This window comes from Lathyrus oleraceus, chromosome 4 (assembly GCF_024323335.1).
Source record: "Lathyrus oleraceus cultivar Zhongwan6 chromosome 4, CAAS_Psat_ZW6_1.0, whole genome shotgun sequence".
Taxonomy (NCBI): Eukaryota; Viridiplantae; Streptophyta; class Magnoliopsida; order Fabales; family Fabaceae; genus Lathyrus; species Lathyrus oleraceus.
Window position 1 is genome coordinate 283,844,927 of NC_066582.1, and position 72,089 is coordinate 283,917,015.

Here is a 72,089-nt window from a genome sequence, read left to right on the forward strand (position 1 = left end):
AGATTTTTACCCCGAACTACGAGGTTTTGATCCTAATATTTTTATAAGAGGGTACGTAGGCAATGGGTTTATCCATCCAAATCTTTGCTTGTGATTTCTAAACTCAGTCTCTTTATTGCAAATTAGAAACTTTGGCCTTATGCCATTGCATTTTTAAACTCTTTTTCATAATCAAATTTGTAAATGAATCTTACCATATTGACTTAAAATTTCAAAAGACCAAAAGAACTAACACCCATCCAAACTCTTTTAGGCCTTTTGTGCCTCTTTTAAACTTAAAATTTTGTTAAAAGCAATCAACTCACTTTGAAATTGTTACCATGAACTACGAGGTTTTGATCCCTCATTTTTATGTTGGTACGTAGGCACAAGTTTGAAGGTCTTGTCAAACATAAAAATATAATTAATGAATTCTTTTCTCATCCCAACACTCTATTTATTGCAAACATCTTTTTATACCAAACCACATGTATACACAAAAAGGGCTCCCTAGGAGTACCTAGGACACTTTGGATGCTAACACCTTCCCTTTGTGTAACCAACCCCCTTACCTGTAATCTCTGGCATTTTATTAGTTTTGATTTGAAAACTTCTTATCTTGGGTTTTGTTCGTACTTTTACCTTTTCCTTGGGAAACAATAAAAGCACGGTACGACTCTGGTTTAATTGGCGTTAAGTTTATCCATAACTTAATGGTCATGAATTTACCGCTACAAAACCCTATATGCAACAGTGGAGTTAGGCTCTAGGTCTGACATGGATCCTATAAGTTTAAACATGAATGTTCTGGAATACCGTTGCAAACAAGGGGTTTCAAAAATGAATAATCAGTTCAAAAACTGGAAACAAAGTCAATCACAGAGGTTTGAAAAAGAAGAAATGTCATCAACCCTAAAGGTTGGGAAAAAGTCTATCGATCATGTAGATTGAAAAAGTTTCATCAACCCTGAAAGTTGGAAAAATATTCAACAACCACAAAGATTGGAAACAAAGGATCATCAACCCTAAAGGTTAGAAAAATATTCAACAACCACTAAGGTTGGAAACAAAGGATCATCAACCCCAAAGGTTAGAAAAAGGTTTATCAATCCTGAAGATTGAAAAAAGGTTCACCAACCTTGAAGGTTGGAAAAAGATTCATCTACCCCTAAAGGGTTGGAAAAAGAGGTTATCAACCCTAAAGGTTGGAAAAAATATATCATCCCTAAAGGTTGGAAACAAAAGATCGTCAACCCTAAAGGTTGGAAAAAGATACCGAGCAAACTGGACTTTAAAAGATGCCGAGCAGGTTGGATTTTGAAGGAAGTGTCAAACTAGCTGGTTTTAAAAGGTACCAGGCAAGTTTGGGATTTGAAGATGCCAATAAAAATACCGGGCTTTGATTCCTCCGATTCGCACACACGACTTCATGCTATGCTATATGAATGATATGCATGACTAAAGCGACGTGATTAATAAATGATGATGATTCATGCAATGGTTAAGCCAGATGCTTATATAGAGGGAGGTTGGAATTTTGGGCTAGGATAAGCGATTATCCATACATGATTCTCCGACACCTACTTCAAGTTGAATTTTTTTGTCACACCTCTGGATTATGTCTGAAACATGGAGAGAGTTTGTACTTGCGTAACCTGCTTCTTCCCTAATATACTGACTATCTGCACCAATTTCCCCAATTATGAGCTATGAAGCAGTCTCACCATCTGAGTATCTCAAATTGGATTGCCCCCGACATCTTGAAACTATATTCTCTTGAGTAACCATTTATGGGAGTGGTTGACTTCTCGTGATCTTGAGGTGACCTGCCCCAATATGAGCCTTGAAGTAACTTTGCCCCTATCCGACTTATTTAGAGAGATTTGTAGAATCTCGACGTGTTTCCCCAGATTGACTGACTCTTGAAGATATCTGAGCTATGGGATATCATAATAAATATTCAACTTTCCCATTATGTAAGCTTTCTTGATGTCAAGTGCCTGTTCGCAAGTAAAAATTTTCATTTTGAAAATGATAATTGCAATGTCATGCTCATGCAAGTTTTGAAACTCAAGTGTGCTCACTAAGATTATGACATATAGTGAACAAATCACTAATTAGAATGCCATATCAGTATCAATACGAATGACAAGTAAATCTTTAGGAGTCATCTTAATGCGCCCATGCCTAATACACCTCACTTGGCATTATTTTACTTATGGACAACAATCATTATTCTAAGCCCATTAAGCATGTGATCCACCATATTTAAGAGCTGCAAAAACCCTAAACCTAGAGAGTGCATTGGAGTTTCGTGGCAAGCAAGGAAGTTCCATCACATAGCAGACTTTATTTTCTCATCAAGCTCTTGAAGTAAGGCACAAAGGAGGCATCATATTCTTCCATATCTCTCCATAATCAAGGGGCAGTAGGCCAAGCCTCCACTAGGTAACTCTATTACTCCTCTTCCATGGCCATGTATGGATATATCCATGTTCATCATCATGCTCATCATTATTATCATTGTTGTTTGCCATGCCAACCATATGCTCATGTTTGTTTCATCATCATTACTATGCCAATCATATGCTTGTGATTCTTGATACTGGTTTATGCTGTAATTTTTGCCCTAGCCCGTGCCCATGTTGTCACCTTGTTGACAACATTGCTCCATGATTAAGCCATCATTTAACCTAAAACAAGTCACCATGTTAATCTACACATTTCATACTTGAGTTTTGGTTTTTATTTCATGTCATTTTGTGCATCATAGTGCTCGTATTATTGAATGGAAGTTTGGAAAAATTCACTGCATGTGCTGTGTTTTCTTGCATGGCATTAGGGTTTCCTTGGTCTAATGGAGAAGATGAATATGTGGCACTTCATGAGCCTTTAGATCCAGCGCGCTTGTTTTAATCCTGGCCGTGCATGCTTGTTTTGTCTTTTAGTCACTTAAACCAACTTGACCAATTGATACATATGTCACATGATTTATTTTATTAAAATGTTATTCAAATGTGTCACGCTCTGTTTTAATGGTTTGGACCATGGGCCAGCGCTGCTGCTTTCCACACCTCCCTTTCCAGGCCCATCAGCACAAATGCACCTTCCTTTCATTTTCTTTTTTTAATTCTAATTTATTTTCTGTTTGGATTTTAATTATTTTAAAATATTTTCTTTATTCATAAAAATATCAAAAAATATTTTCCACATTTATTAATGTCTTATTTAATTTTATTTAATTTTTATTTTTGTATTTATTTAATATTGATATTTTATTTTAATTGTTTATTCCAAGTGATTCTTTTTAGCATACTTTTTTTTATTGATTTTATTTCCATATCTTAAAATTATTTTTAGCTTTTGATTTTTGGGATGAAGGTTGAGCACTATCCCATGGTCAACCTGACCTTTTCATGGAATTTTATTTCCCATTTTCAATTTATTTTGGATTTAGTTTTGACCTAGTTTGGTTGGTTGACTTTTGTTTTGACCTCTGTTTTATTTCAATTAATTCAATAACCAATTTTCTTTATTTTTATAATCTTTTTGGGGGATATTGATGTCATGACCCCATCTAACTTAGTTTAATGTTTCAAAATTTTCTTGAATAATTTGCTATTTATTTCATATTTTTTAAGTTGACTTGAATTTTCAGTTGACTTTCTTATGATCGATGTTTGACTTAGGGATTGCTTATGACAATTGAAGAGATCTTTTGATCCTCCCTTGTTCATCTCATATGCCATGTATTAGAGGTATTTCATCTTGATTTTATTTGGTCCTTACCTCATTTCCTGATTTAATTACTCAGTGGACCCTTCTTGTGCATCTGTTCATCTATCTGATTCATCTATTATCTGTTACACTTGTTTCTTTCATCCATGCTTAATATTGCTTGATTGTTTAACATGTTCATACTCCCATGCATTGTTTAATGCTCCATTATTTGATTCTTTGGTTTGATTATACACTTGTTTAATTATCTGATTTGATTGATAACTGTTGCCTACTTGTATGATGTATGAGGCATATATTATTATTGTTTAATTGCCATGAACCATCACCATTCATAACAAATGTAACCCTCTTCCATGAAGTGTATAATATTTATTCTTTAATTCTTTATTCATTTGTTAATACAAGAATTAAAACAAACATCCGATAACCATTTCAAAACAAGATCAAAAGCTCGATCCAACGTCGAGTAATCATTTTCAAAACTTAACAGAACCAACACGTATTCATCCATCCTTTTGTAAGTCGATTGCTTCATGCATCACCATTTCTCTTGTAAGTCGATTGCTTCAGGCATCTCCATCTACCAGTAAGTCGGTTGCCTCAGGCATCGCCATCTACCCTTATCTGTGGCTCCTCTCCTTGCCCCATCCGTCGACTCTTGTTCCGTTTAGGTAGCACCCATTAGGTAGAACCCTTTGTATGATAACATAGGTAGACTTCCCTTATTTCTTTGCATGCTAACATTAGGTAGATGTACCCATCTGTAAATCCTAACACATAGGTCCACATTGCATGACAACTCTAGGGAAGAGCTTCCCCATTTTTAGACCTTCCGTGCGTCTCCGATCTCGTGGCATGTCAGTCAGTTCTATTGCAAAGAGGTAACTGCCTAAGACTCAATTCAGCGAGTTGCGACACCTACTGCTAGGACGTTGAACACATTGCCCACTCTCCTTGGACACAACTGGTGTCCTCTTTTGTAAGTCCATGTTCAGATGGCAATTCTTAACCCCTAGTTAGTCGAACTACGACAACTCTGATTCTCATGTTCAGGTGAGATACGTAGGCACGAGACGCGATGTCTTGCCGAGTTTGACTGACAACTAACAACTAATCTTTGTTTGCTTTCGCCCTTGTTGCGATTCTTTTCTCTCGCCCTCGTTGCGATCGAGACTTTCCCTTTCTCTTGCCCTAGTTGCAATCGAGACCCTTGTTCCCGTAGTTAGCTGAACTACGTTTTGCTCTGATTCTCATTCTAGATGAGATACGTAGGTATAAGACGCGATGTCTTACCGAGCACACTTTTCTTTAACCCATAGGTAGCCGAGCTACGAAGACTCTGATTCTCATACTCAGATGAGATACGTATACAGTGGATGCGACATCCGTGCGAGTCATTTTCTTTCAACCTTCTTTTAGCAGATAGTACTTTAGATATACCCACACCCTTTAGACTAGAACAACAAGAGTGGATCCCGTAGAGTACTACGGATGCGTAAGGGTGCTAATACCTTCCCTTCGCATAATCGACTCCCGAACCCTAGATTTGGTTGCGAGACCTTCCCTCCTAGCTTTTGTGAGTTTCTTGTTTATTGGGTGTTTATTCTTTTGTACAGTTATTTACTTTCATCACTTATCTGCTTTATCTTATTGCATTGTGTACATATCATTGTTGTATCTGTTGGATCTCTAGGGTTGGTTATTTGTTGGGATGGGTTGTTCTATGAGAGATAAGCCCACTACCCAAGCTTGAGCGTACACACATGTTTTAGAGTCGATGGTCATGAGGCTTGCGTAGTATGTTGCTACGTTAAGTCGTTCATGAAGACCCACACCCAGACGAGGTTTCTTTTGGATATATTCTGTCCTACGGGTGTTCCGTAATGACATGATGTTCCTTTAGAAATCGTCGACTCTGGTGACCATTTCCCGAGGACTCAGTCAAGGCCTCTCCTCTGAGACGCGATTATGTTAGCTCTGGTGGGCGCATTCTCGCTGCTCAATCCGAGGACCCCAAGGCTGGGAACTTGCTTTTAGGATGTCCTGTTGAGGGCAGTCAGTGGAGGTCTTTTGTCTCGTAATAATGCCAAACCTTCAATGGTAAACGTATTATTCTCGACTGAAGGGTTAGAAGCTGACAAACTTCTGTTCTTAGAACCTACCAGTGAGGGGCGGGCTAAATTCAAGAAACCTTAACCTCCAACCAACCCGGTTTTCTGGTATTCTTGTGGGAGCAGAACTTTGATCTCTTATATGTTCCTCAGTGGCTTTCTCTTTAGACAGTGCAACCTGACAATTGTTCAAGTAGATACAGCAATCCTGATTCCCATGTCTCTGTATTGCATCACATCATTTTGCATTCATATCATTTAACACACGTTTATCTATTTCTAGGGGTTTATATCTTCTTCTCGATTCTAGTCGGGGTTTTCTGGTTCTTATCCACGGCTCGATCTTCTTATACTATTTATCTGATGGGAGACTGGAATCAAGGGGTAGAATACCCTTTGGAATTGATAAACATGTCATTGAATTTGCATATGCATTAGCATGTCTTGCATAACAGGTACCGCCGCAGTGTTCTCATTTTGTTTGGTATTCCACTAGCAGGATAGCTGACTCAGGCATTCACCGATGCGGTACCCGAAGAAATCAACAAGAGCAATGGAAGGTCTACAAGCAGAGCTCGCTGAGATGAGGATTCACATGAATCAGTTCATGGAAGTGGTCCAAGGAGTGGCTCAGGGACAACAGGAGCTTAGATTGTTGGTACAGAGGAATCCCCCTACTACTCAACCGGAGGTTGTGGCTGATCCTCCAGCTGGAGAGGCTAATGGACCCAATGGACCGGGACCTATCCCGATCCCACATGTCAACCTTGATCAACAACCCATCCATGATGATCAGGAGGATCAGTTCCCTCTGCTTTAGGAGGACTTTGGCATGGGCCATGGTATGGACCCTATGTTTCGGAGACTGGAAGAGAGGTTGAAGGCTGTGGAAGGGCAGGATGCTCTTGGTGTGGATGTTGCTAACTTGGGGCTGGTCCCAGGTGTGAGAGTTCCACCAAAGTTCAGAGTTCCAGTTTTCGATGAATACAATGGCAACTCTTGCCCGAAGACTCACATACAAGCTTACTTCCGCAAGATGGTTGCGTATTCTGATGATGAGAAGCTTCTCATGTACTTCTTCTAGGACAACCTAGTTGGGGTATCCTTTGAGTGGTATATGAGGCTGGACATAGCCCATATTCTCTGCTGGAGAGACTTGGCTGAGGCTTTTATGAAGCAATATCAGTATAATGCGGATATGACACCTGACCGGACTCAACTCCAGAATCTGTCTCTCAAGAGCAACGAATGCTTCAAAGAGTATGCTCAACGCTGGAGAGAGATGGCTTCCCATGTTCAGCCTCCGATGTTGGAAAAAGAGATGGCCAACATGTTTATGAACACACTGCCTGGACCTTATTTGGAGCGTCTGGTGGGTTGCAACGCCTCGAATTTTGTTGATGTGGTCTCTACCGGTGAGAGGGTGGAGAACTACTTGAAGACATGTAAGATCCAAAACGGGGTTGGATCATCTTCGGGGTCAAAGAAGTCGTTCTTAGGAGGACAGAAGAGGAGAGAAGGGGATGCAAATGCTGTGTCTTCTTATCAGAGCAGGGGTAACCGAAGGAACGGTTTTCAGAATTACCATTAGCAACCTTATGTTGCAGCTGTGACCATTCCGGCTGCAGCACCAGTGCAACAACAAGAACCTCAACGTCAACAAAATCAATACCAACAACAACAGGGTAACAGACCTGCTTATCAACAGAGACAGAGGATGATGGATAGGTGTTTCGACACTCTTCCGATGTCGTACGCCTAGTTGCTTCCCAACCCTTAACAGTTGCAACTTGTGCAGTTACGCATTTTGGCTCCTCCCGTTGGCAGGCTTCCAGTGGGTTATGACGCCAATGTTAGGTGTGAGTTCAACTCTGGGGCACCTGGCTACACTATTAAGAACTGCAAAGCTTTTAAGAACGTAGTTCAGGACCTTATTGACTCAAAGGACATTAACTTTGCGCCGGCTCCTAATGTTGTCAACAATCCTATGCCGCAACATGGTAGAGCAAATGTTAACATGGTGGAAGGAGAAGTCAAACCAGTCAAGGAGGTGTTGAAGTTGAAGACTCCGCTGTTAGAAATCAAAGAATACTTGCTAAAGGCAGATGTTTTCCCCGGCTGTGGGAGTGGTTGTTTGGGTTGTACTGCACAGAGTGGGGATTGTGTGAAGCTGCAGCAGGGTATCCAGGCCTTGCTTGATGATGGTGTCCTTCAAGCTGAAGACCTATCTGCCCAAAGGTCTGTTGAAGGGGTTGTTGAGAATGCAGATGTTGATCCTCTCTTTCCTGAAGATGCTGAAGAATTTACAAATGTTATTCCTGCTAATTTTGTAATTCCCAATGATGTAATTAATTTTTCTGATGCTGTTGCTGATATTCCAAACATTGTGCTTGATTCTGATGTACTTGTTGAACTTGATTCCGATGTTTCGGATGTTTGTACTTCAATAAATAAGATTTCTGAGTACGACTGTGACGTTGCCACTATCACAAATTTCTACCCAACTGCGCAGATCAGTGTGCTAGTAGTGCAACCGATACCACCAATGCAACCGCATCAATCCACTATGACCATCACGACCTCTGGTCCTTTACCTTTCACCAGCGAAAGGGCCATTCCTTGGCATTACGGGGGGAGTGTATACACACATGATCATGGAGTGGAGAAGCCACTTAAAGTAGAAGAGGTCCAGGATCAGAAGTCTGAACCTGAAATTGAGATAAAAGATCCCGTAGTGGACAATGTTGGTGGAATCGGGCGATTCACCCGAAGTGGTAGACTGTTCTCACCACCAGCTACCCAATCTGATAGTGCTGACGCCGCGACGAAGGCAAAAGGCAAGCAAGTTGCGAATGAGGGTACCTCTGCACCACAGGCTGGCTCTGAGCCTGCTTTTGCGAAAGATGTAGACGAGCTCTTGAGAATCATAAAAAAAAGCGACTACAAGGTAGTCAATCAGTTGATTCAGACGCCGTCTAAGATATCTATTCTCTCACTCCTGCTGTGTTCGGAGGCACACAGGGAGGCACTCCTGAAGGTCCTTAATGCTGCATATGTGCCTTAAGAGATCTTAGTGAACCAACTAGAAGGGATCGTTGCAAATGTTCATGCAAGCAACGAGTTGGGTTTTACCGATTCTGACTTGACGCCGGTTGGACGCGATCATAACAAGGCTTTGCACATCTTGATGGAATGCAAAGACACTATGCTATCCCATGTTCTGGTGGATACAGGTTCCTCTCTCAATGTGCTACCCAAGAGAGCCCTGTCAAAGTTAAATGTAGAAGGTTTGATCTTGAAGCCTTCCGATCTTGTGGTGAGAGCCTTCGATGGTTCTAAGAGGTCGGTGTTTGGAGAGGTAGAATTGCCAATTCAGATTAGATCACAAACCTTCAACACCGTCTTCTATGTGATGGATATCAGTCCTTCGTATAGCTGCTTGCTGGGTCGTCCTTGGATCCACAATGCCGGGGCAGTCTCCTCGACCTTGCATCAGAAGATCAAGTTTCCGGTCAACGCAAGAATTATCACTGTCTGTGGTGAGGAGGAAATTCTGGTCAGTCACCTGTCTACATTCAAGTATGTAGAGGTAGAAGGTGAGATTCATGAGACCCTGTGTCAGGCCTTTGAGGCAGTTCAAGTCAAGGATGCAGCTCCAGTGGAAGAGGTTGAAGCAGCTGCCTCCATTTTGTCCTTCAAGCAGGCACAAGCCTTGGTAAATTCAGGTGTTGCTCCCGGTTGGGGACGTCTGTTGGATTTACATATGAAGGAAGACAAGTTTGGGATTGGGTATCAGCCAGCTTTGACTTCTACAACTTCAACGCTGCAGACTCGTTAGGGGCCGATTACTTTCTCCAGTGCTGGCATCATTTAGTACGGCCAGGTCTCTGCAATCAACAAAGAAGATGAGGATAGTGATTGCGACATTGACAACTGGGCGCATCCAAGGGTCCCGGGTGAAATTCTCCGCAACTGGTCTTTTGAAGAGATTATCCAAGTCACTCTTCTGGAAGAGTAATTTTCTTTGTTTATTCATGCATATCCAAGTCTTACGTTCTGCCCAGGGCGTAATGACTCATTGCAGGGCTCATCTATGTGGATACCTGCATTTTTTTATCATAAATAAAGGACTTTTTTTGCATTCAAATATTTTGTTCACTGTCTTTCTATTTTTGCAGTTTTAAAAAAAAATACATTTGGCAATGTTTTGTTTAGTTTTCACTCCTTGTTCACACTCATAAGCACATACCATCACTCATGCAGAGGCACGTCACCGGATCCTATTGATAACAGTTCTGCTATGGCTCGTTTAGACTTTGAAAATCCAATCTTTCAAGCTGAAGAAGAGGGTGATGAAGACTGTGAACTCCCTGAAGAACTTGCCAGGTTGTTAAAACAGGAGGAAAGGGTCATTCAACTGCATCAAGAGTCTATTGAAGTGATTAATCTCGGCACCGAGGACGCCAAGAGAGAAATCAAGATAGGGGCTGCTTTGGAAGACAATGTGAAGAAGAGGTTGATTGAATTGTTGCAAGAGTATATTGACATCTTCGCTTGGTCTTATCAGGACATGCCCGGGCTTGACACAAACATTGTGGTACACCGTTTACCTCTCAAAGAGGATTGTCCTCCGGCCAAGCTGAAGCTCAAAAGAACAAGACCAGAGATGGCTGTCAAGATAAAGGAAGAAATGCAAAAGCAGTTGGATGCAGGGTTTCTAGCGGTTACAAATTATCCGCCATGGGTTGCAAACATCGTTCCAGTACCTAAGAAGGATGGAAAGGTACGGATGTGTGTCGACTACCGGGATCTGAATAGAGCTAGTCATAAAGATGATTTCCCATTACCTCACATCGACGTTTTGGTGGATAACACGGCTCAGTTCTCGGTATTCTCCTTCATGGATGGCTTTTCTGGCTATAATCAAATTAAGATGGCACCATGTAATACCCCAAAATTTACCCTTCATTTTTCCTGGAAGCATACGCTTTACACCTCATGCATGCATTCATTTTTAGGTCATTTAGCATTTGCATTTCATCATGGCAATCGGAATCGGATCCAAGAAGCTTGAACATCATCCAGGACACTTTGTGGGCTCTATTTAGATGATTAGTCAACACAAGGGAAAAACTTGAGTTACTTCCAACAGGGGTCTATTCGTCAGTCAAAACGTTAATCTTGAAGGAGCAAAGGTTTGTTCATGAGCTGTCATGCTCGCTAGGCGAAGCCCACGTGTTTTGAAAAAATAAATAAAAAATAAATAAATAAATAAATAAATAAATAAATAAAAGAAAAAATCTTGGACTTGGACCTCTCTCATTTGAGCCCACAGGTCCCCAAAAATCAGGTTATAAATTCAGAGTTTCAGTGAAACAAAAGGCCATTCTATTCCTACTACCCTGTCTGGGAAAAAGATAGTGAGAGAAGAACCCTGGGGAAAAAGATAGTGAGAGAAGAGCTAACAGAGTTCAGAGCAACCTCCAGGTACCTCTGAAAGGTTCATTCTGACTCAGACACTTTCAGCTCAAGCAAACCCTAACATTGGTTTGCAAATCCAGTCGTGCCATTTGACTTCAACCGATCTCTCCAATCAGGTTTGCCCTTATTCCCATTACCTTTGTGCTTTGAAGTTGAATACTCTAAATGTTTGAGGTATGATGGATGAATTTCATTAGGTTTTTGCCCACGGGTTCATAATTATGTATGAATGTATAAATAATACCTTGAATGCTTAATCGTTTAATTTCTGAAGTGTATGCCACAGGGTTTGAGGTTTCTGAAACCATATTGTTATCCATGAAAAACCATACTGTTTTGCTCTAATCTGACTTACGTTTGTCATACTTTCTCCTAATCCTTATCTTGTTTCACTAACCCTTTTGTTGAGTTTTTGTGAAGGCTCACATGACTTTTGCAGGGATAGCTCGCTGGATATTCCACTTTGCTTGTGGGATACCATTTGGGAGATTTATTCTGATTGCCTTGTTGGCACATTTACTTTATACATGTTTGTTTTGTATGTGTTCGTATCCCCGCAGGTAGCGCAGTTCCTTCGTCAAGGACTGCCTTTTTGCATGAGCATCCCAAACCCTAACCCTTCATTGATTTTTCTTCTCCTAAACACACATTTACTCCTTCTACTATAGGTGAGTAAGTCTCCAAAGGTCGAGCATCCGGTAGATTGCGTAGTAACGTCGTCCGCCCCCAAAACATAATCCTTAACCCCGTAGTTAGCCGAACTACGGCTTCCTCTGATTCTCATTCCAGATGAGATACGTAGGCATAAGACGCGATGTCTTAGCGAGCACACATCCCCACAACCCATAGGTCAGCCGAGCTACGAAGACTCTGGTTCTCATATTCAGATGAGATACGTATGCAGTGGATGCGACATCCGCGCGAGTCATTTTCATTTAACCCCCTTTTTTAGTAAACAACACAAGATAAACTCACACCCTTTAGACAAGAACTACAAAAGTGGATCCCGTAGAGTACTACGAATGCGTAGGGGTGATAATACCTTCCCTTCGCATAACTGACTCCCGAACCCAAGATTTGGTTGCGAGACCTTGTCTTTTCCTTTCCTCTTTTCAGGTTTACTTCGAGCGTTTCCTTTCCCTCCTTTGGGATAAATAATGCACGATGGGGACTCTTCTGTCATTTTCTTTCGCCGGTTGTTTTTTCGCACACTGTATTTTTCAGGTTGCGACAGCTGGCGACTCTACTGGGGACCCGGTTTCCCTAAGCGAGTCCCTCATAGCTTTTGTAGTTTGTTTGTTTATTGGGTGTTCATGCTTTTGTACAATTATTTATTTACCTGCTTTACCTTATTGCATTGTGTACATATCATTGCTGTATCTGTTGGCTGGCTATGGCTGCTTGGTGATCTTTGTGAGATGAGTTCTATACCCGAACTCGAGTGCACTTAGGATAGGAGAATGGCATAGTCTTGTCGACTTGTGTGGAGTTATTCCTTAGCAAGTTGACTTGCAAGCCCATTCACTTGGTGGAGGTCATGTTGAGATCAATAATGTCACACAAGTAAGTTGTGGTTAGACATTACTTTTTCCAATATAGACCTTAGAAGCTGAGGACCTTAGTTTACCAAACCCATCTTGGCCTATTCGTAGGACGTAGTGCGAAAGTCGTTCAAGTGTAAGATTTGATACGATTGTTACGCGATACTACACTCATAAGAGTCTCTCTTGAGAATATTTTTGGAATACGAGTAGTCGTTCCCCTGATAATATCCGAAAGATGGGATTATGACTATGGGAACCTTTTGTAGAACATGTTTGGCAGGTTTAAACCTTAGTACACTCCTTTTAGGTGGTCCTTAACCTAAAGTCCATGCTCGTGACTTGCAACAAACCCTTGATTCATGGTTGATCCGATCAGGTATCCTTAATGTCAATGAAACTTGGGTGTTGATAAGGTGTAAACCATAATCCACCAAAATGGGTGGTTGATATTAAGGATAACATGATCCATCCCATGACCTTTGTTTGGTGTGCTCTTAATTTCTCTCCAGACAGTGCAATCTGACAGATGTTCAAGCAAATACAGCGATCCTGATTCCCATGCCACTGCACTGCATTCACATCATTTTGCATCATATCATTTTGCATTCATAATCATTCACACATGTTTATCCATTTCTGTGGGGTTTATATCTTTTACTTGATTCTAGTCGGAATTTTCTTGGTTCTCATCAACGGCTTAGTCTTTTTTTTACATCGTTTATCTATTGAGAGACTGGAATCAAGGGGGTAGAATACCTTTGGAATTGATAAACATGTCATTGCATTTACATATTCATTAGCATGTCTTGCATAACAGGTACCGCCACAGTGTTCTCAGTTTGTTTGGTGTTCCATCAGCAGGATAGCTGACCCAGGCATTCACCGGTACGGTACCCGTAGAAACCAACAGAGAGTAATGGAAAGCCTACAGGCAGAGTTTGCCGAGATGAAAATCCGCATGAATCAATTCATGGATGTGGTTCAAGGGGTGGCTCAGGGAAAGCAAGAGCTCAGACAGATGATACAGAGGAATCCCCCTGCTCAACCAGAGACGGTGACTGATCCTCCAGCTGGAGAGGCTAATGGACCCAATGGATCGGGGCCTATCCCAATCCTACATGTCACCTCCGGTCAACAGCCCGTTCATGATGATCAGGACGATCAGTTCCCCCTGCTGCAGGAAGACTTTGGTATGGGTCATGGTGTGGACCCCATGTTTAGAAGATTGGAAGAGAGGTTGAAGGCAGTGGAAGGACAGAATCCTCTGGGAGTAGATGTTGCTGACTTGGGGCTGGTCCCAGGTGTGAGAGTGCCATCTGTAGCGGTGTATTCGTCACTTTATGATTTATTAACTAAATCAAAAGCAAAGCATACAAAGAATCGAGTCGCCACCGCCCTTTTATTTATCCAAAGGAATGGCTAAAAAGCGAACAAAAGCCTAAGAAGTTTTACACATAGAAAACTAATGAAAAGATCAGAGATCTGGGTAAGGGGTTAATTACGCAATGGGAAGGTGTTAGGCACCCAAAACGTCCTAGGTACTCCTAGGGAAACCTTTTCACAACTTGTTGTATGAAATGTTATTTGTTTATGAAATATTTATTGTGCAAACATGGATTGAAGGGATGAGAAAAAGAACATACAATTTTTATTATTTTTGTGTTTGAACGGATGAACCCGTTGCCTACGTACCTCTCCATGGAAGGTAAGGATCAAAACGCCGTAGTTCGGCTAAAAGATTTCCAAAATATGAATGGATTGATTTTAAAAACAAAAGCCCTAAGGTCTTTCGTTATCCACGGGAGAAAACTCAACCTTATACAAACAACAAGTCCACCATGTGAGAAAAGCTTCAACTTGCTAGTGAGGGGTTAACCCTATAATAAGCAAGGAAGTCTTACAATTCAATCACTAAGGACAAAAGGTGAGATTAACATCAACCAACTAGGATAAATCAAACCTATGGCTAATGTATGAAAACTTATCAAGAATGGACAAAGCCACAAAACAATTGAATGAGTGAAATTAACCAATTAGGATTTATTCACAAAAGACGGTCAAAGTATGATTAGAATTCAATTCAAAGAAGTATTATGAAAATGAAATTTGGAAAATCAAAGGCCTAAGGCCTAGGTTTCTAATTTGAAAAGAAGTGAAGATGTTTGCACAATAGTTTTCAAGTTTTTGGATTAACATGCACATGGAGGTTTAAAGAAACAAAAAGGTGGGAGGGTGAGGAAGTAAAACTTCTTAGATGTTCACCTCTTGAGATCATATGTAGATGATTCAAGTGATTCCTTTGGAATAAGGCAATAATGCAAATAACAGATAAACAAATATGGATACCGGATGCCAATCAATGGACTTATTCCAATCTCCCAAAACAAAATGGATACCGGATGCCAATCAATGGACTTATACCAATCTCCTAAAGCAAAAAGCAAACATGGATACCAGATGCCAATCAATGGACTTACACTAATCTCACAAAACAAAATGGATACCGGATGCCAATCAATGGACTTATACCAATCTCCTAAAGCAAAAAGCAAACATGGATACCAGATGCCAATCAATGGACTTATACTAGTCTCCTACCATATCATGGGAAACAACTGCCAATTAATGGACTTATGCTTGCCTCCTCCATGGACAAAACAAAATGCTACAAAGCAAAGTTTATGAAATGATACACAAGTGATAATGATAAAGGCACAAAGGCACACTCAAGCAAATATGCATAGATGAATCAAGTAAGCAAACAATCAAGTCAGTTAGCACACACTATATACAATCAATTAGGCTCAAGCAAGGTTAGGCTTTACAGCCAACTGGAATGGGGTATTTTGAGCTCTTAACCCTCACATTGAGAGTTAGGGTGAAGCAGATGAAATGGGGATGAGGGGTGTGCCTCATAGCTCTTATCCCTGGTTAGGGAGAGCTTTGATCAATGGAAGGTGTGGGAGTTCAGAAAGTTGGAACTCTTCTCCACAAATGGACTCTATAAGATCTTGGGTTATTATTCACCATGCATCAACACATGGTGTGAGCAAGGTGAATGACACACTGAGTAGCAGGAGATGGATTACACATCTCTTTTATCTGCCAATTGCCTCATAAGAGGACTTTTCCTGCTTGGCACAACATTAAACAAACACAAGCATTGCCTCTTAAGGAGGACTTCAGACATGTGCCTACCAATAACAATAGGTCTTCCAGACTACATGAAGATTAGAGATTATACCTAAGTGGTTAAGCAACCAAGCAAAGCAAAGTTCACAATGAACTTAAAGCAACTTAGGTACCTGTGGAAACACTAAACAGATCAGTACAATACTCAGACAATCAGACAACAGTCAATAAGCAACAAACAATCCCAATGTACAAAAGGTGTAAGCCAAAAGCAAAACTCAAATGAGTTAGCATCAGCCTACAAAACACACAAAGATTAGTAATCAAAGGCAAACATCAATGCTCAAATGAGGGAGCATCATCAATTATGCAACTTGGATGTTCAACCTGAAATCAAAGCTCAAACATAAGCCACAAACCACTAGGTCAAAGCCTAGGGTCAAAGATGGAGAAAAAATTTAAAACAGGAGCTGAAATTTAACATGAATCAACTTCAAACACATCTTGACACATTCCAAAAGGTCTCACATCAATATCATTAACCAAAAGCATTTCATGATCAATTGAAGTTCAAGGCAATTTTAAAGCTCGAATGTGATCAACCAGAATGAAAAATCTCAATTAAATCAGAAATGATTCAAATAATTCCAACAAAATTCATGATCAATCAAGACATTCATAACATGCATAAGACAAAAAATCAGAAGCATTGGACATCATTTGGCATGGCAAACTCATCATACAAATTGAACATGAAAAGGTGTGACACAAATTGTCACACCAACTTAGCACAACCATAAAACAAGAATGACAATTGATAAAAATACCAAATCAACACCAAAATGTCAAGCAATGTGTCTAGTTTCATCATGCAAAATTTCAGAATCATTGGATCAAAGAAAAGCATTTCACAAAGGTATAAGCATGGCAAGGTCAAATAAGGACACATGCTCAATCATTCTAGCACAAAAAATTATCCAGCCAAGCACAACTTGTAAAATCATGATGATAAAAAACTAGAGAGAACAAGGATCACAATGCAAAAAACCTGGTATTTTTTTGGATTAATTTTCAAATAGTTATGAATTTTACAAGATGAGAAAAAATAAAAAAACATATGAGAAGCATAGCATGATTATGGAGGGAAAAGGAGAAAAGTAGCAAGGCATTTGAATATTTGTCACAACGGGGAATCGAACCAAGTGGATTTTCAAATGTGGCGCTCAACCTAAACGATGCCGTATCGATCCAAACCCTAGCGCGCCAAACGTTTCGTAGCTAAATTCAAAAAGTCGTAGCTAAACTGAAGCAAGGCCGTGGCAAATCTGGAAAAGAAGAACATGCAAAGGTTGAAGATGAAGATCATGAAGATCTTCATCTGGATTTTCCAGAAAACAAAAAATGTGTCCAGAAATCATCTAAAAGCATACCAATCGATTCATCATGCAATGCACATTCAAGATCCATAATCATTTCAACATAAAACACCAAAACAAGCACGGATCGAAGAAATTAAAAGTCATCAATCAAAACTTCAATCTATCGTATCTCACTCAAAACAACACCAATTTGCACGATTCAAAGCTCAGAATTACCAGCATGCTTAGATCTACAACATCATGGCAAGGAAATTCAAAAATAAGAGAGTCGATTTGTAACCTCTTGAAGAGCAGAAGCTGGAATTGGCTTGGTTCAAGGCTTAAAATGATCAAAAGCTTCTCTATGATGCTTGTATAGATGATTGGAGGAAAGATTGAAGCTCAATTGCACTTGCATTCAACAGAATCTGAAATCACCATGGATGTTCTAAAGCATGCTTCAATGTGGCTCCAATTGCTTCAATTCCACGTGCAATTCTACTCCAAAATGCCCCAGGATCAAGAATCAAGCAATGGAATGTGCTTTTGTTTGAAGAATTTGGAAGAAATTTTTGAGAGAAAATTTTGAGATTCTTGATCTAGATCTGAAAAATGAGTGCTAATCCCTGAAAACAGTTAGGGTTTTCTTTATATATGCTTTGCTAATTATGCTGTAATCATGCTTAAGCCAATTGCTAATGAGATTAGTCAAGTTTTAAGGTGTATGTGCAAATTGGTTCTTCACCTTATGCATGGAATTCATGTGTGAACAGTGCACGAATTCCCTTCATTTTCACTTAAAATCCAATTTTAAAATCAATGGTGATGGCAAAAAGTTCAAACCATGCACCAATTTTGAATTTTGAGATTTCCCTCCAAAAAAACCATGGATTAGCAAGTGATCATGTGATGACAATTCATGTAATGTGATGCATGATTTGGAAATTAGAGATCATGAGGAGAATTTAGCAAAAAGAACCACTCATTTTGGAGCTTTGGTTGAAAAGTTATGCTCATTTGAAGTCCCATGCATACTTTGCCATGATTTGATCATATCTCCTTAACCACACATGAGAAATCCATGATCTTGGTCTTTTTGGAAATGGGAGAGAAAGATATACAACTTTCATGTTCAACAAAATTTCATTTGAAGCTTTCTTGATGATGTAATTTGAAGTTGAAGTTGGTCCAAAACCTTTCCATTTTTGGAAAGTTCAAATTATAGGTCACTTGCTATTTTTGGAAATTCTTGACCTGACTTCAAATTCTTCAACGTGAATGTTTGAAATGTCAAATGAGACTTGTTTGAATATGAATGAAGTATTTCTAATCACTTCCCACTTCCAAATCCACAGTTGGCTTTGGAGTTGACCTTCTAGGTCTTCAGTTGACTGGGAAATGTTCTGATGAAATTCAAGCCTCTACCACTTGGGATTTTGCTTCAAAATAACATCATAGCTCATATGAAATCTTGTGAATGATTTTGGGGTCCAAATCTCAAGAATGACCACCATCTATTGCTCAATGAATGACTTTGATTGCCTTGACCTGTTGATTGCTTCATCTGCAAGACAAATGTTAGATGACATATTTTTGTACTTTTGGTTAGTGACAAAAAGAAAAGCAATGATATACAAATGAAATGAATGCTTGGTGATCAAGGACCACTCTCAAAAAGATGACCCACCCACAGGGAAGGAAGCAAGGTGTCCAATGATCCTTGAGGCAATGCAATGATATGATATGATGCCATGAGGGATCTTAGGGACAAAATTGGGGTCTTACAGATGCCCCTATTTAAGGTCATTCTAGCCGGAGAAGTGAAGGTTTAAAGTTTTCATCTCGAAGCGGTAGAATGGGCTTAAATAACAGTAATGAAACAAATTTTGGTCCCTAAGAGACCTTATGATGCAAATGTATGTATGCACAAGAAACAACCTCTGTGGTGAATACGGGTCCACAAAGAAGAGACGATCCATCGGAGTAATACACTCACCAGGAACCAAAGACTCTAACAGGACTCTCATGGGGATAAGAAAAAGAAAAAAGAATGCGTGAGCAGGACACGACTCTGAATTAGGGTAAACAAGAATTAAACACAGCGAGCAAGACACGACTGGACTGGAGACCTTACTGGGGAAGTAAAGGACTCAAACTGGGGAAAAAGAATTCCAAAAGAAGACACATCCATTGGAAAGACTCAAGCTGACTCAAACTATCCACGAAGGATACTTCGGATGAAAATCCGGACTCGGACTGGGGAAAGATCCACACAGAACCTCCCTGCCGGGGAAAATTGCATATATTGGGGAAAACGCCAATACAACAAAAGGGAAAAATCACAACGGAAACTCCACTAGGGAATGTCTAACAAAGAGACTCTCCTGGAGAAAAAACTGCAAGATGAGGTGTTACCGACTACTGGGTAACAAGCTCAAAGAGACATGTGATCTAAACACCGGTTACTGGGTGAAAGAAACAACAAGCTCAGGAAGAATGAATATCTAAGACCGGTATAAGGGTGAGAGATATCAATCAACCAAACATCTGAGAAAGACCTGAAAAAGGTACATCAACTCAGGAAAATCTGACTCCACAGGGGACCAAGGTCATAATAGGGAGCAGAAAGGAAGGAACACCAGGGATACCGGTTACTGGGTATATAATAGGTGACCGACCAAAGCGTGAATTGGTATATATGCCAAAACACTCATCATCCGAAAGGAGGGCTTGAAAAAGCAAATCGACTTACAGGATGGACATTCGACTCCGCAACGGGAAAACGAATCTTACTCAGCTAGGGAAAAAACCCAAAGAGCGCATGAGATATAATATCCATTACCGTCAGAACGTGGATAGTATACTCGCATGAGATATATCATCTATTACCGTCAGAACATAGATAATATACTCGAAAAGGAAGAGACACCAGAGATACCGGTTACTGGGTATATAATAGGTGACCTACCGAACACGTGAATTGGTTTTTACTGCCAAGACACTCATCATCCTGAAGAGAGCAAAACACAAACTTATCAAAGGATGGATATTCGATTCTACAAAGAATACGAATCTTACTCCGCTGGGGAAAATCAACAAAGGATTCCAACCAAAGAGTAAATGAGATATATTATTCATTACCGTCAGAACGTGAATAATACACTCGAAAAGAAAGAACAAAGAATATCCGATTCCACTAAGGGACACGAATCTTACTCGACTGGGGAAACACAACAGGCTTCGACTGAAGAGTGCATGAGATATATTATCCATTACCGTCAGAACGTGGATAACATACTCGCATGGAAGATTATCCACAACCGGTTACTGGGTTAATAAAGGATAAATCGACCGAAAAGAAAGGCATCGGGATACCAAAACTAGGTATATAAAGATGATCGATCAAAGGGAGCAACAATCATTACCGACAAAAGGGTAAATGAAAGAGAAACTCACTGGGGATGCATTGATAAAAAGTCAATGACCCGGGGAACAAATCACTGGCATACGGTGAAAGGACCCGCTGAGGATAAAATTGCTAGCATCCGGCAATTATCCACAAGGAAAGATCTGTTGGGGATAAAATTGCTAGCATACGGCAATTACCCAGAAGAAAAAATGAATATCAACATCGAATACTGGATGAAGATAACCACAAAGAGTAACCATCATCGGTTAGGATGAACAACACGGTTAACTCTGCAAAGGTGAGAAATTAGGATTTACAACTACCGAATACGGGGTAGAAGACCACAAACTCTGGCTAAGGATAAAATTGCTAGCATACGACAATTATCCACAAGAAAGCACAGACTCCGCTAGGGGTACAACAACAACATAGGATTTACAACTACCGAATACTGGGTAGAAGACCACAAAATCCATCATCAACCAGAATGAACCACAAAGGTTACATCTGCCAGGGGATAAAAGTAGGATTTATAACTACCGAATACATGGTAGAAAACCAACAATTCTCTGCGTGGGGAATGAAAGAATCACAACTCCGCACGGGGTAACAAAATAGGGTTTATAACAAACCACCAACTGCTGGAGAGCAAGGAGGATAGGATTTACGACTATCGAATACGGGGTAGAAGACCATCGACTCTTGCTGAGGAACAAAGAATGTTCACAACCTCAGATTCCACAAAAGGGAAACAAGGTATACAGGATTTACAACTACCGAATACAAGGTATGGGGATGACTCTATATTGAGAGATTTAAACACCCGACATCTGCTTGGGAAGATCTACTGGAGAGATCCATACCACCATTAGCAGGATACAACAAACAAAGGATACATGGCAAAAATGCAACATGAATATCTGAATGTTGAAAGTATGCATGAATATGCGTGATTTATGTTTGATGAATGCTGACAAAACAGACATATCTAACGCAAACAGGCCCAGGAATCAAACACCCGGTACTACACTTCCAGAGGAAAATCCAAGGAAAGCCAATCTGTTGGAGATCTACATGCTAAAAAGCAAAGATCTGCGGGGAAGCAAGAGGTTAGAGATATCAAAGAAATTACAAAAATCTCTGAGTGATGGATCATCAATCAACCCAACTGGGGAACAGAAGTTCACAACAGGCAGCAACTGCCACAAAGACAAATCTGTTGGGGAAAAGGAGAAATCCTGAGCTTTCTTGCAGGGGATCATCAGTATCAACTGGGAAACAAGAGTTCACTGCACAAGCAAGAACTACTGAAGAGAACAGAACACACAAGTAGAATCTAGCCGCACAAGCAACTCTACTGGGGATACTGTCAGCCACTCCATTGGGGATAAACCCACTGAGGGAAAATAGATCACACAAGTAGATTCTGCTACAAGCCACTCTACTGGGGATCAAAAGCATCAGGAAATCAACCCAATCTATGGATGATAGATCACCAACCGACCCCACTGGGGAAACAGAGATTTTCAACAGGCAGAAACTGCCACAAAAGCAACTCTATTGAGGATATCAACTCTGTTGGAGATACTGCAGGGAAATCACTAAACTTCTGCAGGGAAACAAACGCAGATACAATCCACCGTACCACAAATCTACTGGCGAATTGTCTGAGGAAGAGAAGGAGAGCTGGGGATCAACCACCAAATGCTGAACCTTCCAAGAAGAAACTACCAACTGCTGAGGAGGAAATAATCACTGCTCTGCTGAAGGGATAAGAGGTGAAAACCTCAACAAACACTCTGATGGAGAGAGATAGCATAGATGAAGTATTTCATACCAACCACTCTGCTGGCGACTTTACTGAGGAAACAACCGAAGTACCGGGATATCAACCCACTAACGACCGAATCTTCCAAAAGGAAAGCACCCATGCTGGGGAGAGAATATTGTTGGAGAGGACTATGAAGTTCTCAACAAACACTCTGCTATGGGAACAAAATCTCAACAGAAGCTCTGCTTAGGGAACAACCCCAACAACAATTTGGATAAAGAGGATACAACCAATGCCAGGAATATGAACAAATGTCTTACCCTGTTGGAAATCATGCCACCCTTGGGAGAGCACTGAGAAATTCTTAGGTATCCTTTCATCATTGTGAATGTTCACTTTGTTTAAAAATAATAATTTGAAAAATTTATTTGTTTAAAACAATGACATTTTATCAATTAAAACATGCAAAACATTTGTTGAATTGAAACAAATAAGAGTGCAAATAATTGGATAAAAGCTCAAATTGATTTGATGGAATGGTAGTCTGTGAATGGCGAGACTCCATAGATCTATACAAATTTGAAATCAGTGATATATATTGGAAGAGGGCTTCATTGAACATAATGATCCTTTCTCTACCAATTTGAATCCGATGTATTCGAAGCTTCAGTTGACGACGAATCGAGAATCTCTGACGAAAAGACGACTGTGGAACAGAAACTCTTGTTAGGATGCAGTTACTTGCCAAATCCCTAATTTTTGCCTAGATTGCCCCAGGGTGAGGTACTCAATCTAGCGGGATGCAAATATTCTCTTTTTTAAAGTCTCTAACTTTTGCCTGGATCGCCCTTTCGGGTTTTCCACCGAGACGCTCATTTTTGCCTAAGCTGCCCTTTCGGGTTTTCAACTTAGCGAGCAATTCTGTTTTTATTTTTAGGCGAAGTATTTCTTGACTGCATCTGAATTCACAGGACGAGTGAAATCCTCCCCATCCATAGTTGTAAGTATCAAAGCACCGTCTGAAAAGACTCTCTTGACAACATATGGACCTTCATAGTTTGGAGTCCACTTGCCCCTGGAATCGGGCGCGAAAGACAAAACTTTCTTGAGCACGAGGTCACCCTCTCGGAACACACGAGGTTTGACCTTCTTATCGAATGCTTTCTTCATTCTCTGCTGATATAACTGACCATGGCACATGGCAGTCAATCGCTTCTCTTCAATCAAATTCAACTGGTCGTAACGACTCTGAATCCATTCAGCATCAGTCAACTTGGCTTCCATCAAGACTCTCATTGATGGGATCTCCACCTCTACTGGGAGAACAACTTCCATGCCGTAAATAAGAGAAAAAGGGGTTGCCCCTATTGAAGTGCGGACAGATGTACGATAACCATGCAAAGCAAATGGCAGCATCTCATGCCAATCTTTGTACGTAACTGTCATCTTCTGGATAATCTTCTTGATATTCTTATTAGCAGCTTCAACAGCCCCATTCATCTTTGGTCTGTAAGGAGAGGAATTATGGTGTTCAATCTTGAACTCAGCGCACAACTCTTCCATCATCTTATTATTCAGATTAGATCCATTATCAGTAATGATCTTATCTGGAACACCATAACGGAAAATCAGATGATTCTTGATAAACTTCACGACCACCTGCCTGGTCACATTCGCATACGAAGCGGCTTCAACCCACTTGGTGAAGTAATCAATTGCTACGAGAATAAACCTGTGTTCGTTGGACGCTTTCGGTTCAATCATGCCGATCATGTCGATTCCCCACATGGAGAAAGGCCATGGTGATGAAATCACATTCAGAAGTGTCGGAGGAATATGAATCTTGTCCGCATAAATTTGACACTTGTGGCATTTCTTCACATATTTGCAACAGTCAGACTCCATTGTCAGCCAATAGTAGCCTGCTCTCAGCATCTTTCTAGCCATGGCATGTCCATTGGAATGAGTACCAAATGAACCCTCATGGACCTCAGTCATCAACAGGTTTGCTTCGTGTCTATCCACGCATCTGAGCAAAACCATGTCAAAATTTCTCTTATACAGCACTTCACCGCTGAGGTAAAAACTGCCTGACAACCTTCTCAGAGTTTTCCTATCTTTCACAGATGCCCCAGGCGGGTAGACCTGGTTCTGAAGGAAATTCTTGATATCAAAATACCAAGGCTTGTCATCATTCACCTCTTCCACTGCAAATACGTGAGCTGGTCTATCCAAGCGCATCACGGCGATATTGGGAACTTCATTCCAATACTTGACTACAATCATGGAAGCAAGCGTAGCAAGCGCATCTGCCATCCGATTATCTTCTCGAGGAATATGATGAAAGTCAACTTCTGTAAAGAACGTTGAAATCCTCCTCGCATAATCTCTATATGGGATGAGACCAGGTTGATTCGTCTCCCATTCACCCTTGATCTGATTGACAACTAGGGTCGAATCACCATACACATCAAGATGTTTGATCCTCAAATCAATACATTCTTCCAGTCCCATAATACTGGCTTCATACTCAGCCATATTATTCGTGCATTTGAAAGTTAGCCTTGCTGTAAACGGAATATGTGTGCCATGAGGAGTAATGATCACTGCCCTAATTCCAATTCCGTACTGATTCACAACGCCATCAAACACCATCGTCCATCTGGAACCAGGTTCCGGACCTTCATCAAGTGTAGGCTCATCACAATCTTTCATTTTCAAATACAAAATCTCCTCGTCCGGGAAGTCGTACTGAACAGACTGATGATCTTCAATCGGCTGGTGCGCTAAATGGTCAGCCAAGATACTACCTTTAATAGCTTTCTGAGCTCGATACTCGATATCATACTCAAACAACAACATCTGCCAACGGGCAATCCTCCCAGTTAAAGCAGGCTTCTCGAAAATATACTTGATTGGATCCATTCGGGATATCAACCAAGTTGTATGATTTATCATGTACTGGCGTAGACGCTTAGCAACCCAAGCCAAAGCACAACATGTCTTCTCAAGTATAGAGTATCGAGACTCACAATCAGTAAACTTTTTACTGAGGTAGTAAATAGCAGATTCTTTCTTCCCTGATTCATCTTGCTGGCCGAGTACACAACCCATCGAGTCTTCAAGAACAGTCAGATACATGATCAGAGGTCTTCCTTCTACAGGCGGAGACAAGATCAGAGGTTCAGACAGATACTCTTTGATACTGTCGAAAGCTTTCTGGCAATCCTCGGTCCAATCATGAGATTGATCTTTCCGGAGGAGCTTGAATATCGGCGCACATGTGGCAGTCATGTGGGATATAAATCTGGAAATATAGTTCAAGCGGCCAAGAAAACCTCGGACTTGCTTCTCAGTTTTGGGTACAGGCATCTCTTGTATTGCTTTGACCTTTGTAGGATCAACCTCAATACCTCTCTCGCTGACAACAAAACCCAACAACTTGCCAGAACGGACTCCAAATGTACATTTGTTCGGATTCAGACGAAGCTTGAACTTCCTCAAACGCTGAAAAAGCTTCAACAAATGTTCAACATGTTCAAATTCCGTTCGGGACTTAGCAATCATATCATCAACATAGACCCTTATCTCCTTGTGCATCATATCATGAAACAAGGTAGTCATAGCTCGTTGATATGTGGCTCCGGCGTTCTTCAAACCGAAGGGCATCACTCGATAACAGAATGTTCCCCAAGGTGTGATGAATGTTGTCTTCTCCATATCCTCGGGTGCCATCTTAATTTGATTATATCCGGAAAATCCGTCCATAAACGAAAAGACTTTGAATTTAGCTGTATTGTCTACCAACGTATCAATGTGTGGTAGAGGAAAATCATCTTTCGGACTAGCTTTATTCAAATCTCTGTAATCAACACACATACGGACTTTTCCGTCTTTCTTAGGCACAAGCACAATATTGGCCACTCATAGAGGATATGTAGAAGTCACCAGAAACCCCGCATCAATTTGCTTCTGAACTTCCTCTTTGATCTTCACTGCCATATCTGGATGAGTTCTTCTGAGCTTCTGCTTCACTGGCACGCACTCAGGCTTCAAAGGCAGGAAATGTTGCACAATATCTGTATCTAGACCTGGCATGTCTTCATACGACCAAGCAAAGATATCGGAATATTCTCGTAGCAAACTGATCAACCCCTTCTTGACAGACTCTTCAAGAAGTGCCCCAATCTTCACCAATCGAACACAATCTTCAGATCCCAAGTTGACTGTTTCCAGATCTTCGAGATGCGGCTGAATGATCTTCTTCTCGTGCTCAAGGAGACGGGAAATCTCATCAGGAATCCCCTCAACATCATCTTCCTCTGCCTCGAATACAGGGAATTCAAAATTGGGAGATGGCGTTGGATCATTATGTTCAATGGGTTTTAGAATCAAACTGCATAATGATTTTGGATAATAAAAAGCTTTAGAATTTAAACAAGCAAATCATTATGCAGATGAAAAAAGATTGCTCTTATTCTTGTTTTTTAGGGTTTTTTGTGATCACTGATTTCATGCAAAAGCAAAAAGTGAAAACAAATGGAAAAACAAATGTTTAATAATGCATTAATTGAATGAAATATCGTTGTATATATGATGCCAAGAATGTCATCACTTCTCCTTTTGGCATGGGAGAAGGGTTTTGAACAAAGTGAACAAATTACGCTGACTTATGAATGACCGTAGGAACATCCACAGCGACCCAATTATGGCAGATCCCGCCAGGGATAACAAAGTTGCTCAGATCCTCTGCATCCTCTTCCAGAATAGCAACAGCTTTCTCAGCTTGATCAGCATGGATGAAACCTCCACTCTTGAATAGTCCTTGCTTGTTGAATACCCCAGAAGAATAGCCAATGCCAGCCCGGGATTTATTGTCTTCAAGCTCGATCATCTTCCCTAAACCAGCAACTGCACCACATTCAATGGCCAGTTTCGCATCACGATAGGAAGTAAATGAAGGAGACTTCTTCTCAATCGGCTCATCAATAGACAAAGCTTGGAAAGGCGTTCCAAATTCATCCTCAGCATCAATATATGAGAAAGAAGACAGGTGACTAACCAGGAGAGCCTTTTCTCCACCTACCACAACCAATTTCTTATTCTTGACGAATTTCAGCTTCTGGTGTAGGGTGGATGTCACGGTGCCAGCCTCGTGAGTCCATGGTCTGCCAAGGAGACAGCTATAAGATGGGTGGATATCCATAACCTGAAAGGTAACCTGGAAATCACTTGGTCCAATCTTGACTGGGAGATCAACTTCCCCAATCACGGTCTTACGCGACCCATCAAAAGCTTTCACAACAACACCACTCTGCCTCATAGGAGGCCTCTGATATGACAATCTCGAGAGAGTGGTCTTCGGCAATACATTCAGAGATAACCCAGTGTCCACCAGCACGTTGGACATGGCGTCGGTCTTGCAATTCATGGAAATATGTAAAGCCATGTTGTGGTCTCTTCCCTCCTCAGGGAGATCAGCGTCACAGAAACTCAAAGTGTTGCAAGCAGTGATATTTGCAACAATACTGTCAAACTGTTCAATCGTGACATCATGATCAACATAAGCCACGTCCAATACTTTCTGCATAGCCTCCCTATGGGGTTCTGAATTCAGAAGCAAAGATAGCACGGAGATCTTGGACGGCGTTTGTAGAAGCTGGTCTACAACGTTGTACTCACTCTTCTTGATGAGCCTCAGCATCTCATCACAGTCTTCATTCACAATGCCACTAGGGCCAACAGAAGAAGCAGAAGTCTTTTGTACAGAGGAGGGCTTAGCAACAACAAGTGCCAGATTCGGAACATTCACCGCAGTCCCAACCGGATGCTCAGCAGAATCAGAAACAACATGAGGCTTCGAGGGTGCAAAAAACACACGACCACTACGGGTCAACCTGCTCACATCAACAATATTTACAACAGAGGATGAAGGCAAAGGCACTTCTTTCCCATCTTCAACAACAACAGCACTGTAACGAAAGGGAATCGCTTTCTCAGAAGCATAAGGCACAGGGCCTGCAGGCTTGATCACCAAAGAAGGAGAGACCTTCGGCTTGCTACCATCATAACAGATGACAACAGGCTCTGGAATCTTGAACACAGGAGAAATCACATTCACCTCTGGTTCATCTTCATCAGCATTTCTGTTTTGAAGAATCTCAATAGTCCCATCATCTAGCAGCTCTTGCAGCTCTCTGCGCACTTGGCGACAACCCAGACGATTGACAGAGCAGATACGGCATTTGTCATGGTCGTGCTCCATATGACTGTAATCACACAGCAGACGATGCAACTCAACCAATGACTGTCGAATATGGCTTACATATTTGACCTTATACTTGCAAGGGCAACCCTGGACCATGTTAACCGACTTCCCATGCTCGGGCAATGGGTTCTTCGTAACATTAGGGCCTGAGTCCTCAAAGCTCAGAATGCCGCATCTCACAAGGTCTTGAACCTTAGTCTTCAACGGGTAGCAGTTCTCTATATTGTGACCGGGAGCACCGGAATGATAAACACAATGCTGGTCGGGCTTGTACCACCACTGTGGGTTAGCAGGTACAGCCGGAGGATCCCTCGGGGTAATCAGTTTCCGCTCTATTAAAGAGGGATATAGCTCAGCGTATGACATAGGAATAGGATCAAAAGTGATCTTCTTCCTATCATAATTCAAATTAGCCTAATTACTGTTGCTACGAGGCTGGTAAGCCTGTTGCTGTGGGCGATGTTGCTGTTGATACTGAGGTTGTTGCTGATTATGCTGATGTTGCTGATGCTGATAATTGTCCCTGAAAACAGGTGCTACACTAGCCACCTGGAGCTGACTGCTGGCATGACGCACAGGCTTCCTCTTGGCAGAGGGTCTTCTAGGTTTAACATGGGATTGCACATCATATGCCTCCCCATCTTTCTTCTTAAACGCCCCATATCGTTTAGAAGAGCTTTCATCCTTAGATAACCGTCCTTCCCGGACTCCTTCCTCCAATCGCATCCCCATGTTCACCATTTCGGTGAAATCAGAGGGAGCACTAGCGACCATCCGCTCATAATAAAACGAACTAAGAGTCTTCAGAAAGATCTTAGTCATCTCCTTCTCTTCCAGCGGAGGAGTAATCTGAGCAGCCAGCTCTCGCCACCTCTGGGCGTACTCTTTAAATGTCTCTTTGCCCTTCTGGGACATAGCTCTGAGTTGATCATGGTCAGGAGCCATATCCATTATATTTGTACTGCTTGACGAAGGCTTCGCCAAGATCGTTGAAGGAACGGATGTTTGCACTATCAAGGCTCATATACCAACGAAGAGCTGCACCAGACAAACTATCCTCAAAAGAATGAATCAGCAACTGATCATTATCTGTTTGAGTAGACATTTTCCTGGCATACATAACCAGGTGACTGAGAGGGCAGGTGTTCCCCTTATACTTCTCAAAGTCAAGGACTTTGAACTTGACAGGTATCTTCACACTGGGAACCAAACACAATTCAGCAGCAGACTTGCCGAACAAATCTTTCCCTCGGAGGGTCTTCAATTCCTTGCGGAGCTCAAGGAATTGGTCATTCATCGCATCCATCTTCTCATGAACATCGGGGCCCTCAGACGGCTCAGAATGATAGATGGTGTCGTCTACCCTGGGAATGGTATGCACGATAGGAGGAGGCATTGCAAGGACCGGGCTAGATGCCGACATGGAAGAAAATGTAGGAGCTGGAATATCTGGCATAAAACCAGGAGGCATACCCCAAGGAAATCCGGCTGGCATGGCATTCGGCATGAAATGGGCACTGGCGGCTGGCACAGTTGACGAAGCAACCTCGGAGATAACAGTCCTCTGGGGAGGAGTTGCAGGAGGTGGAGACGATTGATTCTGAGCAGCCAAGAATTGCTCCATCAGAGCGCTCAGTCTGGCGACCTCTTCTTTCAGCTCTCGGTTCTCTTGTTCAAGTTGATCCATCACTCTTACAGAATTAGCTCGGGTGTAGTACCGATGAGTCAGCTTGTCTTCAAAATAAATGAAGAGCACAGAGTTAGGCCACAGACAAGAAGACCAGAACAACACCTGCTTATGCAAATGATGCATGCAATGCTTGTGCATATGCTTTGTTTTTATTTCAAGGAACTTTTAGGGTTCTATTTGCAAATTTTGAATATTTAAGCATTTAATCGCATATGTGTCGCAACCTGAAAAATACAGTGTGCGAAAAAAACAACCGGCGAAAGAAAAAGACAGAAGAGTCGCCACCGTGCGTTATTCATCCCAAAGGAGGGAAAGGAAACGCTCGAAGTAAACCTGAAAAAAGGAAAGGACAAGACGGGGTCTCGCAACCAAATCTTGGGTTCGGGAGTCGGTTATGCGAAGGGAAGGTATTAGCACCCCTACGCATCCGTAGTACTCTACGGGATCCACTTTTGTAGTTTTTGTCTAAAGGGTGTGGGTTTATCTAGTGTGTTTATTTACTAAAAAAAAAAGGGGTTGAATGAAAATGACTCGCGCGGATGTTGCATCCACTGCATACGTATCTCATCTGAATATGAGAATCAGAGTCTTCGTAGCTCGGCTGACCTATGGGTTGGGGGATGTGTGCTCGCTAAGACATCGCGTCTTATGCCTACGTATCTCATCTGGAATGAGAATCAGAGCAAGCCGTAGTTCGGCTAACTACGGGGTTATGGATTGGGTTTTGGACGAACGGCGTTACTACGCAATCTACCGGATGCTCGACCTTTGGAGACTTACTCGCCTGTAGTAGAAGGAGTAAACGTGTTGCTTTGGGTTTTAGGGTTTGGGATGCTCGAGGGCAAAAAGGCAGTCCTTGACGAAGGAACCGCGCTACCTGCAGGGATATGAATACAAAACACAAAACATGTATCTCAAAGTAAAATGCCACCAAGGGGCTCAAACATTGCCTCCTATCGAGGTCTTCCAGCTAAGAAAGCGATAAAGTATGAGAAAGGGAAAAAATTACCACATGGATAAAGATCCGAAGCTATAGCAGTTAAAGGGGCAAGAAACCCTGAAATGTCTCCAGCTGGACCGTCAAAGGAAATCAGTCAACACGAATAATCAGAATAAAACTCCAGGGGGTATCCCACAAATAAAGTGGGAAACCACGCGAGTGTCTCTGCGAAAGCCATGTGAGCCCTCACAAAACTCGACAAAGGGTTAGAGCAGCAGGATGAAATCAAGAGAAAACAATGCCATGGAAACACAAGACAGGTTAGAATAAACAAAATAGGGTAACCCAGAGTTGCCCCTAAATCAAAATGTAACCACATGAATAATTCCATCAAAATTCACAAAAGGCTCACAAAAAGGTATCAAATTCACCCATAATACCTCATACATTTAGAGCATTCAAATAAAAGGCATAAAGATGATGGATATAGGGCAAACCTGATTGGAGAGCTTGATTGAGTTGCGCCCGTGAGGTTTACAAGTTGAGTTCCTTTCAGGGTTTGGAGGTTGCTCTGAACTCTGTTGGCTTTTCTCTCACTATCTTTTTCCTCAGGGTTTTGTTCCAAGTAAACCTCAGAGTGTTTTGCTTCTCTTCCTTCTTTCTCCAGTAAATCTCCCAGTGTAACTCCAAGTGTAACTCCAAGTCTGTTTTCCTCTACTGAAACTTCAGTATTTATAGACTGATTTTCGTGGGTAATGGGCTCAAATGAGGGAGACCCAAGTCCAAAATAATTTGTTATATTTTATTTATTTATTTTATTTATTTAATTAATTAATTAAATTTTTTTTTTTTTTCGGGAAAAATGAAGGGTAAATTTTGGGGTATTACAGCTGCCCCTATTCAATCAACTGGAGACCCGGAAAGAAGATGGCAGTTGCTTTCGTGCTTTCGAGGTATCAAGGGATTGAATACAATAAAAGCCCAAAAATTTGCACTGAAGTGAAGTGAAGTAACAATGTCTGTCAGAATCAGCAAAGAGGTGGTCTTGAAAGAAGAATTCGTCTGGTACGGTGAGAGTCAGTTTGAATATCGAAAAAGAATGTTAAACTGGATACCAAAATAAATGGTAACACAGAAATAACCATGGCTTGAATGTCGCTCATCAGTCTGAATACTGGAAAGGATTTCGATCTGAACATCGGAAAATGGGCCTGAATGCCACAAGTCGCATCGACCTGAACGTCGGAACCTTCTTCGATCTGAACATCGGAAAATTGGCCTGAATGCCACTTCGATCTGAATATCGGAAAATTGGCCTGAATGCCACTTCGATCTGAATACCGGAAAACTGGCCTGAATGCCACAAGTTGCATCGACCTGAACGTTGGAAACTTCTTCGATCTGAACATCGGAACACTGGCCTGAATGCCACTTCGGTCTGGATACCGGAAAACTGGCCTGAATGCCACTTCGGTCTGGATACCGGGAAAACTGGCCTGAATGCCACAAGTTGCATCGACCTGAACGTCGGAAACTTCTTCGATCTGATCATCGGAACACTGGCCTCAATGTCACTTCGGTCTGGATACCGGAAAACTGGCCTGAATGCCACTTCGGTCTGGATACCGGAAAACTGGCCTGAATGCCACTTCGGTCTGGATACCGGAAAACTTCATGCCTGTCAGCCTTGGCAGAAATAGGGAATGATAATAGAGGCGGCGCATGGGCCAATGACACTTGCTGGGGATAACAAAGGTAAGTCATGAACAATCTTCAGTCTGAGTACTGGAAACAACTTCTAGCTTATCACTTGGGATACCGAGAATGTTTTATGCTTACATGCGTATGTTTGAATTTTTCAATGGCGTAATGCTCCATGAAAATGGAAATGCTACGCGATTTGGAAGGATGCAATGCAATATGATTCTACATGCAGGGATGCGAAATGCTGGGTAGAATGCCAAGCTGAGGCAAGGGATCTGCTGGAGAAATGATCACCATCTTCTGGACCCTGGCAAGGCTGTTGGAGATGCACAGCGCAAAGAACTCTGTGGGGAGATGACTAGCCATGCGGTGTTCTGGCCATACCGAGACTCTGATCGGGGAAAGAATGGCATTGGAAGCCTGCTACTGAGGAAAGCTACAATGGTTCTGGCAACCACGATTTGCGAGAGATGACTCAGCAGGGGGAGCAAACACTGATACGGTACCGAGGTTCTGCTTCAAGGAAAGAAGCCATGGATCTGGCATTGGGATTATCGATCTGGCATCGAACTCTAAGGAGCAGCCACTTCTGCTGGGAAGATACAGTCCGGCACTGTCAACTCCGCTGGGGATATATAGTCTGACACTGTTAACTCTATTGGGGAGTGTATGTCCTGAAACAAACGCTTGAGGAAGTACAATGGTGAGAACCTGCTGGGGATTGGGGAATCCAACGCTCTGATCAGCTCTGCAGGGATAAGACACCGAATTTGTCTGTTGGCGACTTCACTGGGGAAGATATTCACGATCATCTGCAGGGGATTTTAAGGAAATGCCCCAAGGGTATCTATTCTGAATAGACGATCCAAAGCACTTAAAATTTACAGCAATTTTAAATGTTTATTAAGCATGTACCTGTAAAGCCCTTATGTGTCATGATGCAATGTTTATCAAAAATTCGGACGTCATTTTTGCAAACAAAACAGTAAAATGTAAATGAAAACAGAGATATACTGAATAACATGATTTTATTGATTGAATGGCCTCTGAATAGGCATTTACATTAGGAAGCAATCCCTGGAAAGAGGTAATCGCACAAAAGATAAAAATAGAAATTAATCTAATGGCAATATGAAATGGATTTCTATTGGGTTCCAATTCTGCTATGACTTGCCCGTCTTCAAGATCCTCCAGATGATCAGCTTTCTGAAAGAGTGATTGGACTGTTTCCTATCCTTCAAAAATTTCCAGTCATTGGCACGAGATGAGATTCAGAACTACTCAGAACGCAGTCATTCGCTTAATCCCTAACTTTTGCCTGGATCGCCCTTTTCGGGTTTTCAATCCACCGGGATACCCATTTTTGCCTAAGTTGCCTTTTCAGGTTTTCAACTTACCGGGTGTACGATCTTTTCATTTTTAATCCCTAATTTTTGCCCGAACCTTTTCATTTTCTTGGTTCGTCGGGATGCCCATTTTTGCCTGGACTACTCTTTTTACTGTCCAGCGGGTCTATTTTATGCGAAGTATTTTTTAACTGCGTCTGAGTTCACAGGGGAAGTGAAGTTTTCACCATCCATAGTTGCAAGCATTAAAGCCCCACCATCAAAAACCTTGGTGACGATATACGGTCCATCATAGTTAGGAGTCCACTTGCCCCTGCGATCTGTCTGAGGAGGAAGGATCCTTTTCAAAACTAAATCTCCGACTTGGAAACAACGAGGACGCACTTTCTGATCAAAGGCTCTCTTCATCCGACTCTGATACAACTGCCCATGACAAATGGCTGCCATTCGCTTCTCTTCGATAAGACTCAACTCATTGAACCTTGTCCGAATCCATTCAGCTTCGTCTAGCTTGATATCCAACAAGACTCTTAGAGAAGGGATCTCCACTTCAACAGGTAGGACTGCTTCCATACCATACACAAGGGAGTAGGGGGTTGCGCCGGTCGATGTACGTACTGAAGTACGGTACCCATGCAAGGCGAAAGGTAGCATCTCATGCCAATCTCTGTACGTGACGACCATCTTCTGCACAATCTTCTTTATGTTCTTATTTGCCGCCTCAACAGCGCCGTTCATCTTAGGGCGGTAAGGGGAAGAATTGTGATGCTGAATGTTGAAGTTCTGACACAACTCCTTCATCATTTTGTTGTTGAGATTAGAACCATTATCAGTAATGATTCTTTCGGGAATCCCATAGCGACAAATGATTTCTTTCTTGATGAAATGGGCAACCACATGTCGGGTGACATTCGCGAACGACGCTGCCTCGACCCACTTGGTGAAATAGTCGATGGCAACAAGGATGAAGCGATGCCCATTGGAAGCAGTCGGCTCAATCTTTCCAATCATGTCAATGCCCCACATGGCAAACGGCCACGGCGAAGACATCACATTCAGAGGATTCGGCGGTACATGCACCTTATCAGCATAAATCTGGCATTTATGACACTTCCGAGCATACTTGAAACAATCTGATTCCATGGTCATCCAATAATAACCCGCTCTCAACAATTTCTTAGCCATTGCATGTCCACCGGCATGAGTACCGAAGGAACCTTCATGAACTTCCTGCATTAACATGTCCGCCTCGTGTCTGTCCATGCATCTGAGCAAAACCATGTCGAAGTTCCTCTTATACAGCACATCGTCTTTGTTCAAGAAGAAACTGCCTGCCAATCTTCTCAAAGTCTTTCTGTCATTGTTGGATGCCCCTGCAGGGTACTCTTGATTCTTCAGAAAGCACTTGATATCGTGATACCAGGGCTTGTCATCGACTGCCAGTTCAACAGCAAACACATACGCGGCCCTGTCAAGGCGCATCACATCGATCCTGGGAGCATGATTCCAACGAATTACCTTGATCATGGAGGATAGAGTAGCAAGTGCGTCTGCCATCTGGTTCTCATCACGAGGTATATGATACAATTTTACCATTGTGAAGAAAGTCAAAAGTCTTCTCGTGTAATCTCTGTAGGGGACCAGAGTGGGCTGGAGAGTATTCCAATCACCATTCACTTGATTGATCACCAGAGCTGAATCTCCGAAGATGTCCAGAGTCTTGATTCTCAGATTAATGGCTTGCTCAATACCCAAGATACAGGCCTCGTACTCAGCTTCATTATTTATGCACTCAAAAGTCAAACGAGCGGTGAAAGGTATGTGGGCACCTTTCGGAGTTGTAATGACAGCACCAATTCCACTTCCTCTAGCATTGACAGCCCCATCAAACAACAAAGTCCACTTTTCGTTTGGATCAGGTCCTTCCTCAACAACTGGCTCTTCACAGTCTTTCATCTTGAGGAACATGATGTCTTCATCAGGGAATTCAAACTTCATTGGCTCATAATCATCAATCGGTTGCTCGGCAAGGTAGTCTGACAGAATACTACCTTTGATGGCCTTCTATGACGTGTACTGAATATCATACTCTGTTAAAATCATTTGCCAACGAGCGACCCTTCCGGTGAGAGCTGGCTTCTCGAATATGTATTTCACTGGATCCATCTTAGAAATCAACAAGGTAGTATGGTTCAACATATACTGTCTCAGTCGGCGAGCAGCCCAGGCCAAAGCACATCAAGTTTTCTCAGGCTGCGAATATTTGATTTCACAGTCGGTAAACTTTTTGCTAAGGTAGTATATGGCATGCTCTTTTCGACCAGACTCGTCATGCTGTCCCAATACACACCCCATCGAGTTCTCGGTCACTGATAGGTACATTATCAGAGGTCTCCCAGGAACTGGAGGTATAAGGATCGGAGGTTTCTGTAGATACTCTTTTATCTTCTCGAAAGCCCTTTGACAATCTTCATTCCACCTGATAGCCTGATCTTTCCTTAGCAATTTGAAAATTGGCTCACACGTGGTTGTTAGGTGAGAGATGAACCTTGCAATGTAGTTCAACCTCCCTAAGAAACTACGAACTTGCTTCTCTGTTCTTGGCTCAGACATTTCCTGTATTGCTTTTACTTTGTCAGGATCCACCTCAATCCCTTTTCCGCTAACAATAAAACCCAGCAATTTTCCCGATCTCACCCCGAAAGTGCACTTATTCGGATTAAGTCTCAGTTTGAATTTCCTCAAACGCTCAAACAGTTTCTGCAAATTCAACAAATGTTCTTCTTCTGTCTGAGATTTGGCAATCATATCGTCCACATAAACCTCGATTTCATGATGAATCATATCATGGAACAGAGTCACCATTGCTCGCTGATATGTTGCTCCGGCATTTTTCAGACCAAACGGCATCACCTTGTAGCAGAAGGTGCCCCATGGGGTTATGAAAGTTGTCTTTTCCATGTCTTCTGGTGCCATCTTGATTTGGTTATAGCCAGAAAAGCCATCCATGAAGGAGAATACCGAGAACTGAGCTGTATTATCCACCAAAACGTCGATGTGAGGTAATGGGAAATCATCTTTAGGGCTAGCTCTGTTCAGATCCCGATAGTCGACACACATCCGTACCTTTCCGTCCTTCTTAGGTACTGGGACGATGTTCGCAACCCATGGCGGATAATTGGCGACTGCTAGAAACCCTGCATCCAACTGCTTTTGCACTTCTTCCTTTATCTTGACAGCCATCTCTGGTCTTGTTCTTCTGAGCTTCTGCTTGACCGGAGGACAACCTTCTTTGAGAGGCAAGCGGTGCACCACGATGTCTGTGTCCAGCCCAGGCATGTCCTGATAAGACCAGGCGAAGATGTCAACGTATTCTTGCAGCAATTCAATCAGCCCTTTCTTCACATTGTCTTCTAAAGCAGCCTCTATCTTGATTTCTCTCTTGGTGTCCTCGGTGCCGAGATTAATCACTTCAACAGACTCTTGATGCGGTTGAATAACCCTTTCCTCTTGTTTTAATAACCTGGTAAGTTCTTCAGGGAGTTCACAGTCTTCATCACCCTCTTCTTCAGCTTGAAAGATTGGATTTTCAAAGTCGAAACGAGCCATAGCAGAACCGTTATCAATAGGATCCGGTGTTGTGCATCTGCATGAGTGATGGTATGTGCTTATGAGTGTGAACAAGAAGTGAAAACTAAACAAAACATTGCCATTTTTTTTATTTTGAAAAACTGCAAAAATAGAAAGACAGGGAACGAAATATTTGAATGCAAAAAGACGTCCTTTATTTATGATAAAAAATGCAAGTGTCACATAGGTGGGCCCTACAATGAGTCATTACGCCCTGGGCGGAACGTAAGACTTGGATATGCATGAATAAACAAAGAAAATTACTCTTCAAGAAGAGTGACTTGGATAATCTCCTCAGAAGACCAATTGTTGATGACTTCACCCGGGATCCTCGGACGCACCCAGTTGTCAATGTCACAATCACTATCCCCCTCTTCTTCGTCGACTGCAGAGACTTGACCATACTGAATGATGCCAGCACTGGAGAAAGTAATCGGCCCCTGATGAGTCTGAGGCGTTGAAATACATACATCCGAAACATCGGAATCCATTTCAGTTACATCATGGATTACAGAATCAGTAGGAACAACATCTGCGAATTCATCAGTAGCATCTTCAAACCCTTCTTCCTCAACCCCTTCCACAGACTCTTGGACAGACAAACCCTCAACCTGGAGGATACCTTTGTCGAGCAAGGCCTGGATACCCTGCTGTAACTTCAAACAACCTCCACCCTGAGTGGCACAATCCAAACAACCCTTCCCACAACCGGGGAAGACATCGGCCTTCAGCAAGCATCCTTTGATATCCAACAATGGAGTCTTCAACTTCAACACATCCTTAATGGACTTGTCTTCTTCCTCTACCAAATTAACGTTCGCACCACCATGTTGGGGCATGGGATTGTTGACGACATTCGGAGCTGGTGCAAGGTCGATGGCCTTTGAATCTATGAGATCCTGAACTACGTGCTTAAAAGCTTTGCAGTTCTCAATATTGTGGCCAGGTGCCCCAGAGTGGAAGCTACACCTAGCGTTGGCGTCGTAACCCACCGGAAGTCTACCAACAGGAGGAGCCAGAGTGCGCAGTTGCACAAGCTGTAGTTGTTGAAGACTAGAAAGCATCTGAGCATACGACATTGGAAGGGTGTCGAAACGCCGGTCCATCATCCTTTGCCTCTGTTGATAAGCGGGTCTGTTACCCGGTTGTTGCTGCTGTTGATACTGAGCTGGTTGACGTTGTGATTGTTGTTGTTGTAGTGGTGCTGTAGCTGGAATGGTCACCCCTGCGGCAGTACCTGTTATGCAAGACATGCTAATGAATATGCAAATGCAATGACATGTTTATCAATTCCAAAGGTATTCTACCCCCTTGATTCCAGTCTCACATTTGATAAACAGTGTAAGAAAAGACTAAGCCGTTGATGAGAACCAAGAAAATTCCAACTAGAATCAAGTGGAAGATATAAACCCCACAGAAATGGATAAACATGTGTGAATGATTATGAATGCAAATGATGTGATGCAAAATGATGTGAATGCAGTGCAGTGGCATGTCAGTCAGGATTGCTGTATCTGCTTGAACATCTGTCAGGTTGCACTGTCTGGAGAGAAATTAAGAGCACACCAAACAAAGGTCATGGGATGGATCATGTTATCCTTAATATCAACCACCCATTTTGGCGGATTATGGTTTACACCTTATCAACACCCGAGTTTCATTGATATTAAGGATACCTGATCGGATCAACCATGAATCAAGGGTTTGTCGCAAGTCACGAGCATGGAGTTTAGGTTAAGAACCACCCAAAAGGAGTGTACTAAGGTTTAAACCTGCCAAACATGTTCTACAAAAGGTTCCAATAGTCATAATCCCATCTTTCGGATATTATCAGAGGAACGACTACTCGTATTCCAACAATATTCTCAAGAGAGACTCTTATGAGTGTAGTATCGCGTAACAATCGTATCAAATCTTACATTTGAACGACTTTCGCACTACGTCCTACGAATAGGCCAAGATGGGTTTGGTAAACTAAGGTCCTTGGCTTCTTAGGTCTATATTGGAACAAGTAATGTCTAACCACAACTTACTTATGTGACATTATTGATCTCAACATGACCTCCACCAAGTGAATGGGCTTGCAAGTCAACTCGCTAAGGAATACTCCACACAAGTTGACAGGACTATGCCATTCTCCTATCCTAAGTGCACTCGAGTTCGGGTATAGAACTCATCTCACAAAGATCACCAATCAGCCATAGCCAGCCAACAGAAACAGCAATGATATGTACACAATGCAATAAGGTAAAGCAGGTAAATAAATAACTGTATAAAAGCATGAACACCCAATAAACAAACAAACTACAAAAGCTAGCAGGGACTCGCTTAGGGAAGATGGACCAGCAAGAGGTCAACTTCTTAAAGTCCCCAGCAGAGTCGCCAGCTGTCGCAACCTGAAAAATACAGTGTGCGAAAAAAACAACCGGCGAAAGAAAAAGACAGAAGAGTCGCCACCGTGCGTTATTCATCCCAAAGGAGGGAAAGGAAACGCTCGAAGTAAACCTGAAAAAAGGAAAGGACAAGACGGGGTCTCGCAACCAAATCTTGGGTTCGGGAGTCGGTTATGCGAAGGGAAGGTATTAGCACCCCTACGCATCCGTAGTACTCTACGGGATCCACTTTTGTAGTTTTTGTCTAAAGGGTGTGGGTTTATCTAGTGTGTTTATTTACTAAAAAAAAAAGGGGTTGAATGAAAATGACTCGCGCGGATGTTGCATCCACTGCATACGTATCTCATCTGAATATGAGAATCAGAGTCTTCGTAGCTCGGCTGACCTATGGGTTGGGGGGATGTGTGCTCGCTAAGACATCGCGTCTTATGCCTACGTATCTCATCTGGAATGAGAATCAGAGCAAGCCGTAGTTCGGCTAACTACGGGGTTATGGATTGGGTTTTGGACGAACGGCGTTACTACGCAATCTACCGGATGCTCGACCTTTGGAGACTTACTCGCCTGTAGTAGAAGGAGTAAACGTGTTGCTTTGGGTTTTAGGGTTTGGGATGCTCGAGGGCAAAAAGGCAGTCCTTGACGAAGGAACCGCGCTACCTGCAGGGATATGAATACAAAACACAAAACATGTATCTCAAAGTAAAATGCCACCAAGGGGCTCAAACATTGCCTCCTATCGAGGTCTTCCAGCTAAGAAAGCGATAAAGTATGAGAAAGGGAAAAAATTACCACATGGATAAAGATCCGAAGCTATAGCAGTTAAAGGGGCAAGAAACCCTGAAATGTCTCCAGCTGGACCGTCAAAGGAAATCAGTCAACACGAATAATCAGAATAAAACTCCAGGGGGTATCCCACAAATAAAGTGGGAAACCACGCGAGTGTCTCTGCGAAAGCCATGTGAGCCCTCACAAAACTCGACAAAGGGTTAGAGCAGCAGGATGAAATCAAGAGAAAACAATGCCATGGAAACACAAGACAGGTTAGAATAAACAAAATAGGGTAACCCAGAGTTGCCCCTAAATCAAAATGTAACCACATGAATAATTCCATCAAAAGTCACAAAAGGCTCACAAAAAGGTATCAAATTCACCCATAATACCTCATACATTTAGAGCATTCAAATAAAAGGCATAAAGATGATGGATATAGGGCAAACCTGATTGGAGAGCTTGATTGAGTTGCGCCCGTGAGGTTTACAAGTTGAGTTCCTTTCAGGGTTTGGAGGTTGCTCTGAACTCTGTTGGCTTTTCTCTCACTATCTTTTTCCTCAGGGTTTTGTTCCAAGTAAACCTCAGAGTGTTTTGCTTCTCTTCCTTCTTTCTCCAGTAAATCTCCCAGTGTAACTCCAAGTCTGTTTTCCTCTACTGAAACTTCAGTATTTATAGACTGATTTTCGTGGGTAATGGGCTCACATGAGGGAGACCCAAGTCCAAAATAATTTGTTATATTTTATTTATTTATTTTATTTATTTAATTAATTAATTAATTAATTTTTTTTTTTTTTCGTTTTTTTTCGTTTTTTTTTTTTTTTTTTTTTTTTTTTTTTTTCGGGAAAAATGAAGGGTAAATTTTGGGGTATTACAATATGGAAAATATCTCATCAAATATATTCGAGACAAAGAAGTACAACATTGTTGATCATATTACAAGGGAAAAGGAAAATGAACATCCTATGGATCCCTAGAAGCTCGAGATGCCGGAAGACGAGATACACAAAGCTTCTTGATCTCTCTCTCATATGCTGCTTCCATATCCGCTTTCTCCTTAGCAAGTCGATCATACTTCCTCTTCCAGAACTTGGAAGACTGAGGAAGCAGAGAAGTCCAGGTATCATTCGGATCATCTATCACCTGATGCTCGAGGAACTCGATCAGAGCGTCCTTCTCCTTAAGCTGTTGAAGCAACTCTTCTCTTTCACGGATCCATGCACGTGAAAGGTCTTCGCCTCTCAACTCCTCTACGCCTTGGTTAGGGAGGGTTGAAGGCCCAGCCACAACCAACGGTGTAGGTCTCGGATAATCATATGGCATAAGATACTCTGATGCTCTCTGCCTGACCCAAGAAGTATACGGCTCCAAAGCTATGCAGTTCTTCGGACCCAACTCATTTCTACCCTTCTTGTGAATCTTGCGCCAAGCGCGGACCATCCTGGCTTTCAGGCCTTGGGGATCTTTACCCTCCTGAAAGAACACACCTTCTAACAAAATGTTATGAGGTTTATCCTTTAGGGGGAACCAGAGCTAACGACGTGCTAAGATAGGGTTGTAGCTGATCCCACCACATGTACCAAGAAGAGGCACATTAGGGAATTCACCACAATAATCAATGATCTGAACTGTATCATACACGCGATCATACCAAGAGATATCGTCATTAGTGAGAGACATAAGTCTCGTGGACCACTGTAGACATCCCTTGTTCTCCTTGAAAGCAACCGTCTGCGGTAAGTGAGAAATAAACCACTTATACAACAGAGGCAAACAACACACAATAACTCCTCCACCTTTTGCATTCCTCAGATGCAAAGAGAAATAGGTATCACCCAACATAGTAGGAACGGGATTAAGAACAGAAAAGATCCTAATGGCGTTCACATCCACAAATTTGTCGATGTTGGGGAACAATACCAAACCATAGATGAGCAACACGAATATGGCCTCAAAGGCATCCTCACTCATGGCCTTCCCATAAACAGTAGCTTGAGCGACGAGGAAATCAGAAGGAAGACCCTGAATTCCACCTTTGGTGGTCATATGCGCTTCAATCAGGGATTCATCTATGTGCAACAAGTCTGCGATCTCTCGAGAAGTCGGAATACTCTCTAAGCCACTGAACGGCACCTGATCCAGAATAGGAATACCCATAAGATGAGCATACTCCTCGAGCGTAGGCAACAGTTGAAAGTCTGGAAAAGAGAAGCAGTGATACAGAGGATCATAGAACTGCGCCAAAGTACTCATCAACCCTTCGTCAACCTGAGTAGTCAGAAGAGGCAGAAGCTTCCCATAACGAGCTTTGAAACCCAAGGGATCTAATACATAAGATGTCAGATTCCTTAACTCTTTCAGATCGGGCTGTCGAAAGCTGTACTTCTTTGTATACCTTTTTGGTCTTTCCATGTCTGAAAATTTTGCAAATAAACCCTTTAAGTTCCTTGAAAATTTTCTGATTTTTCTGATGACATGAATGCAGATGAATGCATGAATGTATGAATGCAACAATCACACTCAAGGATCAAGCAAGGCACACCAGACAAAGGTCATGGGAAAGCTCATAGCATCCTTAATATCAATCATCCATTTTGGTGGATTATGGTTTTCACCTTATCGACACCCAAGTTCCATTGATATTAACAATACATGAACCGACTCAATCATCCTTAATATCAATCATCCATTTTGGTGGATTACGGTTTACACCTTATCGACACCCAAGTTCCATTGATATTAAGGATGTCTGAACGACTCAACCATGAATCACGGGTTTGTTGAGAGTCACGAGCATGGAGTCTCGGTTAAGAACCACCCAAAGGGAGTGTACTAGGGTTTAAACCTGCCGAACATGTTCTACAAGAGGTTCCCATAGTCATCATCCCATCTTTCGAATATTATCGGAGGAACGAATACTCGTATTCCAAAAATATTCTCAAGAGAGACTCTTATGAGTGTAGTATCGCGTAACAATCGCATCAGATCTTACATCTGAACGACCTCCGCACTACGTCCTAAAAATAGGCCAAGATGGGCTTGGTAAACTAAGGTCCTTGGCTTCTAAGGCACATGTTAAAAGAATAATGCCTAACCACAAATAACTTGTGTGACATTATTAATCCAACATGACCTCCACCAAGTGAATGGACTCGCAAGTCAACTTGTTAAGGAATACTCCACACAAGTCGACGAGACTATGCCATTCTCCTATCCTAAGGTGCACTCGAGTTCGGGTATAGAACTCATCTCACAGAGACCACCAAGCAAACAAGCAATTGTATATCAAGCAATTCAAACATTACAATCAATACAGTAATCCCAAATTGTACAAAAATATGTCATATAACAGATAAACAATATCATACAACAAGGGTGAAAAGTTGGCAAAACCACCAAGGAATATTCTTTCCCCAGCAGAGTCGCCACTTTTCTGTAGCGGTGTATTCGTCACTTTATGATTTATTAACTAAATCAAAAGCAAAGCATACAAAGAATCGAGTCGCCACCGCACTTTTATTTATCCAAAGGAATGACTAAAAAGCGAACAAAAGCCTAAGAAGTTTTACACATAGAAAACTAATGAAAAGATCAGAGATCTGGGTAAGGGGTTAATTACGCAATGGGAAGGTGTTAGGCACCCAAAACGTCCTAGGTACTACTAGGGAGCCCTTTTCACAACTTGTTGTATGAAATGTTATTTGTTTATGAAATATTTATTGTGCAAACATGGATTGAAGGGATGAGAAAAAGAACATACAATTTTTATTATTTTTGTGTTTGAACGGATGAACCCGTTGCCTACGTACCTCTCCATGGAAGGTAAGGATCAAAACGCCGTAGTTCGGCTAAAAGATTTTCGAAATATGAATGGATTGATTTTAAAAACAAAAGCCCTAAGGTCTTTCGTTATCCACGGGAGAAAACTCAACCTTATACAAACAACAAGTCCACCATGTGAGAAAAGCTTCAACTTGCTAGTGAGGGGTTAACCCTATAATAAGCAAGGAAGTCTTACAATTCAATCACTAAGGACAAAAGGTGAGATTAACATCAACCAACTAGGATAAATCAAACCTATGGCTAATGTATGAAAACTTATCAAGAATGGACAAAGCCATAAAACAATTGAATGAGTGAAATTAACCAATTAGGATTTATTCACAAAAGATGGTCAAAGTATGATTAGAATTCAATTCAAAGAAGTATTATGAAAATGAAATTTGGAAAATCAAAGGCCTAAGACCTAGGTTTCTAATTTGAAAAGAAGTGAAGATGTTTGCACAATAATTTTCAAGTTTTTGGATTAACATGCACATGGAGGTTTAAAGAAACAAAAAGGTGGGAGGGTGAGGAAGTAAAACTTCTTAGATGTTCACCTCTTGAGATCATATGTAGATGATTCAAGTGATTCCTTTGGAATAAGGCAACAATGCAAATAACAGATAAGCAAAGATGGATACCGGATGCCAATCAATGGACTTATTCCAATCTCCCAAAACAAAATGGATACCGGATGCCAATCAATGGACTTATACCAATCTCCTAAAGCAAAAAGCAAACATGGATACCAGATGCCAATCAATGGACTTACACTAATCTCACAAAACAAAATGGATACCGGATGCCAATCAATGGACTTATACCAATCTCCTAAAGCAAAAAGCAAACATGGATACCAGATGCCAATCAATGGACTTATACTAGTCTTCTACCATATCATGGGAAACAACTGCCAATTAATGGACTTATGCTTGCCTCCTCCATGGACAAAACAAAATGCTACAAAGCAAAGTTTATGAAATGATACACAAGTGATGATGATAAATGCACAAAGGCACACTCAAGCAAATATGCACAGATGAATCAAGTAAGCAAACAATCAAGTCAGTTAGCACACACTATATACAATCAATTAGGCTCAAGCAAGGTTAGGCTTTACAGCCAACTGGAATGGGGTATTTTGAGCTCTTAACCTTAACATTGAAAGTTAGGGTGAAGCAGATGAAATGGGGATGAGGGGTGTGCCTCATAGCTCTTATCCCTGGTCAGGGAGAGCTTTGATCAATGGAAGGTGTGGGAGTTCAGAAAGTTGGAACTCTTCTCCACAAATGGACTCTATAAGATCTTGGGTTATTATTCACCATGCATCAACACATGGTGTGAGCAAGGTAAATGACACACTGAGTAGCAGGAGATGGATTACACATCTCTTTTATCTGCCAATTGCCTCATAAGAGGACTTTTCCTGCTTGGCACAACATTAAACAAACACAAGCATTGCCTCTTAAGGAGGACTTCAGACAGGTGCCTACCAATAACAGTAGGTCTTCCAGACTACATGAAGATTAGAGATTATACCTAAGTGGTTAAGCAACCAAGCAAAGCAAAGTTCACAATGAACTTAAAGCAACTTAGGTACCTGTGGAAACACTAAACAGATCAGTACAATACTCAGACAATCAGACAACAGTCAAAAAGCAACAAACAATCCCAATGTACAAAAGGTGTAAGCCAAAAGCAAAACTCAAATGAGTTAGCATCAGCCTACAAAACACACAAAGATTAGTAATCAAAGGCAAACATCAATGCTCCAATGAGGGAGCATAATCAATTATGCAACTTGGATGTTCAACCTGAAATCAAAGCTCAAACATAAGCCACAAACCACTAGGTCAAAGCCTAGGGTCAAAGATGGAGAAAAAATTTAAAACAGGAGCTGAAATTTAACATGAATCAACTTCAAACACATCTTGACACATTCCAAAAGGTCTCACATCAATATCATTAACCAAAAGCATTTCATGATCAATTGAAGTTCAAGGCAATTTTAAAGCTCAAATGTGATCAACCAGAATGAAAAATCTCAATTAAATCAGAAATGATTCAAATAATTCCAACAAAATTTATGATCAACCAGGACATTCATAACATGCATCACACAAAAAATCAGAAGTATTGGACATCATTTGGCATGGCAAACTCATCATACAAATTGAACATCAAAAGGTGTGACACAAATTGTCACACCAACTTAGCACAACCATAAAACAGGAATGACAATTGATAAAAATACCAAATCAACACCAAAATGTCAAGCAATGTGTCTAGTTTCATCATACAAAATTTCAGAATCATTGGATCAAAGACAAGCATTTCACAAAGGTATAAGCATGGCAAGGTCAAATAAGGACACATGCTCAATCATTCTAGCACAAAAAATTATCCAGCCAAGCACAACTTGTAAAATCATGATGATAAAAAACTAGAGAGAACAAGGATCACAATGCAAAAAACCTGGTATTTTTTTGGATTAATTTTCAAATAGTTATGAATTTTACAAGATGAGAAAAAATAAAAAAACATATGAGAAGCATAGCATGATTATGGAGGGAAAAGGAGAAAAATAGCAAGGCATTTGAATATTTGTCACATCGGGGAATCGAACCAAGTGGATTTTCAAATGTGGCGCTCAACCTAAACGACGTCGTATCGATCCAAACCCTAGCGCGCCAAACGTTTCGTAGCTAAATTCAAAAAGTCGTAGCTAAACTGAAGCAAGGCCGTGGCAAATCTGGAAACGAAGAACATGCAAAGGTTGAAGATGAAGATCATGAAGATCTTCATCTGGATTTTCCAGAAAACAAAAAATGTGTCCAGAAATCATCTAAAAGCATACCAATCGATTCATCATGCAATGCACATTCAAGATCCATAATCATTTCAACATAAAACACCAAAACAAGCACGGATCGAAGAAATTAAAAGTCATCAATCAAAACTTCAATCTATCGTCTCTCACTCAAAACAACACCAATTTGCACGATTCAAAACTCAGAATTACCAGCATGCTTAGATCTACAACATCATGGCAAGGAAATTCAAAAATAAGAGAGTCGATTTGTAACCTCTTGAAGAGCAGAAGCTGGAATTGGCTTGGTTCAAGGCTTGAAATGATCAAAAGCTTCTCTATGATGCTTGTATAGATGATTGGAGGAAAGATTGAAGCTCAATTGCACTTGCATTCAACAGAATCTGAAATCACCATGGATGTTCTAAGCTTCGAGCATGCTTCAATGTGGCTCCAATTGCTTCAATTCCACGTGCAATTCTACTCCAAAATGCCTCAGGATCAAGAATCAAGCAATGGAATGTGCTTTTGTTTGAAGAATTTGGAAGAAATTTTTGAGAGAAAATTTTGAGATTCTTGATCTAGATATGAAAAATGAGTGCTAATCCCTGAAAATAGTTAGGGTTTTCTTTATATATGCTTTGCTAATTATGCTGTAATCATGCTTAAGCCAATTGCTAATGAGATTAGTCAAGTTTTAAGGTGTATGTGCAAATTGGTTCTTCACCTTATGCATGGAATGCATGTGTGAACAGTGCACGAATTCCCTTCATTTTCACTTAAAATCCAATTTTAAAATCAATGGTGATGGCAAAAAGTTCAAACCATGCACCAATTTTGAATTTTGAGATTTCCCTCCAAAAAAACCATGGATTGGCAAGTGATCATGTGATGACAATTCATGTAATGTGATGCATGATTTGGAAATTAGAGGTCATGAGGAGAATTTAGCAAAAAGAACCACTCATTTTGGAGCTTTGGTTGAAAAGTTATGCTCATTTGAAGTCCCATGCATACTTTGCCATGATTTGATCATATCTCCTTAACCACAAATGAGAAATCCATGATCTTGGACTTTTTGGAAATGGGAGAGAAAGATCTACAACTTTCATGTTCAACAAAATTTTATTTGAAGCTTTCTTGATGATGTAATTTGAAGTTGAAGTTGGTACAAAACCTTTCCATTTTTGGAAAGTTCAAATTATAGGTCACTTGCTATTTTTGGAAATTCTTGACCTGACTTCAAATTCTTCAATGTGAATGTTTGAAATGTCAAATGAGACTTGTTTGAACATGAATGAAGTATTTCTAATCACTTCCCACTTCCAAATCCACAATTGGCTTTGGAGTTGACCTTCTAGGTCTTCAATTGACTGGGAAATGTTCTGATGAAATTCAAGCCTCTACCACTTGGGATTTTGCTTCAAAATAACATCATAGCTCATATGAACTCTTGTGAATGATTGTGGGGTCCAAATCTCAAGAATGACCACCATCTATTGCTCAATGAATGACTTTGATTGCCTTGACCTGTTGATTGCTTCATCTGCAAGACAAAGGTTAGATGACATATTTTTGTACTTTTGGTTAGTGACAAAAAGAAAAACAATGATATACAAATGAAATGAATGCTTGGTGATCAAGGACCACTCTCAAAAAGATGACCCACCCACAGGGAAGGAAGCAAGGTGTCCAATGATCCTTGAGGCAATGCAATGATATGATATGATGCCATGAGGGATCTTAGGGACAAAATTGGGGTCTTACACCATCGAAATTCAAGGTCCCGATATTTGACAAATACAATGGCAACTCTTGCCCGAAGACCCATGTGCAAGCCTATTTCCGTAAAATGGTTGCATACTCCGATGACGAAAAGTTGCTTATGTACTTTTTCCAGGACAACCTAGCTGGGGCATCCCTGGAATGGTATATGAGGCTGGACAGAGCCCACATCCGTTGCTGGAGGGATTTGGTTGAGGCTTTCGTGAAGCAGTATCAGTATAATGCAGACATGGCTCTGGACAGAACTCAACTTCAAAATTTGTCTCTTAAGAGCAACGAGTGCTTCAGAGAATACGCTCAACGCTGGAGAGAAACAACTTCCCGTGTTCAACCTCCTATGTTGGAGAAGGAAATGGCTAACATGTTCATGAACACTCTGCCAGGACCTTATTTGGAGCGCCTGATGGGTTGCAATGCCTCCAATTTTGCTGATGTAGTCTCTACCGGAGAGAGGGTGGAGAATTACCTGAGGACATACAAGACCCAGAGTGAAGGTGGATCCTCATCAGGGGTGAAGAAGCTGTTCATTCAGGGACAAAAGAGGAGAGAAGGGGATGTAAGTGCCATATCTTCTTATCAGAACAGGGATAACCGGAGGAATAACTTTCAGAACTATCATCAGCAACCGTATGTTGCGGCTGTGACCATTCCAGCTGCAGCACCACTACAACAACAACCACAACGTCAACCAGCTCAGTACCAACCACAACAGCCGGGTAACAGACCCGCCTATCAACCGAGGCCAAGGACGATGGACCGGCGTTTCGACACCCTTCCAATGTCGTACGCTCAGTTTCTTTCTAGTCTTCAACAACTACAACTTGTGCAGTTGTGCACTCTGGCTCCTCCCGTTGGTAGGCTTCCGGTGGGTTATGACGCCAACGCTAGGTGTAGCTTCCACTCTGGGGCACCTGGCCACAATATTGAGAACTGCAAAGCTTTTAAGCACGGAGTTCAGGACCTCATTGATTCAAAGGCCGTTAGCTTTGCACCAGCTCCTAATGTCATTAACAATCCCATGCCCCAACATGGTGGAGCCAACGTTAACATGGTTGAAGGAGAAGTCAAATTAGTCTCTGCGGTCAACAATGAAGATGGGGATAGTGATTGCGACATCGATAACTGGGTGCGTCCGACGATCTCGGGTGAAGTTCTCAACAATTGGTCTTCTTAGGAGATTGTCCAAGCCACTTGTCCGGAGGAGTAATTTTCTTTGTTTGTTCATGCATATCCAAGTCTTACGTTCCGCCAGGGCATAATGACTCATTGTAGGGCTCATCTATGTGACACTTGCATTTTTTATCATAAATAAAGGACGTCTTTTTGCATTCAAATATTTCGTTCCCTGTCTTTCTATTTTTGCAGTTTCAAAAAAAAAATGGCAATGTTTTGTTTAGTTTCCACTTTTTTTTTCACACTCATAAGCACATACCATCACTCATGCAGATGCACATCACCGAATCCTATTGATAACGGTTCTGTTATGGCTTGCTTCGACTTTGAAAATCCAATCTTTCAAGCTGAAGAAGAGGGTGATGAATACTGTGAACTCCCTGAAGAACTTACTAGGTTATTAAAACAAGAGAAAAGGGTCATTCAACCGCATCAAGAGTCTGTTGAAGTGATTAATCTCGGCACCGAGGACGCCAAGAGAGAAATCAAGATAGAGGCTGCTTTGGAAGACAATGTGAAGAAGGGGTTGATTGAATTGCTGCAAGAGTATGTTGACATCTTCGATTGGTCTTATCAGGACATGACAGGGCTTGACACAGACATCGTGATACACCGTTTGCCTCTCAAAGAGGATTGTCCCCCGGTCAAGCAGAAGCTCAGAAGAACAAGACCAGAGATGGCTGTCAAGATAAAGGAAGAAGTGCAAAAACAGTTGGATGCAGGGTTTCTAGCAGTCACAAATTATCCGCCATGGGTTGCAAATATCGTTCCGGTACCTAAGAAGGATGGAAAGGTACGGATGTGTGTTGACTACCGGGATCTGAACAGGGCTAGTCCTAAAGATGATTTCCCCTTACCTCACATTGACGTTTTTGTGGATAACACGGCTCAGTTCTCGGTATTCTCCTTCATGGATGGCTTTTCTGGCTATAATCAAATTAAGATGGCACCAGAAGACATGGAGAAGACAACATTCATAACCCCATGGGGCACCTTCTGCTACAAGGTGATGCCATTTGGTCTGAAAAATGCCGGAGCAACATATCAGCGAGCGATGGTGACTCTGTTCCATGATATGATTCATCATGAAATCGAGGTTTATGTTGATGATATGATTGCCAAATCTCAGACAGAAGAAGAACATTTGGTGAATTTGCAGAAATTGTTTGAGCGTTTGAGAAAATTCAAGCTGAGGCTTAATCCGAACAAGTGTACTTTTGGGGTGAGATCTGGAAAATTACTGGATTTTATTGTTAGTGAAAAAGGGATTGAGGTGGATCCGGCCAAAGTGAAAGCGATACAGGAAATGCCTGAGCCAAGAACAGAGAAACAAGTCTGTGGTTTCTTAGGGAGGTTGAACTACATTGCAAGGTTCATCTCTCACCTAACAGCCACGTGTGAGCCAATATTCAAATTGTTGAGAAAAGATCAGGCTATCAGGTGGAATGATGATTGTCAAAGGGTGTTCGAGAAGATAAAAGAGTATTTGCAGAATCCTCCTATCCTTGTGCCTCCGGTCCCAGGGAGACCGCTGATTATGTATTTGACAGTACTGGACGATTCCATGGGTTGTGTTCTCGGTCAACACGACGAGACAGGTAGGAAAGAGCATGCCATCTACTACCTGAGTAAGAAATTCACAGATTGCGAGTCGAGATACTCAATGCTTGAAAAAACATGTTGTGCACTTGCATGGGCTGCTAAGCGATTGAGATAATACATGTTGTCTCACACAACCTTACTGATCTCCAAAATGGATCCAGTCAAGTATATATTTGAGAAGCCAGCTCTCACCGGAAGAGTCGCTCGTTGGCAAATGGTACTGACAGAGTACGACATCCAGTATACTTCCCAGAAAGCCATCAAGGGGAGTATTCTGTCAGACTATCTTGCTCAATAGCCGGTTGAAGATTATGAGCCGATGAAGTTTGATTTTCCAGATGAAGACATCATGTTCCTCAAGATGAAAGACTGTGAAGAGCCAGTTGTTGAGGAGGGACCTGATCCAGATGAAAAGTGGACTTTAATGTTTGATGGGGCCGTTAATGCCAGAGGAAGTGGAATTGGCGCTGTCATTACTACTCCGAAAGGTGCCCACATGCCTTTCACCGCTCGTCTGACTTTTGAGTGCACAAATAATGAAGCTGAGTATGAAGCCTGTATTTTGGGTATTGAGCTAGCCATTGATTTGAGAATCAAGACTCTGGACATCTTCGGAGATTCAGCTCTAGTGATTAATCAAGTAAATGGTGATTGGAACACTCTCCAGCCCAATCTGGTCCCTTACAGAGATTACACGAGAAGACTATTGACTTTCTTCACAACAGTAAAGCTGTACCATATACCTCGTGATGAGAACCAGATGGCAGATGCTCTTGCTACTCTATCCTCCATGATCACGGTGATCCGTTGGAACCATGCTCCCAAGATCGACGTGATGCGCCTTGATAGGGCCGCGTATGTGTTTGCTGCTGAACTGGTAGTTGAAGACAAGCCCTGGTATCACGACATCAAGTGCTTTCTGAAGAATCAAGAGTACCCTGCAGGGGCATCCAACAATGATAGAAAGACTTTGAGAAGATTGGCAGGCAGTTTCTTCTTGAACAAAGACGGTGTGTTGTATAAGAGGAACTTCGACATGGTTTTGCTCAGTTGCGTGGACAGACACGAAGCAGACATGTTAATGCAGGAAGTTCATGAAGGCTCCTTCGGTACTCATGCCGACGGACATGCAATGGCTAAGAAATTATTGAGAGCGAGTTATTACTGGATGACCATGGAATCTGATTGTTTCAAATATGCACGAAAGTGTCATAAATGCCAGATTTATGCTGATAAGGTGCATGTGCCGCCGAATCCTTTGAATGTGATCTCTTCGTCGTGGCCTTTCGTTATGTGGGGAATCGATATGATTGGAAAGATTGAGCCGACCGCTTCCAATGGGCATCGCTTCATCCTTGTTACCATCGACTATTTCACCAAGTGGCTCGAAGCAGCGTCATTTGCGAAGGTCACCAGACATGTGGTTGCCCGATTCATCAAGAAAGAAATCATTTGTCGTTATGGGATTCCCGAAAGAATCATTACTGATAATGGTTCTAATCTCAACAACAAAATGATGAAGGAGTTGTGCTAGAACTTCAATATTCAGCATCACAATTCTTCCCCTTACCGCCCTAAGATGAACGGTGATGCTGAAGCGGAAAATAAGAACATAAAGAAGATTGTGCAGAAGATGGTCGTTACGTACAGAGATTGGCATGAGATGCTACCCTTCGCCTGGCATGGGTACCGTAATTCAGTACGTACATCGACCGGGGCAACCCCTTACTCCCTTGTGTATGGTATGGAAGCAGTCCTACCTAATGAAGTGGAGATTCCTTCTCTAATAGTCCTGTTGGATGTCAAGTTAGACGAAGCTGAATGGATTCGGACAAGGTTCAATGAGTTGAGTCTTATCGAAGAGAAGCGAATGGCAGCCATTTGTCATGGGCAGTTGTATCAAAGTCGGATGAAGAGAGCCTTTGATCAGAAAGTGCGTCCTCGATGCTTCCAGGTCGGAGATTTGGTGTTGAAAAGGATCCTTCTTCCTCAGACAGATCACAGGGGCAAGTGGACTCCTAACTATGATGGACCGTATATTGTCACCAAGGTTTTTGATGGTGGGGCCTTAATGCTTGCAACTATGGATGGTGAAAACTACACTTCCCCTGTGAACTCAGACGCAGTTAAAAAATACTTCGCATAAAATAGACCCGCTGGACAGTAAAAAGAATAGTCCAGGCAAAAAATGGGCATCCCGACGAACCAAGAAAATGAGAAGGTTCGTGCAAAAATTAGGATTAAAAATGAAAAGATCGTACACCCGGTAAGTTGAAAACCTGAAAAGGCAACTTAGGCAAAAATGGGTATCCCGGTGGATTGAAAACCCGAAAAGGGCGATCCAGGAAAAAGTTAGGGATTAAGCGAATGATTGCGTTCTGAGTAGTTATGAATCTCATCTCGTGTCAATGACTGGAAACTTTTTAAGGATAGGAAACAATCCAATCACTCTTTTCAGAAAGCTGATCATCTGGAGGATCTTGAAGACGAGCAAGTCATAGCAGAATTGGAACCCAATAGAAATCCATTTCACATTGCCATTAGATTAATGTCTGTTTTTATCTGTTGCGCGATTACCTCTTTCCAGAGATTGCTTCCTGATGTAAATGCCTATTCAGAGGCCGTTTAATCAATAAAATCATGTTATTCAGTATATCTCTGTTTTCATTTTCATTTTTCTGTTTTGTTTGCAAAAATGACGTCCGAATTTTTTGATAAACATTGCATCATGACACATAAGAGCTTTACAGGTACATGCTTAATAAACATTTAAAATTGCTGTAAATTTTAAGTGCTTTGGATCGTCTATTCAGAACAGGTACCCTCGGGGCATTTCCTTAAAATCCCCTGCAGATGATCGTGAATGTTTTCGCCAATAGACGAATTCGATATCTTATCCCTGCAGAGCTGATTAAAGCGTTGGATTCTTCGATCCCCAGCAGGCTCTCACTGCTGTACCTCCCCCAAGCGGTTGTTTCAGAATATACACTCCCCAATAGAGTTGACAGTGCCAGACTATATATCCCCAGTGGAGTTGAGAGTGCCAGACTGTATCTTCCCAGCAGAAGCGGCTGCTCATCAGAGTTCGATGCCAGATCGATGATCTCGACGCCAAATCCGTGGTCTTTTTCCTTGAAGCAGAATCTCGGTACCGTATCGGTGTTTGCTTCCCCTGCTAAGTCGTCTCTCTCGCAGATTATGATTGCCAGAACCACTATCGCTTTCCCCAACAACAGGTTTTCAGTGCCGTTCTCTCCCCAGTCAGAATCTCGATATTTCGTCGTTGCTAGAACACCGTGTGGCGGGTCATTTCCCCACAGAATTCTTTGCGCTGTGCATCTCCAGCAGCCTTGCCAGGGTCCAGAAGATGGTGATCATTTCCCCAGCAGAATTCCTTGCCTCGGCTTGGCATTCTACCCAGCATTTCGCATCCCTGCATGTAGAATCATATTGCATTGCATCCTCCCAAATCGCGTAACATTTCCATTTTCATGGAGCATTACGCCATTGAAAAATTCAAACATACGCATGTAAGCATAAAACATTCTCGGTATCCCAAGTGATAAGCCAGAAGTTGTTTCCAGTACTCAGACTGAAGATTGTTCATGACTTACCTTTGTTATCCCCAGCAAGTGTCATTGGCCCATGCGCCGCCTCTATTATCGTTCCCTATTTCTGCCGATGATTACAGGCATGAAGTTTCCGGTATTCAGACCAAAGTGGCGTTCAGGCCAGTTTTCCGATGTTCAGATCGAAGAAGTCTCCGACGTTCAGGTCGATGCAACTTGTGGCGTTCAGGCCAATTTTCCGACGTTCAGATCGAAGAAGTTTCCGACGTTCAGGTCGATGCAACTTGTGGCATTCAGGCCAATTTTTCGACGTTCAGATCGAAGAAGTTTTCGACGTTTAGGTCGATGCAACTTGTGGCATTCAGGCCAATTTTCCAATATTCAGATCGAAGTGGCATTCAGGCCAGTTTTCCGATGTTCTGATCGAAGAAGTTTCCGACATTCAGGTCGACGCAACTTGTGGCATTCAGGTCAGCCTCTCGGTGTTCAGACCGATATTAATAATCTCATATCTCTCGATGTTCAGATCGAAGTCATTTCCAGTATTCAGACTGATGAGCGGCATTCAGGCCATGGTTATTTCTGTGTTACCATTTATTTTGGTATCCAGGTTAACATTCTTTTTCAGTATTCAGACTGATGAGCGGCATTCAGGCCATGGTTATTTCTGTGTTACCATTTATTTTGGTATCCAGGTTAACATTTTTTTTCGGTATTCAGACTGACTCCCACCGTACCAGACGGATTCTTCTTTCAAGACCACCTCTTTGCCGATTCTGACAGGCATTGTTACTTCACTTCACTTCAGTGCAAATTTTCGGGCTTTTATTGTATTCAATCCCTTGATACCTCGAAAGCACGAAAGCCACTGCTATCTTCTTTCCAGGTCTCCAGTTGATTGAATAGGGGCAGCTGTAATACCCCAAAATTTACCCTTCATTTTTCCTGGAAGCATACGGTTTACACCTCATGCATGCATTCATTTTTAGGTCATTTAGCATTTGCATTTCATCATGGCAATCGGAATCGGATCCAAGAAGCTTGAACATCATCCAGGACACTTTGTGGGCTCTATTTAGATGATCAGTCAACACAAGGGTAAGACTTGAGTTACTTCCAACACGAGTCTATTCGTCAGTCAAAACGTTAATCTTGAAGGAGCAAAGGTTTGTTCATGAGCTGTCATGCTCGCTAGGCGAAGCCCACGTGTTTTGAAAAATAAATAAATAATAATAATAATAGTAATAAATAAATAAATAAATAAATAAATAAATAAATAAATAAATAAATAAATAAATAAATAAATAAATAAATAAATAAATAAATAAATAAAAGAAAAAATCTTAGACTTGGACCTCTCTCATTTGAGCCCACAGGTCCACAAAAATCAGGTTATAAATTCAGAGTTTCAGTGAAACAAAAGGCCATTCTATTCCTATTACCCTGTATGGGAAAAAGATAGTGAGAGAAGAACCCTGGGGAAAAAGATAGTGAGAGAAGAGCTAACAGAGTTCAGAGCAACCTCCAGGCAACTCTGAAAGGTTCATTCTGACTCACACACTTTCAGCTCAAGCAAACCATAACATTGGTTTGCAAATCCAGCCGTGCCATTTGACTTCAACCGATCTCTCCAATCAGGTTTGCCCTTATTCCCATTACCTTTGTGCTTTGAAGTTGAATACTCTGAATGTTTGAGGTATGATGGATGAATTTCATTAGGTTTTTGCCCACGGGTTCATAATTATGTATGAATGTATAAATAATGCCTTGAATACTTAATCGTTTAATTTCTGAAGTGTATGCCACAGGGTTTGAGGTTTCTGAAACCATACTGTTATCCATGAAAAACCATACTGTTTTGCTCTAATCTGACTTACGTTTGTCATAACATGTTTTCTCCTAATCCTTATCTTGTTTCACTAACCCTTTTGTTGAGTTTTTGTGAAGGCTCACATGACTTTTGCAGGGATATCTCGCTGGATATTCCACTTTGCTTGTGGGATACCATTTTGGAGATTTATTCTGATTGCCTTGTTGGCACATTTACTTTATACATGTTTGTTTTGTATGTGTTCGTATCCCCGCAGGTAGCGCGGTTCCTTCGTCAAGGACTGCCTTTTTGCATGAGCATCCCAAACCCTAACCCTTCATTGATTTTTCTTCTCCTAAACACACGTTTACTCCTTCTACTACAGGTGAGTAAGTCTCCAAAGGTCGAGCGTCCGGTAGATTGCGTAGTAACGTCATCCGCCCCCAAAACATAATCCTTAACCCCGTAGTTAGCCGAACTACGGCTTGCTCTGATTCTCATTCCAGATGAGATATGTAGGCATAAGACGCGATGTCTTAGCGAGCACACATCCCCCCAACCCATAGGTCAGCCGAGCTATGAAGACTCTGATTCTCATATTCAGATGAGATATGTATGCAGTGGATGCGACATCCGCGTGAGTCATTTTCATTTAACCCCCTTTTTTAGTAAACAGCACAAGATAAACTCACACCCTTTAGACAAGAACTACAAAAGTGGATCCCGTAGAGTACTACGGATGCGTAGGGGTGCTAATACCTTCCCTTCGCATAACCGACTCCCGAACCGAAGATTTGGTTGCGAGACCTTGTCTTTTCCTTTCCTCTTTTCAGGTTTACTTCGAGCGTTTCCTTTCCTTCCTTTGGGATAAATAACGCACGGTGGCGACTCTTCTGTCATTTTCTTTCGCCGGTTGTTTTTTCGCACACTGTATTTTTCAGGTTGCGACACACCAGAAGACATGGAGAAGACAACTTTCATAACCCCATGGGGCACCTTCTGCTACAAGGTGATGCCGTTTGGTCTGAAAAATGCTGGGGAAACATATCAACGAGCTATGGTAACTCTTTTCCATGATATGATTCATCATGAAATCGAGGTTTATGTTGATGATATGATTGCCAAATCTCAGACGGAAGAAGAACATTTGGTGAATTTGCAGAAACTGTTTGAGCGTTTGAGGAAATTCAAGCTGAGGCTTAATCCGAACAAGTGTACTTTCGGGGTGAGGTCTGGAAAACTGCTGGGTTTTATTGTGAGTGAAAAAGGGATTGAGGTGGATCCGGCCAAAGTAAAAGCAATACAAGAAATGCCTGAGCCGAGAATAGAATAATAGGTCTGTGGTTTCTTAGGGAGGTTGAACTACATTGCAAGGTTCATCTCTCATCTAACAGCCACGTGTGAGCCAATATTCAAATTGTTAAGAAAAGACCAGGCTATCAGGTGGAATGATGATTGCCAAAGGGATTTCAAAAAGATAAAAGAGTATTTGCAGAATCCTCCAATCCTTATGCCTCCAGTCCCAGGGAGGCCGTTGATTATGTATTTGACAATACTTGATAATTCCATGGGTTGTGTTCTCGGTTAACACGACGAGACAGGTAGGAAAGAGCATGCCATCTACTACCTGAGTAAAAAATTCACAGATTGCGAGTCGAGATACTCAATGCTTGAGAAGACATGTTGTGCATTTGCATGGGCTGCTAAGCGATTGAGATAATACATGCTGACTCACACAATCTTACTGATCTCCAAAATTGATCCAATCAAGTATATATTTAAGAAGCCAGCTCTCACCGGAAGGGTTGCTCGTTGGCAAATGGTACTGACAGAGTACGGCATCCAGTATACATCCCAGAAAGCCATCATAGGGAGTATTCTGTCAGACTATCTTGCTCAGCAGCCGATTGATGATTATGAGCTGATGAAGTTTGATTTTCTAGATGAAGACATCATGTTCCTCAAGATGAAAGATTGTGAAGTTCCAGTTGTTGAGGAGGGACCTGATCCAGATGAAAAGTGGACTTTAATGTTTGATGGGGACGTCAATGCCAAAGGAAGTGAAATTGGTGTTTTCATTACCATTCCGAAAGGTGCCCATATGCCTTTCACCGCTCGTTTGACTTTTGAGTGCACCAATAATGAAGCCGAGTATGAGGCATGTATCTTGGGTATGGAGCAAACCGTTGATTTGAGAATCAAGACTCTGGACATCTTCAGAGATTCAGCTCTAGTGATCAATCAAGTGAATGGTGATTGGAATACTCTCCAGCCTAGTCTGGTCCCCTACAGAGATTACACGAGAAGACTGTTGACTTTCTTCACAACAGTGAAGTTGTATCATATACCTCGTGATGAAAACTAGATGGCAGATGCTCTTGCCACTCTATCCTCCATGATTAAGGTGATTCGTTGGAACTATGTTCCCAGGATCAATGTTATGCGCCTTGATAGGGCCGCGTATGTGTTTGCTGCTGAACTGGTAGTTCATGACAAGCCCTGATATCACGACATCAAGTGCTTTCTGAAGAATCAAGAGTACCCTGGAGGGGCATCCAACAATGATAGAAAGACTTTGAGAAGATTGGTAGGTAATTTCTTTTTGAACAAAGACGATGTGTTGTATAAGAGGAACTTCGACATGGTTTTGCTCAGATGCGTGGATAGACACGAAGCGGACATGTTAATGCAGGAAGTTCATGAAGGCTCCTTCGGTACTCATGCCGGCGGACATGCAATGGCTAAGAAATTGTTAAGAGCGGGTTATTACTGGATGACCATGGAATCTGATTGTTTCAAATATGCTCGGAAGTGTCATAAATGCCATATTTATGCTGATAAGATGCACGTGCCACCAAATCCTCTGAATGTGATGTCTTCGCCGTGGCCGTTTGCTATGTGGGGCATTGATACGATTGGAAAAATTGAGCCGACTACTTCCAATGGGCATCGCTTCATCCTTGTTGCCATCGACTATTTCACCAAGTGGGTCGAAGCAGCGTCATTTGCGAAGGTCACCAGACATGTGGTTGCCCGATTCATTAAGAAAGAAATCATTTATCGTTATGGGATTCCCGAAAGAATTATTACTGATAATGGTTCTAATCTCAATAACAAAATGATGAAGGAGTTGTGCAAGAACTTCAACATTCAACATCACAATTCTTCCCCTTATCGTCCTAAGATGAACGGTGCTGTTGAGGAAGCAAATAAGAACATAAAGAAGATTGTGCAGAAGATGGTCGTTACGTACAGGGATTGGCATGAGATCCTACCCTTCGCCTTGCATGGGTACCGTACTTTAGTACGTACATCGACCAGGGAAACCCCTTACTCCCTTGTGTATGGTATGGAAGCAGTCCTACCTGTTGAAGTGGAGATTCCTTCTCTAAGAGTTCTGTTGGATGTCAAGTTAGATGAAGCTGAATGGATTCAGACAAGGTTCAATGAGTTGAGTCTTATCGAAGAGAAGCGGATGGCAGCCATTTGTCATGGGCAATTGTATCAAAGTCGGATGAAGAGAGCCTTTGATCAGAAAGTGCGTCCTCGATGCTTCCAAGTCGGAGATTTGGTGTTGAAAAGGATCCTTCCTCCTCAGACAGATCACAGGGGCAAGTGGACTCCTAACTATGATGGACCGTACATTGTCACCAAGGTTTTTGATGATGGAGCCTTAATGCTTGCAACTATGGATGGTGAAGACTTCACTTCCCATGTGAACTCAGACGCAGTTAAAAAGTACTTCGCATAAAACAGACCCGTTGGACAATAAAAAGAATAGTCCAGGCAAAAAATGGGCATCCCTGCGAACCAAGAAAATGAAAAAGGTTCGGGTAAAAGTTAGGGATTAAAAAAATGAAAAGATTGTACACCCGGTAAGTTGAAAACCTGAAAAGGCAACTTAGGCAAAAATGGGTATTCCGGTGGATTGAAAACCCGAAAGGGCGATCCAGGCAAAAGTCAGGGATTAAGCGAATGACTGCGTTCTGAGTAGTTCCGAATATCATCTCGTGTCAATAACTGGAAACTTCTGAAGGATAGGAAATAGTCCAATCACTTTTTTTCAGAAAGCTGATCATTTGGAGGATCTTCAAGACGAGCGAGTCATAGCAGAATTGGAACCCGATAAAAATCCATTTCACATTGCCATAAGATTAACTTCTGTTTTTATCTTTTGTGCAATTACCTCTTTCCAGGGATTGCTTCCTGATGTAAATGCCTATTCAGAGGCCATTCAATCAATAAAATCATGTTATTCAGTATATCTCTGTTTTCGTTTTCATTTTACTGTTTTGTTTGCAAAAATGACGTCCGAATTTTTGATAAACATTGCATCATGAAACATAAGAGCTTTACAAGTACATGCTTAATAAACATTTAAAATTGTTGTAAATTTTAAGTGCTTTGGATCGTCTATTCAGAACAGGTACACTCGGGGAATTTCTTTAAAATTCCCAACAGATGATCGCGGATGTTTTTCTTCAACAGTTGGTATTTGGTATCTTATCCCTGCAAAGTTGGTTCAAGCGTTGGATTCTTCAATCCCCAACAGATTCTCACTACTGTACTTCCCCAAGCGGTTGTTTCAGATTATACACTCCCCAATAGAGTTAACAGTGCCAGACTGTATATCCCCAGAGTAGTTGACAGTGCCAGACTGTATCTTCCCAGCAGAAGCGGCTACTCCTCGGAGTTCGATACCAGATCGACAATCTCGACGCTAGATCTATGGTCTCTTTCCTTGAAGCAGAATCTCGGTACCGTATCAGTGTTTGCTTCCCCTGTTGAGTCGTCTCCCTCGCAGATTATGGTTGCCAGAACCACTGTCGCTTTCCTCAGCAGCAAGCTTTCAGAGCCATTCTCTCCCCAGTCAGAGTCTCGGTGTTTTTGTTATTGCCAGAACACCGCGTGGCTGGTCTTGTCCCCACAGAGTTCATTGTGCTGTGTATCTCCAACATCATTGCCTGGATCCAGAAGATTGTGATCATTTCCCCAACAGAATTCCTTGCCTCGGCTTGGCGTTCTCTCTAACCTAGCATTTCGCATCCTTGCATGTAGAATCATATCGCACTGCATCCTCCCAAATCGCGTAGCATTTCCATTTTCATGGAGCATTACGCCATTGAAAAATTCAAACATACGCATGTAAAGCAGAAGACATTCTCGGTATCCCAAGTGATAAGCCAGAAGTTTGTTTCCAGTACTCAGACTGAAGGTTGTTCATGACTCTTCCTTTATTATTCCCAGCAAGGCTCGTTGGCCCACGCGCCGCCTCAATTATCATTTTCCCTATTTCTGCCGATGCTGACAGGCATGAAAGTTTTCCGGTATTCAGACCGAAATGGCATTCAGGCCAGTTTTCCGATGTTCAGATCGAAGAAGTTTCCGACGTTCAGGTCGACGCAACTTGTGGCATTCAGGCCAGTTTCTGGTATTCAGACCAAAGTGGAATTCAGGCCAGTTTTTCGATGTTCAGATCGAAGAAGTTTCCGACGTTCAGGCCGATGCAACTTGTGGCATTCAAGCCAGATTTCCGGTATTCAAACCGAAGTGGCATTCATGCCAGTTTTCCGATGTTCATATCGAAGAAGTTTCCGACGTTCAGGTCGACGCAACTTGTGGCACTCAGGCCAGTCTCCGGTATTCAGACCGAAATGGCATTCAGGCCAGTTTTCCCGATGCTCAGATCGAAGAACTTTCCGACGTTCAGGTCGATGCAACTTGTGGCACTCAGGCCAGTTTCCGGTATTCAGACCGAAGTGGCATTCAGGCCAGTTTTTCCGATGTTCAGATCGAAGAAGTCTCCGACGTTCAGGTCGATGCAACTTGTGGCACTCAGGCCAGTTTCTGGTATTCAGACCGAAGTGGCATTCAGGCCATGGTTATTTCTGTGTTGCCATTTATTTTGGTATTCAGGCTAACATTCTTTTTCGGTGTTCAGACCGACTCTCACCGTACCAGACGGATTCTCAGATCAAGACCACTTCTTTGCCGATTCAGACAGGCATTATTACTTCATTTTTTCACTTCAGTGTAAATTTTAGGGCTTTTATCGTATTCAATCCCTTGATACCTCGAAAGTGCGAAAGCCGTTGCTATCTTCCTTTCGGGTCTCCAGTTGATTGAATAGGGGCAACTGTAATACCCCAAAATTTACCCTTCATTTTTCATGGAAGCATGGGATTATGTTTTACATTTCGTTGGCATCATACTAGGTCATACTCATTGCATACTACATTAGTGACATGGAAATCAGGTTTTGATTGATCACTCCTTAATAGAAGGAGCCCACACAAAGCAAGATTGAGAATTGGACTTCATTCTTTAAATATACAAGTCTCAAGGGTCTCAGGGGGCTCTAGGTATCTTATTTTGTTCCTCGGTTCATCAGTGAAGGATTCAGAGCTATCAAAGTGTTCATCTGGACTTAATCAGGAAATTAGGGTTTCATGGCTACCTGTAACAGGCAATGTTTGGTTGGAAGTAGAGGGGCTCATCCATGTAATGATTAGAGAGGCATCTTGGCCTAGGAATATTCACAATTATCTCAGAAAGATCCATTGGCAATCAATTCCTGATCAATTTTGCCCTAAACTAGGGTTTGGTATAAAATCAGTTTATTTCTGATTCTTTGGGTGAAGCTCTTTTCCATGGCCCTCCATATGTCCACAAGGGTCTACATACAAAAAATTAGCTTTTTATTTGAGCCAGAGGTGCTTCAATTGATAACTGGAATCGGGAATCAGATAGTTTGGGAAAAGCCAACTGTGGGGCCAGAAAAGTCAACTCCTGACTTTTTGAGAGTGGAATCTCAAAATCCATACCTAGGGGAGCCTACATGTGAAATTTTATCAAGGTTGGATCATGGATTCATCATTTAATCAGGAATTGGAAAAGTTACTTAATTTGGAAATGGTTGACTTTCCATTTAGGGCAAGTTTTCATGGTTGTTGCACTCACTTTAAGCCCATTTTCCATCAAGACAAAAGCTCAATTTGAAAATTTCTCCAACATGAAAGTTGTTCCTCTTGGTCCAAGCTTTCTAGAGATATAAAGTTTGCTCCATTTGGATTAAAATTGAGAAAGTTATGCTTAGTCAAAGTGAGACATTTTTTTAGGACATTTAGAAAAATTTCTAAGTCTCAAAATCTTCAAAGTTTGTCAAGACTTCTTGGCCAGTTTACTTGCACTTCAAGGCATTATTTGAAAATACTTTCTTCACAACAATTGTACCTTGCCATGTCCTCTTTCACATACTTTTGGAATCATCTCATTTGGATCCATGGTTTGAGAGATACATTCACCTAAAGTGGGCACCATGACTTGATTTTCTAGACAGATTTTGGGCCTAGCTGGCCCAACCAGTTTTGCAATGTTGTGACATGACTTTGAGGGCCAATTTTCACCTTCTTCCACTCATCATTTCAACTTGTGCTCAACATGAAAGATGCTATGCTCCATGAGGTCTTGCTACTGTTTGCATTATTTCATCATTTGGTAGCTTGCTCATTAAGTTACATGGCCTCAAAGTCATCACTTTGAAATGAATTTCTTGCTTGCCAAGCCATGCTGCAAACCAGCCCACGTTTTGTCACCTCATTTGGCCATGCATTGGATATTCACTCACTTAAATTTGGCCCAAAATAACACAAACCTCATGTGCCCATGCCTAATACACCTCACTTGGCATTATTTTACTTATGGACAACAATCATTATTCTAAGCCCATTAAGCATGTGATCCACCATATTTAAGAGCTGCAAAAACCCTAAACCTAGAGAGGGAATTGGAGTTTCGTGGCAAGCAAGGAAGTTCCATCACATAGCAGACTTTATTTTCTCATCAAGCTCTTGAAGTAAGGCACAAAGGAGGCATCATATTCTTCCATATCTCTCCATAATCAAGGGGCAGTGGGCCAAGCCTCCACTAGGTAACTCTATTACTCCTCTTCCATGGCCATGTATGGATATATCCATTTTCATCATCATGCTCATCATTATTATCATTATTGTTTGCCATGCCAACCATATGCTCATGTTTGTTTCATCATCATTACTATGCCAATCATATGCTTGCGATTCTTGATATTGGTTTATGCTGTAATTTTTGCACTAGCCCGTGCCCATGTTGTCACCTTGTTGACAATATTGCTCCATGATTAAGCCATCATTTAACCTAAAACAAGTCACCATGTTAATCTACACATTTCATACTTGAGTTTTGGTTTTTATTTCATGTCATTTGGTGCATTATAGTGGTCGTATTATTGAATGGAAGTTTGGAAAAATCCACTGCATGTGCTGTGTTTTCTTGCATGGAATTAGGGTTTCCTTGGTCCAATGGAGAAGATGAATACGTGGCGCTTCATGAGCCTTTAGATCCAGCGCGCTTGTTTTAATCCTGGCCGTGCATGCTTGTTTTGTCTTTTAGTCACTTAAACCAACTTGACCAATTGATACATATGTCACATGATTTATTTTATTAAAATGTTATTCAAATGTGTCACGCCCTGTTTTAATGGTTTGGACCATGGGCCAGCGCTGCTGCTTTCCACACCTCCCTTTCCAGGCCCATCAGCACAAATGCACCTTCCTTTCATTTTCTTTTTTTAATTCCAATTTATTTTCTGTTTTGATTTTAATTATTTTAAAATATTTTCTTTATTCATAAAAATATACAAAAATATTTTCCATATTTCTTAATATCTTATATAATTTTATTTAATTTTTATTTTCATATTTATTTAATATTGATATTTTATTTTAATTGTTTATTCCAAGTGGTTCTTTTTAGCATACTTTTTTTATTGATTTTATTTCCATAGCTTAAAATTATTTTTAGCTTTTGATTTTTGGGATGAAGGTTGACCACTGTCCCATGGTCAACCTGACCTTTTCTTGGAATTTTATTTCTCATTTTCAATTTATTTTGGATTTATTTTTGACCTAGTTTGGTTGGTTGACTTTTGTTTTGACCTCTGTTTTATATCAATTAATTCAATAACCAATTTTCATTATTTTAAAAATCTTTTTGGGGGATAATGATGTCCTGACCCCACCTAACTTAGTTTAATTTTTCATAATTTGCTTGATTAATTTGCTATTTATTTCATATTTTTTAAGTTGACTTGAATTTTCAGTTGACTTTCTTATGATCGATGTTTGACTTAGGGATTGCTTATGGCAATTGAAGAGATCTTTTGATCCTCCCTTGTTCATCTCATATGCCATGTATTAAAGGCCTTTCATCTTGATTTTATTTGGTCCTTACCTCATTTCCTGATTTAATTACTCAGTGGACCCTTCTTGTGCATCTGTTCATCTATCTGATTCATCTATTATCTGTTACACTTGTTTCTTTCATCCATGCTTAATATTGCTTGATTGTTTAACATGTTCATACTCCCATGCATTGCTTAATGCTCCATTATTTGATTCTTTGGTTTGATTATACACTTGTTTAATTATCTGATTTGATTGATAACTGTTGTCTACTTGTATGATGTATGAGGCATATATTATTATTGTTTGATTGCCATGAACCATCACCATTCATAACAAATGTACCCCTCTCCCATGAAGTGTATAATATTTATTCTTTAATTCTTTATTCATCTGTTAATACAAGAATTAAAACGAACATCCGATAACCATTTCAAAACAAGATCAAAAGCTCGATCCAACGTCGAGTAATCATTTTCAAAACTTAACAGAACCAACACGTATTCATCCATCCTTTTGTAAGTCGATTGCTTCATGCATCGCCATTTCTCTTGTAAGTCGATTGCTTCAGGCATCACCATCTACCAGTAAGTCGATTGCCTCAGGCATCGCCATCTACCCTTATCCGTGGCTCCTCTCCTTGCCCCATCCGTCGACTCTTGTTCCGTTTAGGTAGCACCCATTAGGTAGAACCCTTTGTATGATAACATAGGTAGAATTCCCTTATTTATTTGCATGCTAACATTAGGTAGATGTCCCCATCTCTAAATCCTAACACATAGGTCCACATTGCATGACAACTCTAGGGCAGAGCTTCCCCATTTTTAGACCTTCCGTGCGTCTCTGATCTCGTGGCATGTCAGTCCGTTCTATTGCAAAGAGGTAACTGCCTAAGACTTGATTCAGCGAGCTATGACACCTACTACTAGGACGTTGAACATATTGCCCACTCTCCTTTGACATAACTGGTGTCCTCTTTTGTAAGTCCATGTTCAGATGGCAATCCTTAACCCCTAGTTAGTCGAACTACGACAACTCTGATTCTCATGTTCAGATGAGATACGTAGGCACGAGATGGGATGTCTTGCCGAGTTTGACTGACAACTAACAACTAATCCTTGTTTGCTTTCGCCCTTGCTGCGATTCGTTTCTCTCGCCCTCGTTGAGATCGAGACTTTCCATTTCTCTTGCCCTAGTTGCAATCGAGACCCTTGTTCCCGTAGTTAGCTGAACTACATTTTGCTCTGATTCTCATTCCAAATGAGATACGTAGGCATAAGACGCGATGTCTTACCGAGCACACTTTTTTTTAACCCATAGGTAGCCGAGCTACGAAGACTCTGATTCTCATACTCAGATGAGATACGTATGCAGTGGATGCGACATCCGTGCGAGTCATTTTCTTTCAACCTTCTTTTAGCAGATAGTACTTTAGATATACCCACACCCTTTAGACTAGAACAACAAGAGTGGATCCCGTAGAGTACTACGGATGCGTAGGGTTGCTAATACATTCCCTTCGCATAATCGACTCCCGAACCCTAGATTTGGTTGCGAGACCTTGTCTTTCCTTTCTCTTCAGGTTTTCTTCGATCGTTTCCTTTCCCTCATTTGGGATAAATAACGAACGGTGGCGACTCTTCTGTTTTCTTTTTTTTTCGCCGGTTGTTTTTTGCCCAGTTGCGACAGAGGGATATAATATGATTGATCACTTAATGAAGTATTCTCTTTCTGAAATTTGAATGAAAGTTCAAACTAACTAAAGACTACCCTGCCCCGGGTTAAACATGCGGGTTCTATGTGTAAAGAAAGAAACTTATACTTCAAGGTCCAAAGGGATTGACTAAGGATTATCTTCCTTATATCTCCAGTGTTTAGGGATTGAACAATGCCTTACATCATCAAAAAGATTTTATTCAAAAGCATACCGGTAACGATCTTGTGCAATTTAATTGCATCGTTCACTTTTGATTTTGTTTGAGCAACAGTTTGATACTGATAAAATAAAATATGAGTGAACCCGAATGGATTTAAGCAAAACATGCACATTTGTTTCATTATTATTATCATCTGAAAACCAGACAAGTTTTACAAATGAACAACAATTAACAAACAAGAAAAGATTACAAATGAGACATGATTGGACAATATGATATTGCTGGCCTTGATACTCCTCTGAAGAGGTAACTGAGTCTGAGCAATCTTCACCACTAACTGCATTCACAACTTGTCCACAATGATCTGGCAACAAATTGGTTATGACATTGGGCCATACCTCAGGGAAAAACAAGACCTTCTGATCAATCAACTCTTGTACCCTGGCCTTGAAGATCAAATAATCCTTTGTAGAGTGTGCTATGTATATGATGTGGAACGCGCAAGACACATTAGGGTTATGCTTATGATTGTAGGGAGGAGTTGCAAGAGGAATCTCCTTTGGCACAATTGCCCCTTGCTGAACAAGATACATGAGTAATTGAGTGTATGATACAAAGATCTGATCACGCCGAGGACGCTTTTTATCATAACGTCCGCCCTGACCCTGACTTTGGTTTCTTTTATTCTGCGAAGATCGATGATTTTGAGAAACTTGAGCCTGTGGAGGCTACTGATGCCGAGGTTGGTACGCAGGCAGCTGATATTGAGCAACGACAATGTACAGACAAGGGTAATATGGTATAGGAGCCATATGAGCTTGAACTTGAGGGTAGACATTTTCTATCATAACATTTGCCTCAACCTCTTTCTTCTTGGAAAAACCTTGATATTCTTAACCACTGTCTGGTTATTAACACTAACAATTTTCCCTGATTTTACCCATTCTTAATGCGTTCTCCAATGGTTACTATGTCGACAAAGTTGGACGTCGAGCTACCAACCATCTTCTCATAGTATATATATAATCTAATGATTTCTTCCTTAAACTGTGGAATTATTCATAACATGATGTTTTAAAATAATGGATAGGATTTGATTTATATTTTTTTTTTAAAAGCTAATAAATTCATGTGAAATATTGTGATAAAATGACTAGGTTTTGTTTTCTAAATTAATATTATTATTTTTTTGACACAAAATTTCTAAGTCATTTAAAAGCTAGTAAATTTACGTGTGATTTTCCTTAAATCATGGAATAAAAGTAATTAATGAATAACTATTTGTGAAAATATTAAATAATTATTATTTATATATACAAAATTATTTAACTTAATGACACATGAATCATAGAAAATAAGGGATATTGATTAGGTGTGACTTTTTTTTAATTGTGAAATGGAAATAAATCTAAAAACGAGTAGCCCTAGGTTTTAGAAACAATTTCTAACCACTTCTCTAAATAAAATATAGAAAAGTTAAACATGGCTAGGTTAATTGTTATATAAATTAAGAATTAAAATTAAAAATGGGAGACATTAAAAAATAATAAACAAAAATATTCTTATTACAAATTAATTGTTAAACTAGAGATTTAGTCAAACTAATTGTCAAATTTGAGATTTAAATCCTAGAGAAAATCTAGGGAAAATAGTTTTAAAAGCTAATTGTCAAATTAGATATTTAGTAAAACTAACTAGTATATTTAATAGTGTTGTCTGTTATTCTATTTTTATTCATTTCTCAATTTTTCCAGTTGTTACAAGAATTCATCCATAGACAGAACACGGTTACATGACTATGAATGAGGTGGGTAGTAGCTGTGAGTGGAGCAGAGAGCAAGAAATAGCATTTGAAACTGCAATGGAAAAACCTTTAGAACAAATATTATGTGAATACAACCTTTTTGTTGATAATGCCAGCCTCAATCAATCTGATAATGTGCCTTTACAAAGTTATAATTCTCCCGAGATATCAGCAAATCTTGCTAGTAAAAATGCAGTTGTCAAAAATGAATGTAAGACTTCTAAATCTAATCAAGAAGGAAGAAAGACGATTCATTGGACAAACGAGGAACATATGTTAGTTTATCTTTTCTTTTTTTTGTTATCATGATTAAATGCTGATATTTTTAATATAGTTTTAAGGTATTTTCAAATTTGTGAAACCGGTTATTTCTTAAAGGATTGGAGAAGTATGGAGATGGAGACTGGAAAAATATATCAAAGAAATGTGTGGTGACAAGAACACCCACACAAATAGCAAGCCATGCTCAGAAATACAATTTTTAGATCTTCCAATATCACCCATCTTCTCCAAACTTTCGTATGTAGCAATCAACCCTTTGATCCTACCAATTCCTTGAACGATGAATTATCCAAAGATTTGAGAAGAACTTCACCTTATCCGTAGTCTTCCGCACAGTCACTACTAAGACAATTTTGGAGAGAAAAACCTATTTTTTTTCAATGGAATTTGTCACCACTATTGATAATCACCTCAATCTTGCAAATAATTTGAAAATCTCAAAGAAATCTTCTAGATTCGAATCAAGAGCTTTTCATGATTTGAATCAAATGAACATGTGAAGTGGAATAAAAGAAAAACAAAGTTTTAACCCATTTTTCAGTTGATTTGAATCAAGAGGAATGTGTGTTTCGAATCAAACACCCCATGATTCGAATCATGTTAAATTTGATTCAAATCAGGTGTTAAATTTGATTCAAATCAAATATGTTGAGCTACCTAAAGAAATATGGAAAAATTGCATGATTTGAATCACGTGTAAAATGTGATTCAAATCAATTGAGGCAGAGGTGACCCTAAGTTTAATGATTTGAATCACCTGTATAATATGATTCGAATTAAATTGTTTTGAAAATTTCTACTTTCCAACTGTCCAAAATGATTTGAATCAGGATTTGTGTTTGATTCGAATCAAACACCAAAAATCCCAAATTTTCAAAATTTTAATGAGACTTTGAGATTTTTCTTTCCATCTAACTTGAATAAATATCATATATGACTCTTATTCCACTGACTCATGCAATTGATTAAAATCATCATAATCAAGTTCAAACCTAACCAATGGTTTATGCAAGCTTAAAATGAATTTTTTCAAAACTCGAATCAGAAACGTGCAATCATGAAGTTGACTC